This window comes from Rana temporaria, chromosome 9 (genome assembly GCF_905171775.1).
Source record: "Rana temporaria chromosome 9, aRanTem1.1, whole genome shotgun sequence".
Lineage (NCBI taxonomy): Eukaryota > Metazoa > Chordata > Amphibia > Anura > Ranidae > Rana > Rana temporaria.
The window spans coordinates 165,345,024-165,405,840 of NC_053497.1; the positions used below are offsets into that span (position 1 = coordinate 165,345,024).

The 60,817-nt window shown below is 42.3% G+C and overlaps 1 protein-coding gene and 2 non-coding genes across 5 annotated transcripts; all 3 read right to left on the reverse strand.

Annotated features, from left to right (window-relative positions):
* Positions 1 to 20,697: 20,697 nt before the first annotated feature.
* LOC120914659 lies at positions 20,698 to 20,856 on the reverse strand. Its single transcript, XR_005743702.1, has one exon. It is a non-coding gene; the product is annotated as a U1 spliceosomal RNA (small nuclear RNA).
* A 2,400-nt stretch (positions 20,857 to 23,256) lies between these two features.
* Positions 23,257 to 57,867, reverse strand: LOC120914282 (major histocompatibility complex class I-related gene protein-like). Of its 3 annotated transcripts, XM_040324909.1 has the most exons (7): positions 57,703 to 57,865; positions 44,614 to 44,826; positions 40,762 to 41,025; positions 38,488 to 38,775; positions 36,218 to 36,511; positions 27,259 to 27,375; positions 23,257 to 23,759 (listed from the first exon to the last, which is right to left on the reverse strand). In XM_040324909.1, exons 3-7 carry the CDS (start codon positions 40,877 to 40,879, stop codon positions 23,704 to 23,706), a joined length of 873 nt encoding a protein of 290 aa, XP_040180843.1. In that variant the 5' UTR covers positions 40,880 to 41,025; positions 44,614 to 44,826; positions 57,703 to 57,865; the 3' UTR covers positions 23,257 to 23,703. The 3 variants fall into 3 exon arrangements, with proteins under 3 accessions (XP_040180843.1, XP_040180841.1, XP_040180842.1); XM_040324907.1 differs by lacking the exon at positions 44,614 to 44,826 and having other exon boundaries at positions 57,703 to 57,867; XM_040324908.1 differs by lacking the exon at positions 57,703 to 57,865 and having other exon boundaries at positions 44,614 to 45,051.
* Positions 31,846 to 32,002, reverse strand: LOC120914666. The gene has a single exon (XR_005743707.1). It is a non-coding gene; the product is annotated as a U1 spliceosomal RNA (small nuclear RNA).
* Positions 57,868 to 60,817: the final 2,950 nt, after the last annotated feature.

Here is a 60,817-nt window from a genome sequence, read left to right on the forward strand (position 1 = left end):
TAGTTACCCTTTACCAATGACTCTCACTCACTGGTGCTTAAATTCTATCCCCAGAGCAGGAATATCCCTGCACAGGTTGGGATTTTAGAGTGAAACCATTATATTTTTCTACCCCGTGATTTTAGGATTTTCAATGATTTTGTTTGGTGGAACCGTTATTCTTAGAGGAAATATTTATTCCGGCCTTCAATATTTCATGGTCTGTGCTGTACATAAATATTATTATGAACCTGCAGCCCAAAAAACTCTACTTTTCTGTTTTTGACCTTAGCACAATGGCTCCTGCTAGCACAAGAACCTTATGAACAAATAGAAAAAAAGCTATTACACAATTTCTACAAGCGTTGAGCAGAAGACTTATTTTCCATTCAACCCCTGCAAGTTATGGAGATTGACATTTAAGCAACATTCTAATAAAATGTATGTTATAGATATATTTTTAATATAGAATATCAATAGATACTCTCTAGCAATTAAAATATGTATGTTTCATTTAAAAATACAGCAATATTTATTGTTATAAGCCAACAAATTATCCAGAATCTTACTGAGTAATCTTATTGAGTCATATGCAAATTTGTTTCTCTGATTGGCCCAGCAGGAAAGGGGGCGGGAACTAATAGCCAAGCTCTTGAAAGCAAAGTGCTACCTGCATATCTCCTAAACTCACAAGTCAGCGGCAAACAGAGTCAGATTTAAAGACAAGGCAAACTTTGTGAAGTATTTTTCATTTTTAATTCATTTCATGTTACCATTGCTTTATGTCTTCTTCGGCATTTTTTGTAAATATTTTATTGCATTGTTTTTAATGTTTTTCTGTTCTTTTATTCAAATGAAATGAAAAAAAAATTAAGCTGAATCTTAGAATGATTTAATCAATAAAAAAATATCATCTTGCCTCTTTGAAGAAAGGTACCATTTGTAAACTCTGTGGCATTCCTCTCTGGGTGTGGCTGCAAGCACTACAAATCTTCTTTTAGGTGAGAACGACAAATTCAGGTGCTGCGAAAACCGTTTGTTTCTATTAAATCAGGTGGTGGTGGCTTTAGTGTGGATGTAAAGGGGTTAATGGTGTAGTTACCCTTTACCAATGACTCTCACTCACTGGTGCTTAAATTCTATCCCCAGAGCAGGAATATCCCTGCACAGGTTGGGATTTTAGAGTGAAACCATTATATTTTTCTACCCCGTGATTTTAGGATTTTCAATGATTTTGTTTGGTGGAACAGTTATTCTTAGAGGAAATATTTATTCCGGCCTTCAATATTTCATGGTCTGTGCTGTACATAAATATTATTATGAACCTGCAGCCCAAAAAAACTCTACTTTTCTGTTTTTGACCTTAGCACAATGGCTCCTGCTAGCACAAGAACCTTATGAACAAATAGAAAAAAAGCTATTACACAATTTCTACAAGCGTTGAGCAGAAGACTTATTTTCCATTCAACCCCTGCAAGTTATGGAGATTGACATTTAAGCAACATTCTAATAAAATGTATGTTATAGATATATTTTTAATATAGAATATCAATAGATACTCTCTAGCAATTAAAATATGTATGTTTCATTTAAAAATACAGCAATATTTATTGTTATAAGCCAACAAATTATCCAGAATCTTACTGAGTAATCTTATTGAGTCATATGCAAATTTGTTTCTCTGATTGGCCCAGCAGGAAAGGGGGCGGGAACTAATAGCCAAGCTCTTGAAAGCAAAGTGCTACCTGCATATCTCCTAAACTCACAAGTCAGCGGCAAACAGAGTCAGATTTAAAGACAAGGCAAACTTTGTGAAGTATTTTTCATTTTTAATTCATTTCATGTTACCATTGCTTTATGTCTTCTTCGGCATTTTTTGTAAATATTTTATTGCATTGTTTTTAATGTTTTTCTGTTCTTTTATTCAAATGAAATTAAAAAAAATTAAGCTGAATCTTAGAATGATTTAATCAATAAAAAAATATCATCTTGCCTCTTTGAAGAAAGGTACCATTTGTAAACTCTGTGGCATTCCTCTCTGGGTGTGGCTGCAAGCACTACAAATCTTCTTTTAGGTGAGAACGACAAATTCAGGTGCTGCGAAAACCGTTTGTTTCTATTAAATCAGGTGGTGGTGGCTTTAGTGTGTATGTAAAGGGGTTAATGGTGTAGTTACCCTTTACCAATGACTCTCACTCACTGGTGCTTAAATTCTATCCCCAGAGCAGGAATATCCCTGCACAGGTTGGGATTTTAGAGTGAAACCATTATATTTTTCTACCCCGTGATTTTAGGATTTTCAATGATTTTGTTTGGTGGAACCGTTATTCTTAGAGGAAATATTTATTCCGGCCTTCAATATTTCATGGTCTGTGCTGTACATAAATATTATTATGAACCTGCAGCCCAAAAAACTCGACTTTTCTGTTTTTGACCTTAGCACAATGGCTCCTGCTAGCACAAGAACCTTATGAACAAATAGAAAAAAAGCTATTACACAATTTCTACAAGCGTTGAGCAGAAGACTTATTTTCCATTCAACCCCTGCAAGTTATGGAGATTGACATTTAAGCAACATTCTAATAAAATGTATGTTATAGATATATTTTTAATATAGAATATCAATAGATACTCTCTAGCAATTAAAATATGTATGTTTCATTTAAAAATACAGCAATATTTATTGTTATAAGCCAACAAATTATCCAGAATCTTACTGAGTAATCTTATTGAGTCATATGCAAATTTGTTTCTCTGATTGGCCCAGCAGGAAAGGTGGCGGGAACTAATAGCCAAGCTCTTGAAAGCAAAGTGCTACCTGCATATCTCCTAAACTCACAAGTCAGCGGCAAACAGAGTCAGATTTAAAGACAAGGCAAACTTTGTGAAGTATTTTTCATTTTTAATTCATTTCATGTTACCATTGCTTTATGTCTTCTTCGGCATTTTTTGTAAATATTTTATTGCATTGTTTTTAATGTTTTTCTGTTCTTTTATTCAAATGAAATTAAAAAAAATTAAGCTGAATCTTAGAATGATTTATTCAATAAAAAAATATCATCTTGCCTCTTTGAAGAAAGGTACCATTTGTAAACTCTGTGGCATTCCTCTCTGGGTGTGGCTGCAAGCACTACAAATCTTCTTTTAGGTGAGAACGACAAATTCAGGTGCTGCGAAAACCGTTTGTTTCTATTAAATCAGGTGGTGGTGGCTTTAGTGTGTATGTAAAGGGGTTAATGGTGTAGTTACCCTTTACCAATGACTCTCACTCACTGGTGCTTAAATTCTTTCCCCAGAGCAGGAATATCCCTGCACAGGTTGGGATTTTAGAGTGAAACCATTATATTTTTCTACCCCGTGATTTTAGGATTTTCAATGATTTTGTTTGGTGGAACCGTTATTCTTAGAGGAAATATTTATTCCGGCCTTCAATATTTCATGGTCTGTGCTGTACATAAATATTATTATGAACCTGCAGCCCAAAAAACTCTACTTTTCTGTTTTTGACCTTAGCACAATGGCTCCTGCTAGCACAAGAACCTTATGAACAAATAGAAAAAAAGCTATTACACAATTTCTACAAGCGTTGAGCAGAAGACTTATTTTCCATTCAACCCCTGCAAGTTATGGAGATTGACATTTAAGCAACATTCTAATAAAATGTATGTTATAGATATATTTTTAATATAGAATATCAATAGATACTCTCTAGCAATTAAAATATGTATGTTTCATTTAAAAATACAGCAATATTTATTGTTATAAGCCAACAAATTATCCAGAATCTTACTGAGTAATCTTATTGAGTCATATGCAAATTTGTTTCTCTGATTGGCCCAGCAGGAAAGGTGGCGGGAACTAATAGCCAAGCTCTTGAAAGCAAAGTGCTACCTGCATATCTCCTAAACTCACAAGTCAGCGGCAAACAGAGTCAGATTTAAAGACAAGGCAAACTTTGTGAAGTATTTTTCATTTTTAATTCATTTCATGTTACCATTGCTTTATGTCTTCTTCGGCATTTTTTGTAAATATTTTATTGCATTGTTTTTAATGTTTTTCTGTTCTTTTATTCAAATGAAATTAAAAAAAATTAAGCTGAATCTTAGAATGATTTAATCAATAAAAAAATATCATCTTGCCTCTTTGAAGAAAGGTACCATTTGTAAACTCTGTGGCATTCCTCTCTGGGTGTGGCTGCAAGCACTACAAATCTTCTTTTAGGTGAGAACGACAAATTCAGGTGCTGCGAAAACCGTTTGTTTCTATTAAATCAGGTGGTGGTGGCTTTAGTGTGTATGTAAAGGGGTTAATGGTGTAGTTACCCTTTACCAATGACTCTCACTCACTGGTGCTTAAATTCTATCCCCAGAGCAGGAATATCCCTGCACAGGTTGGGATTTTAGAGTGAAACCATTATATTTTTCTACCCCGTGATTTTAGGATTTTCAATGATTTTGTTTGGTGGAACCGTTATTCTTAGAGGAAATATTTATTCCGGCCTTCAATATTTCATGGTCTGTGCTGTACATAAATATTATTATGAACCTGCAGCCCAAAAAACTCTACTTTTCTGTTTTTGACCTTAGCACAATGGCTCCTGCTAGCACAAGAACCTTATGAACAAATAGAAAAAAAGCTATTACACAATTTCTACAAGCGTTGAGCAGAAGACTTATTTTCCATTCAACCCCTGCAAGTTATGGAGATTGACATTTAAGCAACATTCTAATAAAATGTATGTTATAGATATATTTTTAATATAGAATATCAATAGATACTCTCTAGCAATTAAAATATGTATGTTTCATTTAAAAATACAGCAATATTTATTGTTATAAGCCAACAAATTATCCAGAATCTTACTGAGTAATCTTATTGAGTCATATGCAAATTTGTTTCTCTGATTGGCCCAGCAGGAAAGGGGGCGGGAACTAATAGCCAAGCTCTTGAAAGCAAAGTGCTACCTGCATATCTCCTAAACTCACAAGTCAGCGGCAAACAGAGTCAGATTTAAAGACAAGGCAAACTTTGTGAAGTATTTTTCATTTTTAATTCATTTCATGTTACCATTGCTTTATGTCTTCTTCGGCATTTTTTGTAAATATTTTATTGCATTGTTTTTAATGTTTTTCTGTTCTTTTATTCAAATGAAATTAAAAAAAATTAAGCTGAATCTTAGAATGATTTATTCAATAAAAAAATATCATCTTGCCTCTTTGAAGAAAGGTACCATTTGTAAACTCTGTGGCATTCCTCTCTGGGTGTGGCTGCAAGCACTACAAATCTTCTTTTAGGTGAGAACGACAAATTCAGGTGCTGCGAAAACCGTTTGTTTCTATTAAATCAGGTGGTGGTGGCTTTAGTGTGTATGTAAAGGGGTTAATGGTGTAGTTACCCTTTACCAATGACTCTCACTCACTGGTGCTTAAATTCTATCCCCAGAGCAGGAATATCCCTGCACAGGTTGGGATTTTAGAGTGAAACCATTATATTTTTCTACCCCGTGATTTTAGGATTTTCAATGATTTTGTTTGGTGGAACCGTTATTCTTAGAGGAAATATTTATTCCGGCCTTCAATATTTCATGGTCTGTGCTGTACATAAATATTATTATGAACCTGCAGCCCAAAAAACTCTACTTTTCTGTTTTTGACCTTAGCACAATGGCTCCTGCTAGCACAAGAACCTTATGAACAAATAGAAAAAAAGCTATTACACAATTTCTACAAGCGTTGAGCAGAAGACTTATTTTCCATTCAACCCCTGCAAGTTATGGAGATTGACATTTAAGCAACATTCTAATAAAATGTATGTTATAGATATATTTTTAATATAGAATATCAATAGATACTCTCTAGCAATTAAAATATGTATGTTTCATTTAAAAATACAGCAATATTTATTGTTATAAGCCAACAAATTATCCAGAATCTTACTGAGTAATCTTATTGAGTCATATGCAAATTTGTTTCTCTGATTGGCCCAGCAGGAAAGGTGGCGGGAACTAATAGCCAAGCTCTTGAAAGCAAAGTGCTACCTGCATATCTCCTAAACTCACAAGTCAGCGGCAAACAGAGTCAGATTTAAAGACAAGGCAAACTTTGTGAAGTATTTTTCATTTTTAATTCATTTCATGTTACCATTGCTTTATGTCTTCTTCGGCATTTTTTGTAAATATTTTATTGCATTGTTTTTAATGTTTTTCTGTTCTTTTATTCAAATGAAATTAAAAAAAATTAAGCTGAATCTTAGAATGATTTATTCAATAAAAAAATATCATCTTGCCTCTTTGAAGAAAGGTACCATTTGTAAACTCTGTGGCATTCCTCTCTGGGTGTGGCTGCAAGCACTACAAATCTTCTTTTAGGTGAGAACGACAAATTCAGGTGCTGCGAAAACCGTTTGTTTCTATTAAATCAGGTGGTGGTGGCTTTAGTGTGTATGTAAAGGGGTTAATGGTGTAGTTACCCTTTACCAATGACTCTCACTCACTGGTGCTTAAATTCTATCCCCAGAGCAGGAATATCCCTGCACAGGTTGGGATTTTAGAGTGAAACCATTATATTTTTCTACCCCGTGATTTTAGGATTTTCAATGATTTTGTTTGGTGGAACCGTTATTCTTAGAGGAAATATTTATTCCGGCCTTCAATATTTCATGGTCTGTGCTGTACATAAATATTATTATGAACCTGCAGCCCAAAAAACTCTACTTTTCTGTTTTTGACCTTAGCACAATGGCTCCTGCTAGCACAAGAACCTTATGAACAAATAGAAAAAAAGCTATTACACAATTTCTACAAGCGTTGAGCAGAAGACTTATTTTCCATTCAACCCCTGCAAGTTATGGAGATTGACATTTAAGCAACATTCTAATAAAATGTATGTTATAGATATATTTTTAATATAGAATATCAATAGATACTCTCTAGCAATTAAAATATGTATGTTTCATTTAAAAATACAGCAATATTTATTGTTATAAGCCAACAAATTATCCAGAATCTTACTGAGTAATCTTATTGAGTCATATGCAAATTTGTTTCTCTGATTGGCAATATTTAAGTTTATTTTGCAAAGCAAATATACAAAAATCAAATACTTTTGACAGGGTACATTCTCTGTACTGCGACGCAGCGCATAAATACACTACATATCAATACAGTTGCAAGCATACAATTAAATTACATTCATTCAACCCATCCTGCGGTATGATGCCTGATGTGTTGCGCAGAGTTGTGAAACCCCGAAACATCACATCGTGCATGACGCCGCATTACCCTGAAAACAGTAGTTCAAAAAAAAAACGTGTCAAGAAATGTCAATGTCAGGGGGAAGGGGAAATCTTCAGACGTCCTCTTCCTCCTTAAAGTCCAACAAGGTATAGTCTCTCAGCAGACTGAGGGTCAGTCTGCAACAGTCCTCAATGGACATCCTCTGCCGGTGGTGTACGCGGCGGTTCCTGGCGTACCATAAAGCGTCTTTAAAGCAACACAGCACCCGCCAGGCACTGTCAATGTCCTCCTGTGAATGAGTTCCACAGAAGAGTCCGTTTAACACACCAAAGTGTGTAATAGCAGTCTGTGGTACAAAGTCTTTAAGTTCAGGTTCCAAGGCCGTCAACAGGCCCTGTGCAAAGGGGCACTCCCAGAAAACATGATAAGAAGTTTCCTCCTGGATGATGCAAAAGGGGCAGTGCCTGTATCTGCACAGGTTTCTGGCATGCAAGAATGTCCTGAGTAGCAATCCCCCTTGGATTGCCATCCATGCCTGATCTTTGTGCCTGTTGATGAGTCTCTTTGAAGAAACATTCCTCCAAACCACTTTGCAAGTGGCTGAAGGGAGGCCTGGAATCGACTCCAAGATGTCCGATGCTCTGATCAACTTGTAGATAGTTTTTGGCTTCCACAAGTCGGGCTTAACTCCATGCAGTCCCAGCTCCTTGATGAACTTGAAAGTATCCAAGTAATACCATGGAGCATCCCAGTTGTAGGGGATGGAACTGTCCCATTTGTCCCATCCAAGAGACTTCCAAAGAGGCAGGAGGAAAAAACGGGACATGGAGTTACCGCCAGAGTCCACAGTTCTGTCCACCAAAGTCCTGCGGATGCAGTTACAGGCAAAGAACACCCTCAGTAATGTGGCGATGTCGGGCACGCCCTTACCGCCCTTGAGAGGTTCCTTGAACATAACAGTCCGCTTTACTCTGTCCATTTTGGAGCCCCAGATGAAGTGAAACACCGCCCTGGTGATGGCCTTGCAGGTGTTGTCCCGGGGGGGCCAGGCCTGGGCGAGGTACTGCAACACAGGGAGAATCTCGCTGCGGAGTACCAGTGTTTTCCCTTCGATGGTAAGTACTCTGTTGCTCCAAAGTCCAAACTTCTGTCTCATCTTAGCCAGTCTTTCCTCCCAGGACTTCAGGGCTGCGCCCTCCGCTCCAAACCAGACTCCAAGAATTTTGATGAAATCCGCTTTGAGGCTGAACGGGATGGGTGCAGAAGAAGGCAGGAACCACTTTCCGAAGAGCATGACTTCCGACTTCCCGCAGTTGACCTTTGCCCCCGAAGCTTGGCCGAAGTCCTCGCACGTCTGGACGAGTGTGTCGATGGAGCGCTGGTCGGCACAGAACACCGTCACGTCATCCATGTAGAGCGAGCACTTGACCTCCCGTCTTTCCGGTCCTGGTGCGGTAATCCCTCTGATCTCTGGGTTCCGTCTGATGCTTTGGGCGAATAGCTCTATACAGCAAACAAAAAGCAGAGGTGAGAGAGGGCAGCCTTGTCTGACCCCCGAGAGAACCTCGAAGGGGTCAGTTTTCCAACCATTTACCAGCACCAAACTACAAATGTCTTTATACATTACATTCACATACGAACAAAACAGTTCCCCAAGACCAAGCCTGCGCAGGGTTCTGCACATGAACTCATGGGAGACACGGTCAAAGGCCTTCTCCTGGTCAAGACTGACCAGGGCCGCATGCACACGGCGGTCCTGGATGTACTGGACCGTGTCCCTGACAAGCGCGAGGCTGTCTGCAATCCTTCTGCCAGGAATGCCACAAGTTTGATCCGGGTGGATGATCTGTCCGATGACAGATTTCAGCCTGTTGGCCAAAACCTTGGCGAGGATTTTGTAGTCCACGTTCAAAAGAGAGATCGGACGCCAATGTTTCAGGTCCGATCTCTCCCCTTTGCGCTTATACAAAATCGTGATCATCCCCTCTCTCAGTGAAGGAGGCATTCTACCCTCCACCACCATCTCCTCGTACAGCTCGAGCAGGTCCGGGCCCACGAGGTCCCACAGGGCTACATAGAGCTCAACTGGGAGGCCATCGCAGCCCGGGGTCCTGCCCCGCCTAAAGGATTTAGCGGCAGAGTGCAGCTCCTCCAACACCAGGGGGGCGTTGACGGTCGATGAACCTGCAGGATCAATTTGGTTAGTGATACCTGACAGGAACCTGTCGGCTGCCTCCGAGTCCGTTTCTTTCGGGGAGTAGAGGTTGGTGTAGTAGTCTTCAACTACTTGCATTACAGCCTCCTTCCCCTTCTGGAGAGTTCCGGTCTCGTCACGCAGTTCAGACAAGGGAGTGTGTCCTGAATGGAGTTTCCTGAAAAAGAAAGAGTTACACTTCTCACCTTTCTCAAGATTCTCCACCTTGGCACGGAAGACAATGTGCCTGGATTCTTCCTCAAAGTACCCTTTCAGGTTCTTCTTGGTGTCCTCCAGGTCCTGACTAACGTCCCAGCCGCAGTGGTGAAGGTCCTGCAGGGACTGCAACTCACGTTGCAGTCTCCTGAGTTCCTTCTTCCTTGCACACACTTGCTGTCGTCCCCTTGCCTGAAAGAAGCTGCGCAGCTTAACTTTCACAACCTCCCACCAATCACTTACCTTTCCGAAGAATCTCTTTTCCTCCGTCCAAGAGGCATAGGCCTCCCGGAGTTCCCCCATCAATTCCTCATTTTCCAGCAGGGTGGTATTCAGCTTCCAGGAACCTGGTCCGTGAGCAAAGCTCTCGCCCAGTTCACCCCGAAAGTGAATGGCCCTGTGGTCAGAGAAAAAGCAGGGGATCATGGAGAACTCACGATGCTTGACTGCTCTTGAAGTGAGCACGAAGTCAATCCTGGAACGCACAGATCCATCGGGTCGGCACCATGAATAATTCACGGTACCTTGCCCTATGGATCCCACGGCGTCCCGCAAGGATGCCTCCGAGATCATCTCCATGAGCAGTTTTGAAGTAACATCAAGTTTTGCGTATATGCTAGAACTGCGGCCATCCTCCTCTATCGGACAGTTAAAATCACCGCCGATCACTACTGCTCTGGTGGTGACAAGTTGCATCCGCAGGGTCTGGAAAAGTTCCAGGCGCGCATTCGTTTCTGGGGGGGCGTACACATTGATGAGCCTAATTGGCTCTCCCGCCCACGAGCCGTCTATGACCAAAAGACGGCCACAGACAAGCTCATGGATGGAGTCAACCGTGAAGCGTCCCCCCCTGATAAGAATGGCTACCCCTGCATTCCTGCAATTGCCACCCCCGGACCAGTAGGAGGGACCGAGGGTCCACTGAGAGGTCAGATGACTGTACCTTCTCAGAGGAGGAAGACCGCACTCCTGGAGCATGTAAACATCACTCTGATGAGTTGAAAGAAAAGTCAGCGCCGTTCGCATTCTAGAGGTATCCTTGATACTCCTCACATTAATGGAAAAGATTGAGATCTCAGCCATAATGAAAAAGGGGTATGAGGTCTAGTTAGCAAGGGGCCGAACTTACCTCCCCGAAGGGGGCGGGTGGCTCCTCCATCTCCACAGCTGCCTGTTCTGGGTTCTGGGTTAGGCCCAGTTCCTCCAGGACTTCCTCAACTGTCTCACTGAAGTTGGCGGTGGGGATAGGCACATAGTCGGCCATATTCTCCTCCTCAACTTTCTCACTGAAGTTGGCGGTGGGGATAGGCACATAGTCGGCCATAATCTCCTCCTCGCCTTCCTCACCTGCAGACTCCAGGTCCTCCACTACTTGCCCTGGTCCAGCGCTTTCGTGCTGGACCCCGTTGGGCCGTTTGGTGGAGGTGGCGGGTTGTTCTGCCAATGGGCTCACAGTCTTCCGTTTCCGGGTTCCTGTTTGGCCACTGGCTGGGGTGGAAGGGGGGAGGGCTGGGAAGTCCTCCATGGAGGACAGGTCTGGGGTGGGCGGTGGGGCAGGAAGGGTCTCCTCTGAGCCAGAGGGGGTGGGTGGGGGTGTGCCAGAGGGGACAGAGGAGGGGAGGGGGACAGGGTCAGGGACGGGGACAGGGGCAGGGACGTGGACAGGGGCAGGGGCTGGGGCAGGGGTAGGGGTATACTTACCTGTGGCCTTCCGAGGCTCTTTTGGTTTGCTTTCGGTCGGCTTCTTCCCAGAGCTGGAGGCTGGTTTACCCTGGATCAGGGCTCCAGCATAGGTCCGGGTCCTTTGGGGGCAGTGCCTGAAGGTGTGCTCTGGCAATCCGCAGAGGTTGCAGGCTTTGGGCCTAGGACAGTCCTTGGTCTCGTGGCCTGTAACCCGACAGATCTTGCAAGCAAGTTCTGTACACTCCTTTCCCATGTGTCCGGGACGGCCACATCTGTTGCAGTTGTAGGGTATCCCAGAGTAGAAAAGGTGTCCTGCAGATGATCCTAGCGAGAAGCACGCCTGTAGGTGCTGTAAGTCCCCCGAACGGTCTTTCCTGAGCTTGCATAGCACAGACCACTTCCCAATCCAGAAGCCGTTGACATCAAGGATTCGGACTGGGTCCTTTACCACGGTGCAAAACCTCTGTAGGTAGGTGGTTATGTCTCTGCTTTGGGTATGGGGATTCCGCATGGCAACCGTCACCCACTTCTCGTCCTGTGTTATAGGGCAGTTCGCAACGAACTTCCGAAAAGGGGATTCAGGGCCACTGGTCTTTACCATCTCCCAGTATCGTCTGCAGACTTGGAACGACCCAAAAGTGATGTAGAAGATCCCTCTTGCGAAGGACTGCACCGAAAGCGTCTCCGCTTTGCTGAAGCCCTGCTCCAGAATCATCTTCTTGCCGAAGATCTCCGAGGTCATGTCAGGGACTCTTCCGTTCACCTCTTTCAGCTGCAGCACGACCGTCTGCTTCATCCAGGGCTCCAAGGTTGGCAACCCGTCTGCAGGCAGTTTCGGCTTCGCTGGTCTCGGTTGGCTGGCGCCGGCCGGGATGGAGGTGGAGGTTGAGGCAGAGACATTCTCGGGGGCCTCGGAGGAAGTGGCTGGGGCAGGGTTCTTCGTCATCATCTCTTCGGTCTCCTTCGTCTCATCGGTCACTTTTTCAGTCTTCTTCTGGCTTTTCCCCATCTTCGAGAAGTCTGGAAGTCGCTTCGGGAGTTCTTCGGCGGCTTCCTTCCTTGTTCCTCGACGTCTTCGCTCTTAGCCTTTACAAAGGCTCTCGCATCTACTTCCCGAAGGTAGTAATGCGGAACTCTTCATCTCTTCAAGATTTTTGCGTTTTGAAGAGAAACCAGAGTATCTCTGATTGGCCCAGCAGGAAAGGGGGCGGGAACTAATAGCCAAGCTCTTGAAAGCAAAGTGCTACCTGCATATCTCCTAAACTCACAAGTCAGCGGCAAACAGAGTCAGATTTAAAGACAAGGCAAACTTTGTGAAGTATTTTTCATTTTTAATTCATTTCATGTTACCATTGCTTTATGTCTTCTTCGGCATTTTTTGTAAATATTTTATTGCATTGTTTTTAATGTTTTTCTGTTCTTTTATTCAAATGAAATTAAAAAAAATTAAGCTGAATCTTAGAATGATTTAATCAATAAAAAAATATCATCTTGCCTCTTTGAAGAAAGGTACCATTTGTAAACTCTGTGGCATTCCTCTCTGGGTGTGGCTGCAAGCACTACAAATCTTCTTTTAGGTGAGAACGACAAATTCAGGTGCTGCGAAAACCGTTTGTTTCTATTAAATCAGGTGGTGGTGGCTTTAGTGTGTATGTAAAGGGGTTAATGGTGTAGTTACCCTTTACCAATGACTCTCACTCACTGGTGCTTAAATTCTTTCCCCAGAGCAGGAATATCCCTGCACAGGTTGGGATTTTAGAGTGAAACCATTATATTTTTCTACCCCGTGATTTTAGGATTTTCAATGATTTTGTTTGGTGGAACCGTTATTCTTAGAGGAAATATTTATTCCGGCCTTCAATATTTCATGGTCTGTGCTGTACATAAATATTATTATGAACCTGCAGCCCAAAAAACTCTACTTTTCTGTTTTTGACCTTCTCACAATGGCTCCTGCTAGCACAAGAACCTTATGAACAAATAGAAAAAAAGCTATTACACAATTTCTACAAGCGTTGAGCAGAAGACTTATTTTCCATTCAACCCCTGCAAGTTATGGAGATTGACATTTAAGCAACATTCTAATAAAATGTATGTTATAGATATATTTTTAATATAGAATATCAATAGATACTCTCTAGCAATTCAAATATGTATGTTTCATTTAAAAATACAGCAATATTTATTGTTATAAGCCAACAAATTATCCAGAATCTTACTGAGTAATCTTATTGAGTCATATGCAAATTTGTTTCTCTGATTGGCCCAGCAGGAAAGGTGGCGGGAACTAATAGCCAAGCTCTTGAAAGCAAAGTGCTACCTGCATATCTCCTAAACTCACAAGTCAGCGGCAAACAGAGTCAGATTTAAAGACAAGGCAAACTTTGTGAAGTATTTTTCATTTTTAATTCATTTCATGTTACCATTGCTTTATGTCTTCTTCGGCATTTTTTGTAAATATTTTATTGCATTGTTTTTAATGTTTTTCTGTTCTTTTATTCAAATGAAATTAAAAAAAATTAAGCTGAATCTTAGAATGATTTAATCAATAAAAAAATATCATCTTGCCTCTTTGAAGAAAGGTACCATTTGTAAACTCTGTGGCATTCCTCTCTGGGTGTGGCTGCAAGCACTACAAATCTTCTTTTAGGTGAGAACGACAAATTCAGGTGCTGCGAAAACCGTTTGTTTCTATTAAATCAGGTGGTGGTGGCTTTAGTGTGTATGTAAAGGGGTTAATGGTGTAGTTACGCTTTACCAATGACTCTCACTCACTGGTGCTTAAATTCTATCCCCAGAGCAGGAATATCCCTGCACAGGTTGGGATTTTAGAGTGAAACCATTATATTTTTCTACCCCGTGATTTTAGGATTTTCAATGATTTTGTTTGGTGGAACCGTTATTCTTAGAGGAAATATTTATTCCGGCCTTCAATATTTCATGGTCTGTGCTGTACATAAATATTATTATGAACCTGCAGCCCAAAAAACTCTACTTTTCTGTTTTCGACCTTAGCACAATGGCTCCTGCTAGCACAAGAACCTTATGAACAAATAGGAAAAGAGCTATTACACACTTTTTACAAGCGTTGAGCAGAAGACTTGAGCAGAAGACGTTGAGCAGAAGAGTTTGCAATTGAACAATTCATAACATGCAACACTGATCATGTGGTGTACGCCTTGAAGTGTTCCTGTAATCTGCTCTATATCGGACGCACTAAAAGGAAGCTTAAAGTGCGGATCCTGGAGCATATTTATAATATCAGGTTGGGTTACAAAGACCATAATGTGTCATGGCACTTTAAACTGAAACACAATCAGGACCCTTCAGGCCTACAGTTTTGGGGGGTCGAACATCTTGAAGTAAATTGGAGAGGCTCACACAGAGTAAGGGAACTTTCCAAACACGAGACACGTTGGATATTTTTTGACAGATGTTTTAACCCCGAGGGGCCTGAACATAGAATTAGTCATAAACTGCTTCATCAGTGACACATAGGGCTTTTTTACCTTTCTTACCTCTTTATCTTTTTAATTACACTGGTGTTCATTTTTAGCTGCAACGTTACCGTTTTAGTTTATTGTATTGATTTATTTTGATCTATTTATGGTTGCGCATATCGATTTATTCATTTATGTAATTTTATGCTGTTATCTTCACCTTTTTTGTGCATTTTTTATATTTTTATGTATATATTTTAGCCCCTTAGTTACTCTTATATCTTATTATTAAGCTATATGAAGTTGTACAGTTTCACAGCTGTCAGTGGTTTTTAGATCACACACTATGCAATAAGGGGCTATTTATAGAAATCCCTCAATGGTATCTAGTTTTACCCTCAATGTGCTGTGCAGTATTTTACATGTCCCATCTACTATACGATTATGTATGCACATTGATGTTCTTTCTCTCTCTCTTGGTTCATGCACAATTCTATGTCCTGAGAGATTGATGGAAATGTAAATGTATTTTTAATCTTATACATATAATGACCCCATCTAAGTCTGATTATTTGATATGGGATCGAATGTACACACTGTATTCATTGCCAATTTACAGATTATTCTCTACCTTTACACAGCATGCCCTATGCATAGTATTTGGTTTAAATGTCCAAAGAAAGATATGTTTTACCAATGTTGTGGTTTACAGATGGTTTTAATGAGTTTCTGTATTCACACAGAGCGCTCGTATATCCCCGCCTACACCAGATCACAGACTGCACATTGCGCATGCGCGAGATGCAGCGCTCACGTGATCAGCGCGGGACAAGGGCGGCACCTTGCATCTTCCTATTACATATGGGAATGGCGGTATGATCACTTCCGCCCTTACCCTAACAGGACACTCAGGCACAGTGCGCGCATGTGCGGCAACACGTGTGCACATGGCCTGATCTATCCAATCACAGCGCAACAAGCGCAGGGCAAGCCAGTATATATATTGGTCATGGATAAGCACAGTGACGCCCTCTGTTGAAGTCTAACCAATGACGAAACGTGTCAGGGTGTGACGCTTATTCCATGACCAGAGACGCTGTGCAGCCCCCAGGAGCAGGAACAGGAGATTTTGGCAGACCACTTCATCTTCACAGGCTCACAGGGAGAAGCTGACAGGCACAGTACCGATTATGTTTTATGCTTGATAACTTTGCAATTGTGGTACGCACAATATACAAAGGGGATGTTTTTTTGGGCTTAATAAATATTTTAAACTGTATTACGCTATATGAGTTTTTTTTCCATTATATGCATGCGGTTTGAACCTAACATTCCTGCTGGTGGAGAGTGCATCTTCCGGGACATACACAGATATATAATCCAGGCCCTTTTAATTCAATCTTGTGGTGAGTGCATCCCCAACAGGGGAGTAATTATCCCCCCACGTGGTGAACACCCCCCTTGGTGAAAGGAGCACTTATTGAAGGACTAATCTGTGTATAATCCATCTGCACTATCATCATATACCTATGAATTTACCATATCCATAGAAGAATTTTTTTTAATAGTTTTATTTGTTTTATCTTTTACTGTTTTACAAACACATCTGTTTTCTGTTTGTGGTTTGAAAGAAGGAGTGAGAGAGAAAAATAAAGAGAAAAAGAAAGAGAGAGATAAACACAGAGGCCCCCATTCACAAATCACTTGCGCCGACGTATCTCCAGATACGCCACGTAAGTGCAAATATGCGCCGTCGTATCTGTGCGCCGTACCCACATACTAAGATATGCCTAAAAACAGGCTTCATTCCACCGACGTAACTTGCCTACGCCGGCGTAGAGTGGGCGTATATTTACGCTGGACGCATTTGTAGGTGGATAATTTTCATTCCCATCAAATGATGTGCCATCCTTTCATTCCTAACAGATTACCCAGTCTATATCAGTATAGATATCCAGCATAGACATGTGCATTCGTTTTCGTCCGAATGCATTTTCGTCCGAATTTCAGGTATTTTCGTTATCGTTTTAACAAACGATAACGAAAGCACAGAAAACGAAAAATGAAAGATCCGACATAAACAAATGCTTTATTTTCATTGCGGTCGAATGTGCCTAACCTTAACTCTATTAGTTCAATATTATTCTACATAAAGAGAAAAGATTCAGCATAGAGAGAAAAGATTCGACATAGAGAGAAAAGATTCAACATAGAGAGACATGAAGATTCGACGTAGAGAGACATGAAGATTAGACATAGAGAGACATAAAGAGTCAATTTTTTTTTTTTTTGAAAGATTCTGTCGAAACTTTTTTTTTTTTTCTAGGAACATTCGACAGACACCATAAGCCTTCAATGACAGATTCGACCTTAATTTGGATTTTCGGACGAATGCATTTTTTTTTTTTACGAAAAATAAATAACAACAAATTTCGGGAGTAACTAAATACATTTATTTTTCGGACGAAAACGAAATTACGAAACAAAATATTTCAGTGTGCACATGTCTAATCCAGCATGAGATTTTTGCCCGTTGAGATCTGATATGTTTTCAAAGGGTTCCTTTAATTTTTTTGAGCAGTGTGTGTGTTTATAATATATATTTGTGATCCAGCGCACAGCTGCTGCCCTGTAGCAATACTGCTAAAGGATGGTCAGCAAGTGGTTAACAAAACAGGGCGGTTGAAACTATTGGGAAAAACACATAAGAAATACCGTATTTACTCGAGTATAAGCCGAGTTTTTTCAGTCACCTTTTTGCACCTGATTTTGGGGACCCGGTACCGGGCCGACCATGGGTCCTCTGGACCCCAAACTTGTTAAACATATAGCCACACATACATCCCCTACAAGTGTGCAAAGTTTGTTGTCCGGTGGACCTATGGAGGGGAGCAGCGATTTTTTTCAAATTCGGGCACCCCTTCCATAGACTTCCATTTTAAAGGGGTTGTAAAGGTAATTTTTATTACCCCCTAAATAGCTTCATTTACCTTAGTGCAGTCCTCTTTCACTTACCTCATCCTTTGATTTTGCTTTTAAATATCCTTTTTTCTTCTGAGAAATCCTCACGTCCTGTTCTTCTGTCTGTAACTACACACAGTAATGCAAGGCTTTCTCCCTGGTGTGGAGAAAGCCTCTTGAGGGGGCGAGCAGGAGTGTCAGGACTTTGCAGATAGAGAAAGGAGCTTTGTGTTAGTGGGCGTCCTGACACTCCTACTCGCCCCCTCCCCCCTTACACCAGGGAGAAAACTTCACATTACTGTGTGGAGTTACAGACAGAAGAACAGGAAGTGAGGATTTCTCAGAAGAAATAAGGACATTTAAAAGCAAAATTGTAGGATGAGGTTAGTAAAGGAGGACTGCACTAAGGTAAAAAAAGCTATTTAGGGGGGAAAAAATGTACCCTTACAACCCCTTTAAACGGTCATTTCTCTGGTAACTTTGGGGACCCAGTACTGGCCGGTCACAGGTCCCCTGGACCCGAAACAGTCCCCGATTATTCTGGGAATTATGGGGACTGGAGGAAGTACATAGGGATCTGTCACCCGACACCCTCCCACTGCTTCCCCCCCAATTCAACAAGGAAAGGGGAATATAATCCCCCCTCCTCAGCTCCCCCTCCCCCTTTCCTTTTTTTTTCAATTATTATTATTATTATTATTTTACACAATCTAAAGGAGATAATTATGGGGATAGAGAGATGGGAATCTCCTCCTCTCGGAAATAAAGATAAATAGACATGGGTAAGGGACACTGAGTTGTTTATATAGGGGTAATGGAATCCACATAAAGATATATATAAAAGGAGAGGAGGAAAGGGAAATAAAATAATACACACACCCCCCCCTCCTTTTTTTTCCCTCTCACCTACACATTTGAAGGAGGATAGTAATGGGGACTGAGAAGGGGGAACCTCTCCCCCCCTTGAAAGTAAAGATAAATAGACACAGGTAAGAGGGGGTATAGATTGGGGGTAAAACTATGCACACAAGATGTACATGTGTGTGCATGTATATATGTACACACATGTATGCACATAAATTTCCTTTTTTTTTTCTCTCTCTTTTTTTGAGCAGGGGCTGGGGGGATAGGCCTGTTCCCACGTCCCCCCCTCTTCTTTTTTCTCTTGCTTACTATCTAGAAGGCCCAGGAGAATTAAAAATATATGCTGCGGTATAGATTCACTTTTTAAGTGCACGTTAAGGGATGGATCCATTCATGAACCTATATGTATTTTTTCTCTTATGTATTTATGTGTATTGTGAGATTGTTTTGTATTCTTATGAATGATTTGCAAATTGTTTTGCAAAGTATGTAAGATTTTTATCTGTAAAAAAATTATAAAAACAATTGAAAACAATCAATGTATGAAATATGCTGTATATAAAAAAAGACAGTGAAATAACTAGGTTGGAGATGGCAATAAGTCCATGCTCATTTGCGATGCAGCCTATAGAGGATGTAAGTTTTCTGCAAAGATGATTGCTGGTTTCCTCTCCCTCACCTCTTAGTTCCTAATATGAAGTCTAAGCTCCCAAGATGCACCGGTTTTCTTTTCTGAGAATGAAGGATGATGGAATTTCTTTTTTTAAGAATTTTTATTGCCAGACAATGAAGTATCAAATTCCATACATGGATCATAACAAAGCTATACAGAACATATAACAAGGGACCACAGAGCTATGTACAGTCTCAACATTGACCACTGTATAGAAAGACTTACTATAGATTGTAAAACTAAGCCAGGTATCATTATTTATCTCAAGTCTAGTATAGAAGTTTATATGTCCAAAAAGAAAAGAAAAAGAACCACAGAAAATAGAAAAAATAAATAGATAAATAAAAGCATCAGTGTAAACATTTTTTTTTTTTTTTGAAAAGCCTATGGCGTGTGAACACACCCAAAAAACTCCACCCGGTGCAGAAAAAATGTGCACACACATAAAGAGTGTTCACAAAAACGTGCAGACGGGTGCAACGTCAAGTGGTCCTCCTGTGAAGAGGGACCCAAACCCTGATCCCCCGGGGCGTTAGGCTCCAGACGGGGACTGAGGTACTGTGGTCCGAGCAACCGAAGCCGACACGGACCCAACTTCCTCGGAGGGACTGCCGAAACAGAACCCTCCCAGTACTAGGTGGGGCTCCCCCGAAGGAAGACCCCATGAGAGCAGGAGAACTAAGCCAGAAGGCCATGTCCACCCACTCCCAAGACGTTCAGGGCTGGCCCGAGGACCCGCACCCTACTAATCACACAGTGAGACAAAACGTGCACAACAAAAAAAGACAAAAAAGTGACAAACACAGGCTTAAATAAAATAAAGTGGGGGAAGGGATAGTGGAGAGGAGAGTGAAAGAAGTGGCCATTGTGGTGAAACAATGACCAGGCCCTCCGGCCAGGAATAAAAAATTCCTCCGGTCCTAGCCAAAAGGCCCGGCCCAGGAGGCAGGTGCTAAAAAAAGCGTGTATCTGGTGCAGTGACCGTGGTATCCTTCAATCAATGTGTCCCTCACACACAGTGATCTTCAGATACCCCTGGACTGCCACTCCAGGGGCACATGCACCATAGGCTTTTCGTTCCATATCCGACCCCCCGACCGGCCAGTGCAGCCCTCCACCCCTGCCAGCCAACCCAGCGGATTTGCATGGTGCTGCCCCGTCTTATCCCAGGGCATTACCAGCTCCTCCTACCGGATCGCTAACCGAGATAGCACTTACACCAGCCAGCCAGAAGGCCAGACTAGAACTCGGCAAAAAGACCGAGACCAAGCGCAGTACCCATCCTCACCAGGAGCACCCTTCCAGATGGCTCAGACTCAACCATGGGCCGGCCCCCAGTATTCTGTCGGGCAGCACAGCGTAGTCCCTGCTGAAACCATCCTTCCAGGTGCAATGACGTCATTGGATTGCATCCACCCTCCCCATGTAGGAGGTGCTTCAGCGCTCCGCTGACAACTGATAAGGACAGATACCACACCCAGTCCCAGCCAAAAGGCCGAGAAGCGGCAGGGAAGACAACCACAATCAGCACGGCCTAGAGTGTGCAATAGCCGTGCCTCGCCCTGGGAGAACCACCTTCATGATCATGGTGTCTCCCCTGCCAGGTAAGTAGACATGGGTAAGGGACACTGAGTTGTTTATATAGGGGTAATGGAATCCACATAAAGATATATATAAAAGGAGAGGAGGAAAGGGAAATAAAATAATACACACACCCCCCCCTCCTTTTTTTTTCCCTCTCACCTACACATTTGAAGGAGGATAGTAATGGGGACTGAGAAGGGGGAACCTCTCCCCCCCTTGAAAGTAAAGATAAATAGACACAGGTAAGAGGGGGTATAGATTGGGGGTAAAACTATGCACACAAGATGTACATGTGTGTGCATGTATATATGTACACACATGTATGCACATAAATTTCCTTTTTTTTTTTTTTTTTTTTGAGCAGGGGCTGGGGGGATAGGCCTGTTCCCACGTCCCCCCTCTTCTTTTTTCTCTTGCTTACTATCTAGAAGGCCCAGGAGAATTAAAAATATATGCTGCGGTATAGATTCACTTTTTAAGTGCACGTTAAGGGATGGATCCATTCATGAACCTATATGTATTTTTTCTCTTATGTATTTATGTGTATTGTGAGATTGTTTTGTATTCTTATGAATGATTTGCAAATTGTTTTGCAAAGTATGTAAGATTTTTATCTGTAAAAAAATTATAAAAACAATTGAAAACAATCAATGTATGAAATATGCTGTATATAAAAAAAGACAGTGAAATAACTAGGTTGGAGATGGCAATAAGTCCATGCTCATTTGCGACGCAGCCTATAGAGGATGTAAGTTTTCTGCAAAGATGATTGCTGGTTTCCTCTCCCTCACCTCTTAGTTCCTAATATGAAGTCTAAGCTCCCAGGATGCACCGGTTTTCTTTTCTGAGAATGAAGGATGATGGAATTTCTTTTTTTAAGAATTTTTATTGCCAGACAATGAAGTATCAAATTCCATACATGGATCATAACAAAGCTATACAGAACATATAACAAGGGACCACAGAGCTATGTACAGTCTCAACATTGACCACTGTATAGAAAGACTTACTATAGATTGTAAAACTAAGCCAGGTATCATTATTTATCTCAAGTCTAGTATAGAAGTTTATATGTCCAAAAAGAAAAGAAAAAGAACCACAGAAAATAGAAAAAATAAATAGATAAATAAAAGCATCAGTGTAAACATTACTGTACATTAAGACCATTGGAGTGTGATATAATGCTATACAGGTAGTTAAAGCGGAGTTCCACCCAAAAATGAAACTTCCGCTTTAAGTGATGGTGCCCCACTGACATGCCATATTTGTCATGCCATTTTATTTTGGGGGGGAGCGCAAACCCTCTTTTTAGAGGGTTCCAGCTCCCACTTCCTCCCGGGGGCTTCGGAAAGAAGTTCACCTCTCCCCTCTCCCTCTCGGCAATCATCTGGGACACGTCACAGTTCCCAGATGATTGCCCAGCCAATCACGGCACGCAGCGCGGCTTGCTCATGCGCAGTGCGTGCCCGGCTGTGAAGCCACAGCCGGGCGCCCACAGCCAAGATGCCGGCGCCGCAGAGAGGAAGGGGAGACGAGCGGGGCTTCATACGCTGGAACCTGGGACAGTCGAGTGTCCGATTAACTAGATGCCGACCAGCCGCCGCAGTTCTACGGCGGCAGGTCGGTTCTCCTGTGCGAGAGCCGTAGCTCTACGTCGGCTCTCAAAGCGGCCACTAGGGGGCGCGTGCGTGGCGCCGGAAGCGCGCGCCCCCCGCTCACTTCTGACTCAGTGCGTAAACACACAGCTCCCGATCCTGTCAGGGGAGAAATGCCTCACCGTCTGTTCATACAATGTATGAACAGCGTTCAGTCATTTCTCCTACTGAGTCCACCCCCCCTAAAGTTAGAACACACCCAGGGAACATACTTAACCCCTGTCCCACCCCCTAGTGTTAACCCCTTCCCTGCCAGTGGCATTTTTATAGTAATCAATGCATTTTTATAGCACTGATCGCTATAAAAATGTCAATGGTCCCAAAAATGTGTCAAAAGTGTCCGAAGTGTCCACCGTATTGTCGCAGTACCGAAAAAAAATCGCTGATCGCCGCCATTACTAGTAAACAAAAAATATTAATAAAATGCCATAAAACTTTCCCCTATTTTATAAACGCTATAACTTTTGCGCAAACCAATCAATAAACGCTTATTGCAATTTTTTTTTACGAAAAATATGTAGAAGAATACGTATCGGCCTAAACTGAGGAAAAAAATCTTTTTTTTATATATTTTTGGGGGATATTTATTATGGTAAAAAGTAAAAAATATAATTTTTTTTCAAAATTGTCGCTCTATTTTTGTTTATAGCGCAAAAACTAAACACTGCAGAGGTGATGAAATACCACCAAAAGAAAGCGGGGGTTAAGTGGTTAAAGAACATTATTATTTATCAACTTGTCGTTGGGTAAAGTTCCACTTTAAGGTAGTTGTGTTTTTTTTTTTTTTACACTGCTGCAGGTGTAAAGTGCAGACACCTAGAGGTGCACATGCTTGGAGAAGCCTGAAATGCTCCACCATCATGCCTGATCACCCGACTCTTCTAAAGACCAAAGCTCCGGCTCTTCCTGGTTGTGCTAAAGCTTCCCTGACCCCATGGGAGGAAATTCCACAATCTCTCGCACTGGAAGTGTCGGAACTTTCCCCATCAGGAGAGTTGGGTATTCAGGTGTAGCGATGGGAACTTGCAGTCTGCTGCAGGCATGCGCACCTCTAGGTACCAGTACTTTACACCCAATAACAGCTTTTCTTTTTGTTTTGGTACTTTAAACAGGAATGCATTTTTGCGTACAAGATGAAACATATAAAACACTATAAAAGTGATATAAAGAGGTAACAAAGATGACATGTATGTATAAAAAAAGAATTGCAGCGGGGCTAGTCAACTATCGCTTTCCTCCATCCCCTCTTCTTCTGTTTTTACAGCCTGTCCACGTCCTATAAAGAAAAGCAGAAATACGGTCATTAGATGTGCAGAACGGAAAAACTAATTTTGTTTCGTTGTTTCGGATAGATTCGTTATGTTACTAATGTTGTTTCGTTATGGAATTTGTTTAGTTTGGTTTAGGAATTTGTTTAGTTTAATTTCGGTTAGTTCATTAAAATTTGTTTTGTTTATTTATTTGCTTCATGGAATTGCTTCTTCTAATTGCTTCTAATGCTGATTTGACTTCTGTGACATCTGTGTGACATTCTGTGACGTCAGATCAAAGTCGTAGAAAAGTTGGAAGCAAGTCACACCTTGTCAAACGGTTTTTACACAGGTTGAACTGGATGGACTAGTGTCTTTATTCAACCTAACCAACTATGTCTATACAGAACTTATCAAACTCGCATGCAGGGCCGGTGCTACCACTAGGCAAACTAGGCAAACTTCTGCCTAGGGAGCCCGGCCACTGGTGTTCCTTCCTCTGCAGCAAGCAACTAATAGGTAGATTCAGTAAGAGTTAGGCCGGCTTATCAGTAGATAAGCCGACCTAACTCAGAATCTATGCCGACTTATGTTTAAGTGTATGCTCAAACAGAGATACGCTTAAACATATCTAAGATAGGACGGCTTGCGCCGTCCTATCTTAGGTTGCAATATTTCGGATGGCCACTAGGTGGCGCTTCCATTGCGGCCGGCGTAGAATATGTAAATTAGTTTATACGCCGATTCATGAACGTACGCCCGGCCGCCAAAGTCGATTTACGCCGTTTCCGTAGCGCATTACAGGCCTAAAGTTATTCCATCTATTAGGTGGAATAACAATGTTAAAGTATGGCCGCCGTTCCCGCTGCGAGATTCTAATTTTTTACGTCGTTTGCGTAAGTCGTCCGTGAATCGGGATTTACGTTGTTTACGTCCACGTTGAAATCAATAGGCCCGTGTGGCGTACGTAATCACAATGCACACTGGAAAATGTAGTCGCCCGACGCATGCGCAGTGAAAAAAAAACTTCAAAAACGTGAGGTCAAGCCTCATTGCCATCAAACACGCCCCCTCCAAGTCATTTGAATTTGGCGCCCTTACGCCCGCCCGCTTTAGGCTACGCCGCCGTATATTAGCAGGCAAGTATATTGAGAATCATTACTAGCCTAGCTAATTTACGGCGGCGTAGCCTAAACAGGCTAAGCTACGCTGCCGCAAAGTTAAGCCCATCTCTTTGAATCTACCTATAAGTCTCAGCATCAACAGGCAGCCACCGCTCCATTCGCACATAGTGTCAGAGGCGCAGCGGTGGCGGAGAACTGTGTCTGTGTCCCGACTCCCGAATGAATGGAAGCAAGCAAACATTCATTAATGGGCAGTGGTAGGTGCATTTGAAGGCCGCTGGTGAGGCTACAATTGATGGGCGCTGGCAGGGGCAGACTGACAACTCATGGGACCCCCGGGCAATAGAAGATTATGGGGCCCCTGGGCTTACAGATGGCCACCACGCCAGGAGGCAGTGCAGAGGCAGGGCAGCTAAAATCTCGGGATTTTCACATCAGAAGCATGTCAGTTTCGGACATATCAGGGACAGATGTAAAAAAAAACATAGATTTTTACATACTGTCCCTGGTTTTACTGAGCCTGGCAACCCTGATGGGGCCCCCTAGTGGCATGGGGCCCTCGGGCAGTGCCCGAGTGACTCAATGGTCAGTCCGCCCCTGGGCGCTGGTGGTGGGGCTGCATTTGATGGGCGCTGGTCAGACTGCATTTTATGGGCACTGGTAGGCTGTATTGATGGGAGCTGGTAGGCTGCATTGATGAGCGTGGGTGGGGCTGCATTGATGGGCACTGGTAGACTGCATTGATGGGCACTGGTAGACTGCATTGATGGGCGGTGGTGAGGCTGCATTGATGTGCACTGGGGAGGCTGCATTGATAGGCACTGGTGAGGCTGCATTGATGGGCGCTTTCGAGGAAGCATTTGATGGGCGTTTCATTAAAAATTTGGGGTATACATAGGCAAGGCAAAGGGGGTAGAGTTAGGGGTGGCAAAATTAGATTTTTGTCTAGGGTGTCAAAAATCCTTGCACCAGCCCTGCTCGCATGTGTATCTAAAATACATTTTAAAAGCATGGTTAAAGGTATAGAAGTCCCAACATTGCCAGCCAGTGCTGCCAATCAGTGCCCACGGGTGCCACCCATCAGTGCTCATCAGTGGCTCATCATCAGTGTCACTTATCAGTGCTGCCTATCAGTGCCCAGCAATGCCAATTATCAGTGCCCATCAGTGCCACTTATTCAAGACCATCAGTCCCCCCTATCAGTGCCCCCTATCAGTGCCCCCCATCAGTGCAGACCAGTGCCGATCCTGACCTCCCTGGGGCCCTAAGCAAAATGTCACATTAAAGAAAGTTGAGAAACGGGGGTAGGGGGTGTTCTGCTGTCGGAAATGACATCTTAGGCTTCATTTCCACTGACGTTTTTACAGCCACTTTTCTGAGCGTTTTTTACAGCTTAAAAACGCCTGTCCATGTTATTCTATGGCATCATGCCCACATAGGCGTTTTTAAGCTGTAAAAAAGGCTAACAACAGTGGCTGTAAAAACGCCAGTGGAAATGAAGCCTTACATTAAATTGAGAAGCAGGGGGTGCTGACTTCTTACCTATTCTCCCATGCAGCCAGTTGAGAAGCGGGGTGAGGGGGCCTCTAGTAATTTGGGGGGCCCTTCACAGCTTCGCGGGGGCCTTAAAGCGGTTCTCCACCCTAAAGTGGAGTCCCGCTGATCGGAACCCTCCCCCCCTCCGGTGTCACATTTGACACCTTTCAGGGGGAGGGGGGTGCAGATACCTGTCTAAAGACAGGTATTTGCACCCACTTCCGGCCACACGCTACGGGCGAAAGACGGGCATTCCGTCACATCCCGTCTGTCGCCCGTTGTGTGCTGGGAACACTCGGCTCCCAGCACACAGCGTGTGAGCCAATCGGCGGGTGCAGCGCGACTCGCGCATGCGCCGTAGGGAACCGGGCAGTGAAGCCGCAGCGCTTCACTTCCTGGTTCCCTGAGCGTGGATGGAGGGGGGAGCAGCAGAGAGACGAGCGATCGCTCGTGCTCTGCTGCGATCAGCGCTGGACTCCAGGACAGGTAAGTGTCCTAATATTAAAAGTCAGCAGCTGCAGTATTTGTAGCTGCTGGCTTTTAATATTTTTTCCCCGTGGCACATCCGCTTTAAGCGGCTTGCATAGTGAGCCTATAGGGCGGATCGGCCCTGGTGCAGACTATCAGTGCCCATCAGTGCAGCCTCATCAGCTCACATCAGTGAAGGCAGGAAGAGGGTAAAGGCGTCGGTAGGCAAGCGGTTAATAAATCTTTGTTTTCAGGATTTTATACAACTGATTAAAGAAATACAAATAAAAAATAAAGTCACCCAAACCATTATAGTTTCCAGTTAAAACATACAAATCACCCCCAATATACACTTTACCCCTATGTAGGTCTTCCTGGCCCCAGAATCCATACTTACGTGAAAGGAATTTCTTTTTAATGAACATAAAACCACAAATCGCCAAAAGAATCAACAGGATAATAATGACAATATACAGTGCTGTGAGCCCAGAGGACTGATTTCCGGTTTTTGATTCTGTTCAGGGAAAATAAGAAAAGACAATGAATAGGTTTGCTGCATTTTATTTTATTTACAGGTACAGATGATATTTTTCAATGGCAGTTGATGAGAAGCTGCATTATCCATCACAAGTGGCAGTTGATGAAAGAAACCCTCTCCATCCGTGCTTTCATACCTCCACATCTTGGCATTTGATAGTGGAGGAACACACTGGCCCAGATTCAGGTAGAATTTGCCCCTTTTTTACGGAGGCACAGGGCAGCGTTTTTGCCCTGCGCCCCCGCAAATTTACTGCGCTGCGCGCGATTCACGGAGCAGTAGCTCCGTAAATTGCGTGTGCGCCCTTTAAAATTGCCCTGCGTAAGGGCGCCTAATGTAAATGATCCCGTAGGGGGCGGGAATCCTTTAAATTAGGCGCGCTCCCGCGCGGAGCGTAGAGCGCATGCCCCATCGGGAAACTTTCCCGACGTGCATTGCGGCAAATGACGTCGCAAGGACGTCATTTGCTTCCAAGAGAACGTGAATGGCGTCCAGCGCCATTCACGAATCACTTACGCAAACGACGTGAAATTCAAATTTCACGACGCGGGAACGGCGGGTATACTTTAGCATTGGCTGCCCCTACTATTAGAAGGGGCAGCCTTACGCTAAAGACGCCGTACGGAAACTCCGTAACTTGCGTACGCAGGGCCCGCGCAACATTGTGAATCGGTGTTAGTATGCAATTTGCATACTATACACTGAGCACAATGGGAGCGCCCCCTAGCGGTCATCGCAAGAATGCAGCCTAAAATCTGCGTGGCATAAGAGCCTTATGCCACGCAGATTTTAGGCTGCAGTCGGCGTTACGATGTTCCTGAATCAGGAGCATTCGTAACGCCGGAGAAAGTCAGCAATTGCGCTGCGTAACTATGGTTACGCAGGCGCAATTGCTCTCTGAATCTGGGCCTCTGGCATCAACTGTTTCTGGATCAGAAGTATGTTCATTAGGTAGATTCAGGTACAATGGCCTTAACTTGCGGCGGCTTAGCTTAGCGTGTTTAAGCTACGCCGCCGTAAGTTAGCTAGGCAAGTACATGATTCACAATGTACTTGCCTGCTATGCTTATATAATCGTTGGTTATAATATAATAGTTAGTATATACAGTATCTCACAAAAGTAAGTTCACCCCTCTCATTTTTTGTAACATGTTATTACATCTTTTCATGTGACAGCACTGAAGAAATTACACTTTGCTACAATGTAAAGTAGCAGGGCCGCCATCAGGAATTATGGGGCCCCTTACACAGCTTTAGGCATGGGCCCCCTGGAGCAGAGAACCAGGGGGGGGGGGGTGCTCCTGCCTGAAATTGAGAAGCGGGGGGGCTGCCACGAATTGAGAAGTGGGGGGGGGGGCCTTGGGAACATCTGGGCCCTTAAATTAAAAGAAAAAAAAGAAAGAAAAAAAATATATACATACATACAAATTATTATTTTTTATAAAAAGAAAAAAAAATTGGCCCTTTAATAAAAAATTAAATAAAAATATATTAAAAAAAAAAAATTTTTAGAAAAAAAAAGGGGGGGTTGCCATCCGGGGCCCTGGGGACCTCCGGACCAAAAAAAAATTGGCCCTTTAATAAAAAATTAAATAAAAATATAATAAAAAAAAATATTTTTTTTATAAAAAAAATATTTTTTTTATAAAAAAAAATAAAAAAGGGGGGGTTGCCATTCGGGGCCCTGGGGACCTCTAAAAAAACTAAAAAAATAAATTGGCACTTTAACCACTTACCCCCCGGAACATATTGCTGCCTAAAGACCAGAGTACTTTTTGCGATTCGGGACTGCGTCGCTTTAACAGACAATTGCGCGGTCGTGCGACGTGGCTCCCAAACAAAATTGGCGTCCTTTTTTTCCCACAAATAGAGCTTTCTTTTGGTGGTATTTGATCACCTCTGCGTTTTTTATTTTTTGCGCTATAAACAAAAATAGAGCGACAATTTTGAAAAAAATGAATATTTTTTACTTTTTGCTGTAATAAATATCCCCCAAAAATATATAAAAAAACATTTTTTTTCCTCAGTTTAGGCCGATACGTATTCTTCTACATATTTTTCGTAAAAAAAATCGCAATAAGCGTTTATTGATTGGTTTGCGCAAAAGTTATAGCGTTTACAAAATAGGGGGTATTTTTATGGCATTTTTATTAATATTTTTTTTACTAGTAATGGCGGCGATCAGCGATTTTTTTTCGGTATTGCGACATTATGGCGGACACTTCGGACATTTTTGACACATTTTTGGGACCATTGGCATTTTTATAGCGATCAGTGCTATAAAAATGCATTAGATTACTATAAAAATGTCACTGGCAGTGAAGGGGTTAACACTAGGGGGCGGGGAAGGGGTTAAGTATGCCTGGGTGTGTTCTTACTGTGGGGGGGGGGGTGGCCTCACTAGGGGAAACACTGATTTTCTGTTCATACATTGTATGAACAGAAAATCAGCATTTCCCCTGCTGACAGGAACGAGAGCTGTGTGTTTACACACACAGCTCCCGTTCCCCGCTCTGTACCGAGCGATCGCGTGTGCCCGGCGGCGATCGCGCCCGCCGGGCACACGCACGGGAGTCGGGGGCGAGCGGGGAGCGCGCGCGCGCGCCTCCGGCGGCGCGCACGCGCCCCCTAGTGGCGGCTATACGATAGGACGTATAGCTACGGGCTCTCGCCCAGGAGAGCCGACCTGCCGCCGTATAATGACGGTGCGCGGTCGGCTACTAGTTAATAAAAAATAAAATAAAAATATATTAAAAAAATATATATTTTTTATAAAAAATAAATAAAAAAAAGGGGGGGTTGCCATCCGCGCCCCTGGGGACCTCCGGGCCCCTTACAGGTGTACTGCCTGTACCCCCCTGATGGCAGTCCTGTGAGTGTACAGCTTGGAATGTGCAGGAATGCACCAGATATATCACTTACTATACGGGCCCCCCATTTTAAATAGAATAATCTGCACTGCATAGATCAGAATGGATGGAGTCTGTATGATTTCAATGGGTTATGAAGTCAGAAGCTTGTTTTACTGAAATATAAAACTGCTTAGAACACTATTGTATGGTTACCGTGCCTGGAAACCCAAGACATAGCCTGCCCTCTAGTGTCCTGAATATATCATTACAGGAAGCGCTACCTGCTGGTATACAGGGATGAATAAATTATAGACAGTACATTCCTCAACATGTAGAAGTGGCTATAAACTTCTACTACATAGCTGGCAGAAAAATAAAACATAAACTGTAGTATCTGGGATCCTGTTTGTACTGCTCCCATCAATGTAATAGTTACATGTAATAGTTACATCCAAGGCTGTCTTTAATGTTGATTGGCCCCCCGGCAAAAAAATTCTTGGGGCCCCCCATGCAATTTTGCTCTCCACCTGCTCTGAGACATATAATAAATATAAGCTAGGCTTAAAATCAGTTCACTGTATAAGATCAGAAAGTGATTGCGATTGGTTGCCAGAGGTTACAGCATATCATTACCACTTACTGACTGGTTGCTAGAGGTTACAGCACACATTACTGCTCTTGGTTGAATATATAATCTGGCCCAAATCCCTATACCAAATAATTGGTGGGAACTGGGCTCAAGTGAACCAGTCCAATAATAATGAGTGAAATTGAAGAAAGGAAAATCCCAAAGTAGATCCTCAGGTTAAACTGAAAAATTGTGCTTCCAGTGTATTCCACCTTCACCATATAATCAGACACCCGAAGTGGATAAGTGAAATGGCTCCTTACCAGATAGATATGTCCCTTAGTTTGGTATCAAACAAGGAGACATTAATGGCTTGTGACAGGATCACCTGTAGAGTCTGCTGTGTCCTAGCAGAGATGTTATTGCCAGTCATGGATGTCCCAGTGTTAGCATGAAAAACAGAATGGTGCCAATATAGTGTAGTACGTTTTATTGCAGATTAAAAGCTTTACATAAAGGGAGCCTACCGTAAGAAGTGCCTAAAACCCGGCACTGAGGCTGTGTCGCGTAGGGTTATGTGTCACAATGTATACCGCAATGTATACCACTGTCTCGTCCTCTCGTCGCACATGCACCATAGGCTTTTCGTTCCATATCCGACCCCCCGACCGGCCAGTGCAGCCCTCCACCCCTGCCAGCCAACCCGGCGGATTTGCATGGTCCTACCCCGTTCCACCATACAGGGCATTACCAGCTCCTCCAACCGGATCGCTGACAGAGATAGCACTTACACCAGCCAGCCAGAAGGCCAGACTAGAACTCGGCAAAAAGACCAAGACCAAGCACCGCACCCATCCTCACCAGGAGCATCCTTCCAGATGGCTCAGACTCAACCATGGGCCGGCCCCCAGTATTCTGTCGGGCAGCACAGCGTAGTCCCTGCTGAAACCATCCTTCCAGGTGCAATGACGTCATTGGATTGCATCCACCCTCCCCATGTAGGAGGTGCTTCAGCGCTCCGCTGACAACTGATAAGGACAGATACCACACCCAGTCCCAGCCAAAAGGCCGAGAAGCGGCAGGGAAGACAACCACAATCAGCACGGCCTAGAGTGTGCAATAGCCGTGCCTCGCCCTGGGAGAACCACCTTCATGATCATGGTGTCTCCCCTGCCAGGTGTCACGATTTTTTAACGATTAATTGTGCAGCTCTAGCACGATATTTGCGCAACAATTTTTCAAACGTGTTTTTTTGGAAATAAACTGTTTCATTCATTAAAAAAAAACACTAAATGCATCCACTTGTGTCCATCATATGCAGTAACTTGTGCCCATCATATTCAGCCACTGTGCCATCAAATGCAGCCACTTGTACCCCATCGAATGCAGCCATTGTGCCCATTAGATGCGGGTGGCCACTTGTCCCCATCATATGCAGCCACTTGTGCCCATCATATGCAGCCACTTGTGCCCATCATATGCAGCAACTTGTGCCCATCATATGCAGCAACTTGTGCTCCATTAAATGCAGACCTCCACCCGCCCACTGTGTTACCGGCACTTACCTGATCTTGGTGGTGGGTTAGGCAGCGGGTGACGACGGCAAGCTGTGGGACAGCTCCTGTGTCCTTCATGCTTCCCATGCGTCTCTTCCATTCTGCTAGGCATCCAATAGGGGTGCCTGTGCCTTCAGCCAATCAGGTGACAGATATTAGACCCATGCTTCCTGATTGGTGGAGAGGCGGTTCAATGTTAGAAAAGCAAATATTAATTTGCTTTTCTAACACATCTATCCATTAGTCATATGGGGGGTGGCGTGACAGGGGGTGGCGCCAGTGTGCCCTTAATGGACTGGGCTCCACTAATAATGATTTTAGTGTATTTTCAGAAAAATAATTGTTTTGATATTTTCAGGGTGGGGAGATTGTCAGGTAGGCTCTTTGGGGCCCTGTGATTTCTAACAGTGGCCCTGTCTGAGCTTATAAACTCCTTGTGATGCTTCTTTCTCTCACAATCTGGCTCTGCTTTACAGGGGCTGCAAGATTCTGATACCAGGTCCAATCCAGCTTGTATTTAAAAAAATCCATTTAGAATTAATGAAATGATTTAAGAGCTGCAATTATTTGTCACTTTTTATAACTGTATACCGCGCCTTCCCGCGTTGCGGGCGGTATTAACCCTTTTTCGGCCGCTAGCGGGGGTTAAAACCTCACCGCTAGCGCCCGGATATCGCGGTAAATACGACGGTATAGCTGCGCTACAAATAGCGCGGCTATACCGTCACCGCGGCTCCACGCCTCAATGTGAAAGAGGTCTAAAGGACAATCTGCAGTAGAAAGTAGAGACACAGGAAGAAAATAAATGACAGGACTGTAGTATTTACCTAATTTACAAAAAAATATATTTCTGTCTGTGTAGCTGTTGGAGAGTAATGCAGGAAAATTCAGAAAGAATTTTCCTCCGAAAATCAGACATTTTGTGATCCGATGGTGATTTTGAAATTCGAACAACCAACCTTTCATTTTCACCTCGTGTTACTACAGAAAATAATTTTTGTGGCTGAGGAATCTTCTTTTCTTCCCAGGTCACAGCTCATGCACATTTCTTTTTGTATTATATTTCTCGCATAATTCTCCCATCATTGATTAGAAATTCATTAGTTTTTCAAAACATTTCCAACATGCCCGATCACTCAAATTCAATGGTTGCGCGGCCCACTAATGGTGCGAAAATTCTTCGATTTTCAAAGGAAATCTTTTTTGGAATTTGGCCCATGTATGGACAGCTTAACAACTTGCCTACCGGGCCAATTCTTGCACTTCGCTCCTTCATGTAAAAATCATAATTTTTTTGCTAGACAATTACCCAAACATTATATATGTATATATATTTTTTAGCAGACACCCTAGGGAATAAAGTGGCGGTCATTGCAACTTTTTATCTCACACAGTATGTATGCAATAATTTTTTCAAACACCATTTTTTGGGGGGAAAAAACGGTTTCATGAATTAAGAAATAACAAAACAGTAAAGTTAGCCCAATTTTTTTGTATAATGTAAAAGATGATGTTACTCCGAATAAATAGATACCTAACTTGTCACGCTTTAAAATTGCACGCACTCATGAAATGGCCCCAAACTTCGGTACTTAAAAATCTCCATATGCAACGCTTTAATTTTTTTTACAGGTTACCAGTTTAGAATAGGTCCAGTTTAGAGGAGGTTTAGTGCTAGAATTGTTGCACGCACTCTATTGCACGCCGCGATACCTCACATGTGTGGTTTGAACACCATGTACATATGTGGGCAGGACTACCCGGGACAGGGACGTTTTTTTTTTTACTCAGTTTTTTTTAATTTTTACACTTTATTTTACATATTTTTTTTGATCACTTTTATTTCTATTACAAGAAATGTAAACATCCCTTGTAATAGGAATTGTTAGTGACAGGTCCTCCTTATGGAGAGATGCGGGGTCAATAAGACCCCACATCTCTCCTCCAGGCTGAAAAGCATGAGATCGGGAAGATCTCATGCTGACAGCCACGATTACGGCTTTGTTTACTTACGGTACCCGTGCTTGATGTCATAATGTCGCGCCCGGGCCTTCCGACGGTCATAGAGATGACCGGTGACCATCTGTTCTGATGGAACTTTTGTCAGAGGTAAAACATACTTTTCAATAACACAAGCATACATGTGATCTGTAATTTCAGAGTTTGCCGACAGGTGGTACGGGAAGCAATTTCTATAAGTCACTATTTTGCAGAATCTGGGGCAGTACATGGGGTACCCATATCGGATAGATGACATTTTCAGAGCAATGTGGCCTTGTGTTCAGAGAACCTGTAGCGGTGATCTTAGAAATATATTTAGTAGGGGATAATGGTCTTCTAAATAAAGAACATGCAAATGGGTTTTCAAAATGCAGGGACTACAAGCATTTAACAAGGTTCCACAATCTACTTTCTCTCCCATGGAGTAGTTTGGCATTCCAGTGCCTCAGGAATTGAGAAATGTCCCTATCTCTTGCTACCACCAGAATGTAAAAAATGCAAGTACCAAACGCAATGAGGTTCCAAGGGGATATGCAGCTAACCACAGTAAGGGCAGCTCCAACTACTCCTAGGACATAAGCACAAAACAACAAATAAAGGAGCGCTCCCAGAATCGCCGGCAGAAGAGAAGGATATCTGAGTGATGCCAGTAGCTGCAGGCATCATTCAGATATCCCCCCTAAAGTCCAAGACGTTATATGACGTCCTACGGTAGGGAAGTGGTTAAGAACACAATCACACCTGGGGGTTTTATGTGCATTTAGGTGCAATGCATTAACCTCCCTGGCGGTATGATTCTGTCTGAAAAAACATGCTGAAAGCGGTACAATTATTTGCAAGGAAATTTGGTGTTTTATACTGTAGGCCTGTAATTTTTAGGAATAACTCACTTAAATCTGACCAAACAAGAATCTAATAGGCATCCCGGGTATGACATTTTTTTAAAAACAAAATTTTAAATTATAATATAATAAATAATTATAGCAAGTAATAATATAATTAAAATAAAAATTATTCAATAATGTAATCAACTCAAAATCACTGAAATTTGCTCAGTTGCAGAATTGTCGCTGTCACTATTTTTTTTTTTTTATGATGAATTTCCCCACAAATCGCTATCGCACATTTCTGCAAGTGATTATAATTTATTATCGCTGTTTTCTAGCTGATCTAAAACCATTTTTGACATAAAGGGACACTTTTGGACAATCTACAGTTTTTAGGCAGAAATTACATTTTTTCTTTTTATAAAAGAACATGCAGGACACTGGGCAGACCACTAGGGACAAGGGGGGTGTGTATTTTTTACATACAGCACTGTAATCTATAAGATTACAGTATACTGTATGTAAAGTGTTTGTTTACTTTTTTGAATTTGGCGCCGTTCTCCGTCCCCGTGCGTCGTAACGTCGCAGGGAACGGAGATCGGCGGCACACGGAGACTGTGAATCGAGCGAGGAGGTCCCGCTCGCTCACACAGCGGGGTGGCATCGCTGGATCCAGGGACAAGGTGAGTAACTTGCCTGTGGATCCAGCGAGAAGGTAAGCCGCGCCGCTGCACACTCTGCACGTCCACCCCGAGCGTGACTCGGGGTTACCGATCCTAGCATAAAAAATCAACCCAGAGTCACGCTCGGGTTTACCGCCAGGGAGGTTAAAAAAAAGTCCTTGCTGCATCTTTGATGCAGTTTCATCAAAATTCATGCTATATAGAGTTCAATGGTAGTGCATAAAATACACCACACAGATGTGAACCGCCCCAGTTTTGGTTAGACTTACAATTAAAATCAGCACAAAAAGTTTGAATATCATTATGTTTATATCTGAAAAAAGTACTATACCTTGCATATCCTGTTCTGTCAGATTCACAATAAGAACATTCTCCAGACTGCGGTGCTCCACATGACAGGAGTAAGTGTCTCCCTCATTGGTTGGCACTTCCACACTGACTCTGATCTGATAGGTGCCGTCAGGATGGGGGAGAATTGGAGTCATTTCATCTGAAGGAATATGGTCTGTCCCATTTCTCATCCACTTCACATCCACAGGTCGGGGGTGAAAACCGTATGCCAAACAATGAAGACTTGTCTTCTCCTCTGACCGATGACGACCCCACACCTTCACTTCTGGATGCACTAAAAAAACGGGGGGAAAAAAACAATAAGTTAGGCATAACTCCAGATTTTCTTTCCTCATGCAGTGGGGCGGTAAACTGTTTGTTTTGTTCAGGGGTGCAAAGAAAGTCTTTACTCACCCAGTCCTGCGATCCTCCAGAAAACAGCGCTCCCCCACGTCCAGCGGTGGACTGTTCCTGCCATACTCACATTCAGAGCAAGTCTATGGGCGTGATGACATCAGGAACAGTCCACCGTACAAGACCGCTAGTGTGCAGGGGGAGCAGGAGCAGCAGGGATCGGTCTTGCACATGGAGGGTTGGTGGATTAGATAAGTATATCTCTGCTCTCCTCACCCTTAGACAACGATAAGTGGTTAACCCATGCAGTGTGGGCCCAGCCCTCCTGCATGTGGAAAAAAATCCTTGGAAAACTTCTTTAAAAATCTTGACTTTTTAGAGTGGTTCCCAAACACGTGTTCACCATGTCAGCTCTTACATAGTGATGACATAAGTTTGTAATATTTCTACGCATTTCAATAATTGTATGAAGTGATCCAGTACGTGAAGTGATGAACCTTTATCCCACCCCTCCATTTTTGCATTTAACCACAGTACTTAAAGCAGTATTTTCCCCCTTTTCCCTACCTTATTTTAGGAGTGTGTTATTCTATATCAATATTTGTAAATTTAATTTGATCAATATTTTTACATTTGATTGTTTGGTCTGCAGATACCACAGATACCATGTCAATAGCATCTTCTCCTGAAGAAGTAAACTAGGTTTACGAAACGCGTCGAGAATCAGATGCTGTTAATTTTGGCATTTAACTGTTACTTTGTGGAACTAAAATATTTTTTTTTAATGTAATTGTGGAGCTCTAATTATAGTAGATCAGATAGTTTCTTTTATTGAGAAATGTTTTATACATAATTGTCTACAAAATAAATTTTTATTATAAAAACTGTGTACCATAAAAACTTGAAAAATGTAAATACATTGTTTAATGTTAAAGAATAAGCCATATAGTTATTGTTAAACCAGAACTAAAGTAAGCAAACACTCACCTCTGATTCAATGTCCCTGAGCTCTCTCACTGGTCCCATCCTCTTCTCCCTGGCTGGTGTAGGGTTTTGGGCAATCTTAATTGGCTGGTGCAGGATTATTAAACATCCACACACGTGTAGGAGTTGATTCATCCCAGTACCAAGGCACTGTGCCAAATACAATGAGCTGGGCATGCGAAGCTCAGCATACACAGAGACCAGCCAAAATTATAAGATGGGGTTTGTGCACTATGTTTGGGGTTCATAGATTTCCCAATGGGTTAGGGAAATGTTAGTTGGACAGAACTATGCTTAGTTAGCTCACCTCCATGTTTACACAGAATCCCCAGCATCCCTCCAGATGGACCCGGGCTGCATGCTAAACTCTCTGGAGAAACATGCAGACCACGGGCTGCGGGTTTGGACACCTGCCTGATTGGCTACAGAGTGAATGGATAGATAGGTGGGTCCTCCTATTCCATTGTTTAGCATGTGCCAGGGCCCGTCTGGAGAAACGCTGGAGATGCCATGGAAAGATAGGAGTTGTGGCAGCTTAGCTCAAGGTGAACTTAGCCTTTAATGGTTTATTTTAAGGGGACACACATGTCAACTATGATATTCTTTCTATGGCTGCTCTTCTTTTGCTTTCTTATTTGTCCCTAGAATGCATTGTAATGGGCCTCCTTACTACCAATCATTATCTGAGGTAGGTTATTGAGGAATAATGGCAGCTTTCTGAGGTCTGGTGGTAGAGAAGACCTGTAAATAGCATGTGTCATCTCCCTACAGAGCCATGAGATCTGAACAAGCAGCTCTAAAACTATGGATCTTAGCATTAATACCATTATGGAGGACACAGTCTGCACCCAGGAGCTCTTCTCATTTTATGGCTGGTACACGCCTACTAGAAGATAACAATTATAATTCCATCAAATAAATTTTTTTTCTTACCAGGTTTTAATGTCTCTTTCATATAGTCCAGGTAGACCTTGAACCATGTCTTACACTCCTGCTCCATATACCACTTTTGCTTTTCAGCGCTGGACTTGCGGCCATTCCAGACATCAGTCATCTTCTCTGCATCAGGCATCAGGGAAACATACTGGGAAATAAATGTATCCAATGCTATAAAAAGATACCCATTGGCTGCAAACTCTTCATATCCGCTAACGTTCTCATTCTCATCTCCAGACATCTGGCACCAAAATCGAACTTGTAAAACAAACCCGTTATTTCGATCTGCAAGAAAAATAACAATAAAAGTATTTATTAATTTATACGTATATTATATTATATATTATTATATATATATTTAGTGATAACAAAAGCAATTTTAAATGTAAACAATTAGGCTCAATTAAAGGGGTCGTAAAGGAAAAAAAATTCCCCTAAATAGCTTCCTTTACCTTAGTGCCGTCCTCCTTCACTTACCTCATCCTTCAATTTTGCTTTTAAATGTCCTTATTTCTTCTGAGAAATCCTCACTTCCTGTTCTTCTGTCTGTAACTCCACACAGTAATGCGAGGCTTTCTCCCTGGTGTGGAGAAAGGCTCTTGAGGGGGGAGTGGGTGAGCAGGAGAGTCAGAACACTCTCTACTTTGCAGATAGAGAAAGGAGCTGTGTGTTAGTGGGCATCCTGACACTCCTGCTCTCCCCCTCCCCCTCAAGAGGCTTTCTCCACACCAGGAAGAAAGCCTTGCATTACGGTGTGGAGTTACAGACAGAAGAACAGGAAGTGAGTATTTCTCAGAAGAAATAAGGACATTTAAAAGCAAAATTGAAGGATGAGGTAAGTGAAGGAGGACTACACTAAGGTAAAGGAAGCTATTTAGGGGGAAGAAATGTTTTCCTTTACAACCCCTTAAATAAGGTCCAGGGAAAAAATTGTGAAGAATAGTCAGTTGAGGCAATCAATCAATTTTTCACTTTGATTAAAAGGGCAGCAGCTTGAAAATGACAGTTGCTGTTTAATTACATATAGATGGATTACTGCACTATGCTATTTGGCCAGGTAAATTCAATGTTACCACTCTTTTTAAACAATCTGGGCAAAGCAACAGGTTTGTTTTAATCCCTCTACAGAAGCATACACAGCACCTTTTTTTTGGACATTTTGGACACTAAATTTACAGGTACCTAGAGGCGACTATGGGAAAAAGAGCTCCTGGCTAGCAATCAGGGACAGCTTGCGCACTAGAATTAAAATTAAATGCTAGTGCTAGCAGAGATCAGGCTGATAAACACAAGTGCTGGCAGTGATCGTGGTTGATCTTGCTAACACTGTGTTTTTGGGGATGCTATACTATCGGGGACACTGGTATACTTCTGATCGTGAACAGAATACTGATACCTTCAGATACTATACTGGTAATGGTGATGATCAGCAACTTATAGTGTGACTGTGATAGTGTGGCGTGCAATCTCCCTAGTGACACAAATACAGTGTATGTGAGTGCATAAGTGCTGCTTTTACTCACACAGTCTCTGGCTTTCTTCTCTACCTGAACGAAAAAAGCTCAGGGAGGAAAAAACAGCCAGATACTGTGTGTTTCGTTTAATATACACACAGAGGGCTGTACTGTGACTTGGCTACCGCAGATCAGCAGGTGTACAGACAAAATCATTGGCTTAAACCTTCTGACAAACGCAAGATGTAACCAATCACAGCACAGGTCAGCAAAGGGTGCATGCATGCCTGTCCCAATCCTGAAAGAAAGTCTGTAGCGTACCATATGTTGCCTAGCCTGGCTGTGCCACTCACTCATAGTAAATGTATTGGTGGGAAGTGGTTAAATGCAAGCAGTGTAAGTATCTAAATTTGACCAGGTATCAGCCTTTTGCAGTTTCTGTACAGCAGAGCTTAGCAAGGAGAGGGCAGGAGCAGTGCAAAGAGACAACCAGGCATGTTGCGGTGCAAGGATCATTCTGATAGGAGGAAAGTACAGAATGACAGAGAGATGAGCTCATCAGTGTGCTGCTTCTCATTTCACTGTCCAGTCGCAGGGTGGGGATGAGGCAGAGATGTTTAAGTGGAAGTCAAACTGCAGCAGAAAAAGATCAGCTTCCCTACCCTGCAAAGGCAGGACTTTGCTGTGTGGCAGAGCTGTGTCAATTTCAGATCTGGATGGACATGAATAGAAATTGTTTGGCAGGTAAAAGGATGTTTTTTACATTATCTATGTAAACCTCTTCTTCTAATCTTATGGTTGATATCTAAATCTTTACCTTTGGTGTTGTTGAAATGTTTTATTATGTCACGTGTTATCTCCTGCTGCCTGCCCTCATAATACTGAGCAATCTGGGTCTGATTCTCCCAATGATGAGGATTTATATCTGTCTCCATCCAGGGCAGGAGAAGCTGTACTCTCCGGGTCTTACTGTCATATCTGGAAATCTGTATATCATCTACGTAACCCACAGCTTGATAGGATGGGTTCCCTGCTCCAGGAGAGGAGTCTGTCGTAAAATGATAGCGAAGGCTGTGGGAGTCTGTAAAAATAAATTAAAAAGTAAGATTGAATTATTCTTTGAAATCCCTGCTACATTTTTCACTTCTTTTCAAACAATCTATCTCTTGAAAGAGTCAGAGGTAAGTCAAATGACCTAAGAATAAGCAGACTTAATTGCGAACCTGAATCTGTACATGTCCAATCTGTGAAAAACTGCAACATTTGTAAATACCATCTTGATTCTGCATGACGGATTACGAAGTTTGATACTTTGATATTCAAAAAATGTTGATGTGTCATAAAGTTTTTGATCCAGCCAAATGTGCAGATTAATCTACTAATCTGTATCATGTATATTTATCAATAACCATTTTCATTCCCACGTAGATAGAACTTCCCATTAGAACCAATTGATACATTAGAAATTTAGATACATTAGAAAATTAGAAAACAACATGACCTAGCTTTTGCTTCAGTTGGTGGCTTATAGAAGCAGATGCTGAGAATTTCTGGACAGCTGACCACATAATTTTTAATGGGCACCAACCCTAAACTGCTTAGTTTGCCGACAAATGTTCTGGTCCATGTTAACCTGAAAATAGAATTTACGAACAGACTATGCTCTGATGGAACTTTAATCAGAGGTAAACCATACTTTTCAATAACACAAGCTAACATGTGATCTGTAATTTCAGAGTTTGCCGACAGGTGGTACGGGAAGCAATTTCTATAAGTCACTGGGGCAGTACATGGAGTACTCATATCGGATAGATTACATTTTCTGAGCAATGTGGCCTTGTGTTCAGAGAACCTGTAGCGGTGATCTTAGAAATATATTTAGTAGGGGATGATGGTCTTCTAAATAGAGAACATGCAAATGGGTTTTCAAAATGCAGGGACTACAAGCATTTAACAAGGTTCCACAATCTACTTTCTCAGTTTCTCTCCCATGGAGTAGTTTGGCATTCCAGTGCCTCAGGAATTGAGAAATGACCCTATCTCTTGCTACCAACAGAATGTAAAAAATGCAAGTACCAAACGCAATGAGGTTCCAAGGGGATATGCAGATAACCACAGTAAGGGCAGCTCCAACTACTCCTGGGACATAAGCACAAAACAACAAATAAAGTCCTGTGTAAGTCCAAAGAGCCAAGGAGTAGCTAAAATAAAAACTTGAATGTAAGGTTAAAAAGCATGATATGCAAGAGTGGCAAGACTTGTACATCATCAATGGAGAGGAGAAACACATAATACCAAAAGCTGAAGGATGACACATGATCCTGGAGCAAACAGTCAGTTACACCACCCAGGGGCCTGAGGACAGTAGGAGAAGTGTGTGGATTACATCTACCGGAAGTCACGTGTCCCGGAACCAGATGTGATGTCATGATATTATCATGATGTCAATGCACAATAAAAAGGAACTATTCTTTAGGTAAATACAATAGTTCCTGAGTCTGTGAATGTCTATGCCCATTTAAAATTCAGGCTACCTTAAGCAATAAAAAAAGAAAAAAGGGAATGGGTACCTAGAAACCCTGGGACTATGAAGTGGTGCTGATGAAGTGTAACAAGACACCAATTTTAGAAAAATAGAAAACGTTTTTTAATTCATTAATACATACAAATATAAATAAATAAATAAAGAACCAACTGAAGTCTTTTAAATAAACGGATTTCAACAAAGTGAGACGACTTGTTGCAGTTGTAGTTCACTCACTAGTTCACTCGACATGTTTCGCTCGCATTTGAGCTTCCTCAAGAGTTTAGAACTAACTACAAAGTATCAAAAGAGATAAGTGTAAAACAGATGGTCAATGAAACAATATATATATAGCAAATATAATTGTCAAATACATGTAGATATAGCAAAATATATTGAATACTTGTAGATATATCATGGTTAACAATGTATTTGACAATTATATTTGCTATATATATATATTGTTTCATTGACCATCTGTTTTACACTTATCTCTTTTGATACTTTGTAGTTAGTTCTAAACTCTTGAGGAAGCTCAAATGCGAGCAAAACATGTTGAGTGAACTACAACTACAACAAGTCGTTTCACTTTGTTGAAATCCGTTTATTTAAAATACTTCAGTTGGTTCTTTATTTATTTATTTTTTTATATTTGTATGTATTAATGAATTAAAACCCTTTTTCTATTTTTCTAAAATTGGTGTCTTGTTACACTTCATCAGCACCGCTTCATAGTCCCAGGGTTTCTAGGTACCCATTCCCCTTTTTATTTTTTTCTCGCATATATGGGATGAGGTGCTTGAAATTTGAGTGTCTGTATATCCACAAAATATCACAATCCTTTAAGCAATGTTTTAGGCAAGGGCAATGCATCATTAAGAAACTATTTGCTAATGTCTATATACTGGAACTTTATCTACATTAACCTGAATGTTTATTTTGGTTGACAGTTTATAGACCACCTTTCGAATACCCAGCTTATGCCCCAAACATCATGCAGAACATTTCTTTTTATTTAATGAAAAAATCTAATATGATATAAAATATGCTGAAGAAGAGTTTATTGTTTTCAGGCCTGCCAAAGACCAACAAACATAAACTGAAACCTTATACATTTGTTTTTCATAGGCATTTTTGTGATTTTGTGATCATTTGCCAGCCTTGTTCTAGAGGCTTTAAAGATTACATTTTACCAAGGTAGCTCTCAGCTTCACCCTCCAATTTCATAAGAATGGTTTCATCCCTTTGCAGCTTCATTAAGTCCCACATTAAGAAGAATATACCAGACAATTACACTATTAGTCAATTTGTTCAGTAGAATTCAGAATTCTGATGGGAATATTTTTTTGCCATGCACACCCAACAATTAAAAGTAGTAGCCTAAAGAATAGGAATTCAAGCATACCTATACTAAAATGTAATGATAGACAAACACAGACAGATAGATAGATAGATAGATAGATAGATAGATAGATAGATAGATAGATAGATAGATAGATAGATAGATAGATAGATAGATAGAAAAAAATGCTCCAGGTTCTTCAGGTGTTACGCCCCATACAGACGAGCGGGATTCCCGGCGGTAAAAAGTTTGCCGGGAATCCCGGGGGGAAAACCGAGAACCTGCTCGGTCACTTTCCCAGTGTACACACTAGAGGTTTTCCCATCAGGAAAACTGCAATGAGAGCTTTGGTTGGGAATCCCGGCCGTGTGTATGCTCCACCGCTGTGTTTCCCATAGGGAAACTGCCAGGAAAAAGACTGTCGGGAATCACGGCAGGAAAAAAGAGAACATGTTCTCATTTTTCCTGCCGCGATTCCCAGCGGTTTTCCTGTTGGGAAAACTGGCATGGAGCATACACACGGACACTTTTCCCGGCCAAAAGCTGTCATGGCATTTTTCCCGATGGGAAAACTGGTGGTGTGTACGAGGCATTAGTCACATAGCAAAAATCTTAAGTATTTTACTTACAAGATCACTACTAAAGGAGAGAATTAGTCGATCTTAACTCTAATCCTCCCCGACAGCAAGTGAGATCAGTCTTTAGTATTTGGTGCAGCATTTTCAGTTAGGTACATATAACAGAGTTATCCCATTTCCTATCCAATCCACAGAGGAGATTGTGGATAGGCTGTACTGTTTTACCTCCAAGTCATAATCCATCTGTCCTTCAAACATTGTGGTTGTCAATAACGGAGATGCTACCAAGACTCCAGAACCTGTTTTGCTCTCCGCCTGACGTTGGTCACCATTGCACTTCTCCTTCACTTTCAGCCATTTACATTTATGCCTTATCCAGGAATTCCCAGATAAGGAAAATGTGGCTTACACTGCACCAGATTCACTTATCTCTCACTGCTGTAGTAAGAAAAACACAAACATTTTATAAATATTGAAACATTTTAACAAAATAATGCATTATAATTGAATTAACCAGAACCCCCTGCCATCCCATAGTATTCTAGAATACTTCATGTTTTACAGTGAGATCAATACTACATTACATGCTGCAGAAGACACTAACTTTGCACATAGATTAAAGCTGAAGTCCAGGCAGATATAAAATGAATGCATACAGATTAGGGCTGCAACTAACGATTATTTTCATAATTGATTAGTTGGCCGATTGTTTCAATTAATATATTAATAACCTTAAAAAAAGTGTGGCCATACAACGTTTTCCTTCAAAAAAATTCTAATCTTAAGAACGTTTGTTAGATTTTTTAATCGTCAGTGGGGTCAAATCAACGTTTGTTTTCAACCACAGTGACGGGGAAGTTTAGAAACAATAGAAAACTTCTTGGTCAAAGGAATTCTCAGACAGTGTATGCGGTTTTTCATTCAGAAATTACATTCATTTTAAAACTGTGTTAAAAGCAAGTGAACATTTTAAACATTCTTTCATTCAGCGAATGTACAAAGATTTTTAGTATTAATATAATATGAACAATAGTGATTATTTGATCTTTTTGTACTGTAAAGGGCTACTTTTCTTGAGCAAAGTCCGCGCTTTGCTCGAGCATTTTTCTTTTCACGACGTACAACACGTACAACAGCACTATAAAGGGGAAGTTCCATTCAGATGGCGCCACCCTTTGAGCTGCTTTTGCTGATTTCGTGTTAATAAAAGTTTGGTGAGAGACGATTCACGGCTTTTCAGTCTGTTACAGCGTGATGAATGTGCTATCTCCATTACAAACGCTAGTTTTACCAGAACGAGTGCTCCCGTCTCATAACTTGCTTCTAAGCATGCGTGTTTTTTTCATGTCGTTAAAGCCTACACACGACCGTTTTTCACGACGTAAAAAACGACACGACAATTTAGAGCATGTTCTAAATTTTTACTGCCCATTTTTCATGTCGAGAAAAATGCTCTGGAGCCCACACAGGATCGTTTTTAATGACCATTTTTAAAAATTGCATTTTTCACATCATGAAAAACGGTCGTGTGTACGCGTCATAAGTCCATTCAGAGTGATGACCCCACTGCATTCACCCTCCTGACTATGTTGTTGGACCGGGGGGTGTATAAATAGCAAAAGTGGCTTCACAAATTTGATAATTCACATTTATGATTTAGACTAAGCATTTAATTGTTTGCCTGGAGTTTAGCTTTAAAGCAGAGGACAATATTCAAAGCAAAGCAACCCCATCAGAGTTCATCTTTTACTGATATGGCATTCTAGAAAAAAAATCATATTTCATCTAATTAATATTATTGGATTACTTGGAGAAATATTTCAGCCAAACATGAAAATGTTACTTTAAACCCAGGAGACAAACCTTAGCTGCTAAGTGGCCATAGTTTTCATCCGGGCATTTAGTGGAGCTGATTGGCTGGTAAAAATGGGGCTTTGTCACAATCCTTTTATACTAGCAAAGAGAACATACTGCAAATATAACCCAACATACTAAGCCTGACAGGCAGCACCACCTTTCAAACTCAGCCTTTCAAGTCAATGGGGCTTTCCCTGCAACCAGGAGCCAAGTTTTTTTTCTATTGAAAAGCCTGTGGCGTGCAAAACACAACCCAAAAACGTCACCCGGTGCAGGAAAAAAGTGCACACACATAAGGAGGTGCAACAAAAACCTGTGACGGGTGCATACGTCAATTGGCCCTCCAAAGAGGGCCCACCCCTGATCCCCCGGGGCGCAAGGCTCCTGACAGGGACTGAGGTAGTCAGTGGTCCATGCAGCCGAAGCCACATGAACCCATCCAAGGCCCATGAAGGCTCTAGCTGCATATACAAATGGCTCATTCACACTGTACAAGCCCCATCACCCATGTGAATGTAGCCTAAGGCTATATTCACAACAGTGATTAGGGCCGATGAGAATTGTAGCAGCAGCTCCTGCTGCGGCTCTCAGTGATTAGGTGCGGCCACTGGCCCCGTACACTATAATGATAGGTCACCAGTGGCCACAGTTATTTGAAGTCCTCTCTGCACAGTAAGTATGTCCAGCGGAGAGACGCGAATAGCTGTGGCCGCCAGCGACCTGTCATAGTGAATGGAATATAGTGAAATGGGTCTTTGATTCCTGGTGCTACTATTCACACCGGCCCAAATCACCGTTTGGGAATGTAACCTAGCTCATCATTCATTTCAAGAGACCTGATACAATGTACCTATACAGCAAAGTAAACACACACAAACTATTTCCAACATTGTTACAATGAATACTTTCATCCAGTTTTCAAACCAGTTTATATGACATTCCAGTACAACATTACTTTTACTAATATGATCAAAACCAGCATTGTAAAATATATAAATATATATGTATATATATATATATATATATATATATATATATAATACATTCATTTAATAATATGATCAAAACCAGCATGTTAAATACATATAGTACAGTGTGTGTGTATATATATATATATATATATATATATATATATATATAAAACAAAGTATCAAGCTAATAGAACCAAAGTCCGATTGATAAAACAGCGCTAGTTATTGGATGAAGTCCAACTCCTCATACAACAAAAGTCCAGCAAAAAAGGTACATTTCTACGGTGATATGTGCTTCTAGGATAGGCTTTGTAGTGCACCCTACACCAATTCCCAGTCTTCACCTCGAAAGTGGGTCACACTCCCCCTCTGGGGTTTACACTCACCAGGAGGTATATAAATTAGAGCCTTGTATACCGATTTCTCTTATTCAGACTTCCATCATCTCTCCAGGGTCAGCAGGGGTTAATTTCATTCAGGGCACATAAAAAAACAAGGCACTAAATAGTGTAATCACGTTTTAATAAATGCCCCCCTGTAAACACAGCCCCGCTTCCAATATACGTACAATATATACACTTGTAATGAACATTGAAAAGAGAATGAAAAGGGTTCACCGCTGTCCTCTGAACGCAGGGGCCGCACGTGTGCTAAAAAGCACTATGCTGATAAGACCTTTCCCGGTTACAGTCTGGTTGGCGGTCGAACGCACTTCTCTTCCTGGTTACGCCGTTGTAGCCACGCCCTGACGCATTTCATCACTTCCGACAGAGGGTGCACTACAAAGCCTATGCTAAAAGCACATATCACCGTAGAACTGTACCTTTTTTTCTGGACTTTTGTTGTATAAGGAGTTGGACTTCATCCATTAACTAGCGCTGTTTTATCAATCGGACTTTGGTTCTATTAGCTTGATACTTTGTTTTATGTTTTATAAATGTCTTTTCATTTATTTTAAACAGCTGCTGCTATAGATAAATTCACTTTATCTTGAGGATTTATATATCGAGTGTTTACTCAATTTATTTATTTATCATTTAACTTACTGTGAGATATTTTTCCTACCAGATGTTACCCATAGACAGTTAATACATATTTTCCTTGGCGCCGGGAAGTGCACTGTGCACCTGTGCACCTTTTTGTGCACCTCTGTCTGATATATATATATATTATAAATAATAAACACAGCATCCATGATATATATTTTGTCTGTTCTTTTTTTTTTCATTTGTTACACCCTTCCATTTTGACAGGTTTTGATAGTATATAGATATCGGATTGTTCCCATACCACCATTAACTTTATCATATTTATATACTCATATTTATATACTTACATTATTGTTCAGACAAAGAACATTTATTTGTATATACAATTTTAACATGTTATAATATTAATAATTATTATTATTATTGCTATTATTTTTGGTGTTATTATTATAATTATTATTTTTATTATTACTACATGTTAAAATTGTATATACAAATGAATGTTCTTTGACAGAACAATAATGTAAGTTTATAAAGTATATAATAATAATAATAATAATAATAATTAGTATTATTGCTATTATTATTGGTGTTATTATATTATTATTATTATTATCATTATTATTATTATTATTATTATTATTATTAATCATAGTTTTTCTCATTTTTAACAGTATTAAGAATAATGGGCCAGATTCACAGTGGAGATACGACGGCGTATCTCCTGATACGCCGTCGTATCCCTGTTTCTATCTATGCGACTGATTCATAGAATCAGTTACGCATAGATAGCCAGAAGATCCGACAGGTGTAATTGTTTTACACTGTCGGATCTTAGGATGCAATACTGCGGCCGCCGCTGGGGGGGAGTTTGCGTCGTAAACCAGCGTTGGGTATGCAAATTAGGAGTTACGGCGATTCACGATGGATTTTCGCGTTAGCTACGTCGCCGCTAGTCTAGTTTCCCGTCGCAAAGTTAGTGGTCGTTTTAGGTGCCCTAACTTTAGTCAGCAAGCATATTGCTGTCTAAAGTATGGCCGTCGTTCCCGCGTCGAAATTTAAAAATCAACGTCGTTTGCGTAAGCCGTCCGGGAATACGGAATTACGCTATGCGCGTCGCCGTTCGAAAAAATTACGTCACGGCGAGCAATGCACGACGGGAGTTCAGAAACGGAGCATGCGCGGTAGGTTCGGCGCGGGGGCGCGCTTAATTTAAATGGCACACGCCCATTTAAATTGGCCCGCCTTGCGCCGGAGGCCGCCGGCATAGGTTTTCATCGCAAGTGCTTGGTGAATCAGGCCTCAAATTGGTCCTCACTCAGCACTTAGGTTCCAAAAGCCACACATTGATATGATCACTGAATTGATTTTGCTTTGGAACTAAATTAATCAAATTAAATAGGGATCATGAGCTACTCAATTGATTTAACAAGCATCTTATTGATTTTAACACTGTCGATCGGCAGTGATGCAATTTTATCACTTGTTTCTGATCAATCAAATCTGCACGTCTGCATAAATTATCATTTTAAATTATTTTTAACCACTTCAGCTCCGGAAGATTTGGCTGCTCAATGACCAGGTAATTTTTTGTGTAACGGCACTGCGTCGCTTTAACTGACAATTGCGCGGTTGTGCGACATGTACCCAAACAAAATTGGCATTCTTTTTTTCCCACAAATAGAGATTTCTTTTTGTGGTATTTGATCACCTCTGCGGTTTTTATTTTTTGCGCTATAAACAAAAAAATACCTTTTTGCTATAATAAATATCACCAGTTTTTTTTTTCTAAAAAGCAAATTTTTTCCTTAGTTTAGGCCGATATGTATTCTTCTAAATATTTTTGGTAATAAAAATCGCAATAAGCGTATATTTATTGGTTTGCGCAAAAGTTATAGGGTCTACAAAATAGGGGAAAGATTTATGGCATTTTTATTATTATTATTTTATTACTAGTAATGGCGGTGATCAACGATTTTTATCAGGACTGCAACATTATGGTCGACAGATCGGACACTTTTGACACATTTTTGGGACCATAGGCATTTATACAGCGATCAGTGCTATAAAATGCACTGATTACTGTGTAAATGGGACTGTCAGGAAAGGGGTTAACAGTAGGGGGCGATCAAGTGGTTAACTGTGTGTCCTAGGGAGTGATTCTATGTGGGGGGATAGGATTGGCTGGAAGAGGAGACCGATCATTGTTCCTACTTAGTATGAACAACAGATTGCTCTCCTCACCCCTGACAGCACGGAGATCTGTCTGTTTACATTGACAGATCTCAACTCTGTCTCTGTGTGGAACGATCATGGGTGTAGTCATCGCGACCGCTGGGCACGCGCATCGGCTCCGGCAGCACGCCCCTAGTGGTAAAAAGGCAAACCGAGGTATAGCTACGTCGGTTTCACCCAGGGGAGCCAACCTGCCGCAGTAAAACTGCGGCGGCTGGTCGGGAAGGGGTCAATGGTTCATACCATATTTGTTCCATCCTTTAATATTTTATTCCAGTGGTCTCCAAACTGCGTCCAGGGTGCCGAATGCGGCTCTTTGCTTACCTTTATCTGGCCCTTGGGATTATTTCTCCTACTGACACTGACAATGGGGGCATAATTCTTGCCACTGACACTAACAATGGGGGACTATTCCTCCCGCTGATGCCAATGCTGGGCACCCTTCCACCCACTGACACCAATGATGGGGCACTATTCCTCTCACTAAAGATGTGACATTATTTGCTCCCACTGACACCAGGACATTTCTACTCTCAATGGTCTCAGTCCAACCCTCCTAACGTCTGAAGGACAGTAAACTGGCCCCTTGTTTAGAAAGTTTGGAGATCTCTGTTTGTGCCTTGGTTCACACTGCTGCGAATTCAAAATCGCGGTAAAATGCGCGATTTTTACCGCGATTTCGCGGCTGCGATTTTGCCGCGATTTCGGCCGCAATTTAATGTAAATCGCGGCCCGAAATCGCAAAAAGTAGTACAGGAACTACTTTTTGAAATCGCAGATGCAGCGTCGCACTGATTAGGACAGTGCCATTGCCAACAATTGCCGCCGATTTGAGATGCGATTTGACATGTCAAATCACATCTCAAATCGTTCCAAATCGTACCCAGTGTGAACCAGGGCTTAATCAATGATGAATGGCTTATGTGTGAACACTCATATCTAAATTGATCACAAATTATTGTATGTATAACCACACCTCTCAGTCACTACATCACTATAGGATTAAAGCTGAACTCTGGGCACAATTTTTTTTATTTAAACATATTTCTCAATAGACACAAAGGATATAGATCCACTTTCTGTGCACCTAATTCCTTTGCAAACCCAGGTTTTACCTTATACATTTAGTAGTGACATCACTGTGTTGTACATAGCCTGTGCATAGGGCAGAGCTGTGGGAGGGACCCAGCAGGCTCCACCCACTACAGGCTACCTGCAGAAATCTACAGAAGGGGGAGGAGACAAGACCAGTCACCCTGCACAAGGAGAGAGAGCAGCAGTGAGCGGTCTTTATTACAGGAAGCTCCTGAGAGAAACTTTCACATTGAATTACAGATCTGTAAGAAATACACAAAGCACACCCAGATTCAAGGGAGAGTACACGTGATTTTTGTACAATATTTACTTTTTTCCAGAGTTCAACTTTAGATAGTGATGTAGTGACACGGAGGGAGGGGCGGTGGTGTGGAGGGAACTATATTTAGATAGTCAGGAGACTGAAGAATTTACAAATGTTTGTTTTAGCTGAATTCCATCATCACGCCACAGTACAAACTGTTCTAAAAGTGAGAAGGAAGTCCCACAGTCATAATAGTACATACTGTGAATAGGTTATTCTAACAAGTTATAATGGAAAAAATACTGCGCTAGTTCAAAGACTAATTAAAGTGAAAGCTGCGACTAAAAATGTTATACAACATTACAACCACTATACAAAGAAAAAGTCACGCTAAAAGTGTCTAATAATGAGATGCACTAAAAACAGCGCAAAAAATGTGAAAACCAAAGTGACACAAACATGCTATGAGCAAATTGAGTTGTGAATGGATTACACGGTTGTGGGTTATAACTACAATCCACAATAAAGTCCAAAACTACAGGTGTTCACATTCAATGATCTCCCAAGTGAAAAACGTTATCCACAAACGTCCTAGGGAAAAGTGATGATAGAAGCATCTCCACCACGATCACACACTGCCTCTTACAGGAAATATACGATCTCTAAATTATAGGAGATCATATACAGCATAGACCGATGATATCCTTGAATCTTATCGCCAAACCAGGACACTCACACTGATGGGTTGCCTCAAACAGTACGCCAGTAAGAGATATATAAAAGAGAGGAGGGAACTCGCATAGCGTAAAATCCTCGAGTATTTATTAGAAAATAAAAAGATGTACACTTACATCAATTCTGTGACATGGAGCATATAAAATAACAAGTCGGCCGGCTCCACGAACATGCAGCCAGTATCTTCCGGGTCTCATCACTTGACGCGGTGACGTCAGAACGTCGCCTCCCAACGTTTCGTCTCGATGGGGACGTGGTCAAGGTATCCCGTGACCATGTCCCCATCGAGACGAAACATTGGGAGGCGACGTTCTGACATCACCACGTCAAGTGATCAGACCCAGAAGATACGGGGTGCATGTTCGTGGAGCCGGCCGGCTTGTTATTTTATATGCTCCATGTCACAGAATTGATGTAAGTGTACATCTTTTTATTTTCTAATAAATACTGGAGGATTTTACGCTATGCGAGTTCCATCCTCTCTTTTATATATCTCTTACTGGCGTACTGTTTGAGGCAACCCATCAGTGTGAGTGTCCTGGTTTAGCGATAAGATTCAAATATACAGCTATATTTAAAAATGTAGCTGTATATTAGCTGTATATTACTGCCAAAGAACAACCCAAAATAAATGATACAGCTCCTCACAATTGCAGCAATACCACAGATGTGTATAGTATTTGTTTGTACCTGTATTAGGGCCCAGAAACAATAGTGCGCATTTTGCTAATTTTTCTTTCCTAAAACACATTGACATTGATACTAAATTAAAAAATACCTTTTTTTAATCCTACCTAAAACACACTGACCCTGACCTCTGACTCTGCCCATGAACTTTGACCCTAACCTTGACCCTAACTTTCACCCTGATCAAACACTGTTTTATGTATATTTTTTTCTTTTACACATACTGTTCTTTGTTTAACTTTTCTCCTCTAGTAAAGGGAAAAAGATACAATGCGTTATATAATGGATCCTCTATGTATACAATGTATTATATAATGGATCCTCTTTGTATACAATGCATTATATAATGGATCCTGTATTTATAAAATGTATTATAATGGCTCCTGTATGTATACAATGTATTATATAACAGATCCTGTATGTATACAATGCATTGAATAACGGATCCTGCATGTATACAATGTATTATATAACGGATCCTGTATGTATACAATGTACAGTATTATAAAATGGATCCTGTATTTATACAATGTATTATATAATGGATCCTCTTTGTATACAATGCATTATATAATGGATCCTCTTTGTATACAATGCATTATATAATGGATCCTGTATTTATAAAATGTATTATAATGGCTCCTGTATGTATACAATGTATTATATAACAGATCCTGTATGTATACAATGTATTATATAATGGATCCTGTATGTATACAATGTATTATAAAATGGATCCTGTATTTATAAAATTTATTAATATGGCTCCTGTATGTATACAATGCATTATATAATGGATTCTGTATGTATACAATGCATTATATAATGCATCCTGTATGTATACAATGCATTATATAATGGCTCCTGTATGTATACAATGCATTTTATAATGGATCCTGTATGTATACAATGCATTATATAATGGATCCTGTATGTATACAATGCATTATATAATGGATCCTGTATGTATACAATGCATTATATAATGGATCCTGTATACAATGTATTATTTCAGTGGTCTCCAAACTACAGCCTGTGGGCCAATTGCGGCTCTTTGTCAGCCTTTATCCAGCCTCCTGCTGACAGCAACGGCAGGGCATATTCTTGCCACTGACACCAATGATGGGGCATTATTCCTCCTCTTACTTACCACAGTAGGTATGTAATTATTTTACTCCCATTGTCCACCAAGCATTTTTTACTCCCACTGATGCTCAGGCATTTTCTACTCCCACTGGCCACAATCCGGCCCCATAGAGTCTGAAGGACAGTAAACTGGCCCTTTGTTTAGAAAATTTGGTGACCCCTGTATTACATAATGGATCAAGAGGAGAAAAAAAAACACAGGGGGGGCCTGTACAGTGACTGATCACTGTGATAGCCAATCAGAGACTATCATAGCAATCAGGTGATCAGAAACCAGGCCTAACAATTCCCAATCATTAGTACAGGACCCGGGAGCTTTCAGTGAGATTTTGTGATGGTAGCATGCAGTGAGCTCTCATCAAAAACACAGCCACGCATAGATACAGCCTCACAAAAGAAGACCCACTTCCATGAGGCCACATATATGCATATGCTTGCTTGGAAGGGGTTGAAGAGGATCTTCCCACACCCCCTTACTACTCTATAAACCTAGTATTAATGTATAGAGGGAAATAAACAATCATACTTACCTATATCCTTGTAACCTTTTCTTCATATTTATCTATTTACCCTGCCTCTGTGTTTCCTGGGTCCCATGCCGCCATTTTGAAACTTTACTTGATACTGCATATGGCCAAGATGAAGCTCAACAAAAAAGAGAAAACCTTGATTTAGCCTCGGCCACACTGATGTCCCTTGGGAAGGCAATGTCACCATTTCCTTCAGGGAAATCTAGTACACAAGATCTCAGGGAGAAGTTTTTTCCCCAGTAATTAAATATAATTTATTATTGTATATGCATGAAATGAGGCTCATGATGTTATGTGCTGCATTTTGTGCACGTGCAGTATGACAATTCTGTGGGATCTCGCAGTTTAGGTCTGAGATTTCCCTGAAGGCAATACAGATGTTGCTTTCCCCAGGGGCATCTGTGCAGCAACTGCTCCATCAACACTAGCTTGAGGCAGGGTTCATACTATAGTAGGGTGACCAGACATCCCCGGTTTCTGGGGACAGTCCAGAATTAAGCACACTGGGCCAGATTCACATAGCCCGGGCGCAGCGTAACGTAACCGATTTAGGTTATACCGCCGCAAATTTTCTGTCTAAGTGCCCGATCCACAAAGCACTTACCTGGAAATTTTCGGCGGTGTATCCTAAATCCATCCGGCGCAAGGCGGGCCAATTCAAATGGGGCGGGTACCATTTAAATTAGGCGCGCTCCCGCGCCGGACGTACTGCGCATGCTCCCGACGCAAATTTCCCGATGTGCTTTGCGCGAAATTACGACGCGCCGACGTTTTGTGAATCGCGAAGTGAAAAAAAGACTTGCGCTGGGAAATTTTTTTTAAAAAAAAAAATTAAAAAGCGACGCGGGAAAGACAAGTATACTTTTACATGGTGTACTAAGTTTACACTTTGTAAAAGGTGCCCTATCTTTGCGACGGCAAACTAACACTTGCGGCGACGTAACGACGGGAAAACGTTTCGTGGATCGCCGTAACTGCTAATTTGCATACCCGACGCTGGTTTACGACGCAAAATCCCCCCAGCGGCGGCCGCGGTACTGCATCCTAAGATCCGACAGTGTAAAACTATTACACCTGTCGGATCTTAGGACTAGCTATGCGTAACTGATTCAATGAATCAGTCGCATAGATAGAAACAGGGATACGACGGCGTATCTGCAGATACGCCGTCGTATCCCTTTTGTGAATCTGGCCCACTGTCCCCAGACCAAGTCTGTCCCCAGTTTTGTCCCCGGATTGGATTTGAACAGGGGGTGGGGCAGTTTCAAAGTCAGTGCAGAATAAAAAAATAATCTGAATTAAACACCCCCGCTCCACCACACCTACTAGCTTAGGGGGGTGTATTTTTTCCCATTATCGGTGCCCCTTTCTGATGTGCTGGTCGGAGAGGAGGGAATATTTCTTCTGTTTCGGGTGTATGCCCATTCAACTCCACTTGCATGTTCTTCTACCTTGGCTCAAGTCCCGGCCAGCCGCCTGCCTGCTTATCTCCTTGCCTTCCCTGGCGGAGTGATTCACAAAGCACTTGCCTGTAAAGTTGCGGCGGCGGCGGTGGCGGCGTAGCGTAAAAGGTAAATGATGTCGCAAGGACGTCATTGGCTTCGACGTAAGCGTCCAGCGCCATTCACGGACGACTTACGCAAACGACGTAAAATTTTAAAATCGCGACGCGGGAACGACGTCCATACTTACCATTGACTGCGCCTCCTAATAGTAGGAGCAGCCTTACGACGAAACCGACTTACGCAAACGACGTAAAAAACTACCGCCGGGCGCACGTACGTTTGTGAATCGGCGTAAGTATGCAATTTGCATACTCTACGCTGACAACTATGGGAGCGCCACCTATCGGCCAGCGTCAGAATGCACCCTAAGATACGACGGCGTAAGAGACTTATGCCAGTCGTATCTTAGGCTACAGTCGGCGTATCTAGCTTTCTGAATACATAAAATAGATACGCCGGCGCAGCTTTTGAATTACGCGGCGTATCTATGGATACGCCGGCGTAATTCGTTCCTGAGTCTACCCCAAAGTGTTGATTTTGCATCGGCATGCAGAGATGCGTGCTGATAATAATTTTAGAGAAAGGGGGAAAGGTACACCTTAAAGCGGGAGTTCACCCATTTATTAAATTTTTTTTTTTCTCCCCTTAGATTCCTGCTCGTTCGGTCTAGGGGAATCGGCTATTTGTATTAAAATATGATCCGTACTTACCCGTTTTCGAGATGCATCTTCTTCCGTCGCTTCCGGGTATGGGTCTTCGGGAGCGGGCGTTCCTTCTTGATTGACAGTCTTCCGAGAGGCTTCCGACGGTCGCATCCATCGCGTCACTCGTAGCCGAAAGAAGCCGAACGTCGGTGCGGCTCTATACTGCGCCTGCGCACCGACGTTCGGCTTCTTTCGGAAAATCGTGACGCGATGGATGCGACCGTCGGAAGCCTCTCGGAAGACTGTCAATCAAGAAGGAACGCCCATTCCCGCAGCCCATACCCGGAAGCGATGGAGAGGATGCATCTCGTAAACGGGTAAGTACTGCACATATTTTAAAACAAATAGCCGATTCCCCTAGAGAAAACGAGCAGGAATCTAAGGGGAAAAGGTGCCCTCTAAGGGTGAACCACCGCTTTAAATGAAGCATATAAATGGTAACTAATATAAAACATATAAGATAAAGTATAAAAACACATAAAAGTGAAGGTTAAAATAAAAATAAAAATTCAAAAGGGCAGAATTTTTCTGAAAATGACATTGAGGCAAAGTACACTACTACCAACTGATGAAACAAATACATCAATAAATATATAATTATGATAAGAGCACTAACCTGCAGAAGAGATCAATAAACGCAAATAGTTTATCAGTACATAGTGGAGGAGATCCATCTTAAGGAGCCGTAATTTCTTTTATGTCGCAATAACTAGTCTCAATGAGTTTTCTCCACTTACTTCTTACGGGGATTTCCTGAAGCTCACTGATTTGATAACACAGATCAGGCCACATTTCTTTACTACAGTAACCTCTGCCTCTAAACAAAAGCCAGGAAAAGGAAACACGTGACTAAAAACTGTGAAGCCGCAAAGCCATTATGTCACAAACTGTTTTTTTATAGACTGAAGATTACAAATGTTTGCTTATTACTGTACATTAAATAATAAAAGTACTTAAATTGCTACACCAATTCAGGAAAGTTTGCGTACATACATGGGCTTCCGCAGAACTTTTTTCAGGGAGGGCATCATTTTAGGGTCACCCATGCGCCGCCCTTTTTCGACAATGTCATTATCACATTATCATGGTCAGAGACTGCAGATATAGTACAGTCCCTAGGACCCAGCGAAACTACAGCAGTGATCCCTCCGTCTGGACGATCGCTCACTCTGAGTTCCCCCCGGGGCGATTCTGGTCAGTAGTGTAGCATGTCTGTACCCTGGCAGTGGCTCAGTCTTTCTCTCTCTGGTGGCGCTTGGTAGCGTGGCTCTCTCTCTGGTGGTGCTGGACAGCATGGCTCTCTCTCTCTGGTAGCACTGGGTAGAGTAGCTCTCTCTCTGGTGGCACTGGGCAGCATGGCTCTCTCTCTCTCTCTCTCTCTCTGGTTTCTGCCTAGCACACGTCTCTTTCTTTGTCCTGTAGCACTCACTCCCTCAGCTTTTTTCCAGGCTGCAGTCTCTCTCTTGATCGAGCTGTAGCCTCCTTCCTGTGGAAAATGGGGCCGCCGATAGTCGGGACTACATGTCCCATGATGCTCTCCTAGTCTCCTTTGATTGGCCCTCAGTTATGGCCAATGGGGGAAAAGGCAGAACGGGCAGGAAGCTGGGTGGGGACCATAGTGAGAGCTGTCGTCTGACAGCCTGCAGCTCGCCTTTCTCCTTACACAGTGCCACCAAGTTCTCTGCTGGACTGATCAGGGAAAAGAGCCCGCAGTCACACTACACTGATGGGGGGGGCTTGACAGCACCTTGATGGTGTCACCTCCGCTGGCTGCCCGCACCACCATAGCGACGCCACTGTGCTGAATATGCCAATCCAACCCCTGATTCAAGGGGGGGGGCACTTGACCCCCCTTGCCATTACCTGCGGACTACCATGCGTACAAATCCCCCTTACATCTGGCTCTCTCCTTCCTCCTACATGCACAGACTTTCCCGGGAAGGCTGCACAGTGCACACCGGGGAGTCATACTCCACCTCTCACATTTAGACCTTGTTCACACTGGCATTAAAAGCAAGAGTTTGGAGTGCATTTTTCACTCTCCTCAAATACTTAGTAAAGCAGTCTGCAATTATTACTATGGACAGCACACAGTGCTGCTCACATTATCAAAACAGGAAGCGTTTGCATTGGGCTGGATTCAGGTAGAATTGCGCATTTTTTACGGAGGCGCAGGGCAACGTTTTTGCCCTGCGCCCCCGCAAATTTGCTGCGCTGCCCTTGATTCACGGAGCAGTAGCTCCGTAAATTGCGTGGGCGCGCCGCCAAGCGCGCGCAATTTAAATGATCCAGTAGGGGGCGGGAATCATTTAAATTAGGCGCGATCCCGCGCTGATCGTAGAGCGCATGCTCCGTCGGGAAACTTTCCCGACGTGCATTGCGGCAAATGACGTCGCAAGGACGTAATTTGCTTCAAAGTGAACGTGAATGGCATCCAGCACCATTCACGATTCACTTACGCAAACTACGTAAATTTCAAATTTCGCAACGCGGGAACGACGGGTATACGTAACATTGGCTGCCCCTGCTAATAGCAGGGGCAGCCTTACGCAAAAACCGCCGTACGGAAACGACGTAAATTGCGTACGCAGGGCTCGCGCAACGTTGTGAATCGGCGTTAGTATGCAATTTGCATACTATACGCTGAGCACTACGGGAACGCCACCTAGCGGCCATCGCAAGAATGCAGCCTAAGATATGCGGGCAAAATGGTTACACAGGCGCAATTGCTTCTTGAATCCAGGCCAGTGTGTTCAGCTCTATCTCTATGTACCTGGCCCCAAATCTCCAGGCAGGGTGCATAGAGTTCTACAGGACGCACGTGATTAAAGCCAATTGGCTTCAAAAAGGGTGGTCTTGGGGAGCAGAGCGTTGCGCCCTGAGCCCACCCACTTGTGACAATAGTGAGTCAACATTGTCTATTGTCTTCCTGCTTCTCCTCCCGGCCAATCAGGACAGGAAGCAAGTCCTGAGACCGGATTGGCCAGAAGGAGAAGCAACCGGATAAAGTTTTCATAAATACATTATAACATTTTGTAAATTAGTAATTTTTCTTCTTCACTGATATGCGCTGATGAGGCGCCACTGGTGGGCAGGGCTGCTGAAAGAAATTGCGGGGCCCCTTACAGACTACCTGACATGGCCCCTACAAGAAAATATTAAAGCTATATTTCACAAAAAATACAATAAAATCATTATTAGCAGACACAAATACAATATAACTCCTGCTAAATATAAAAGACAAAACTGAGTTAAAGCGGTAGTTCACCCCCCCCCCCGACACATTTTACCATCGAGACAGGCATTGTAGCGCGAGCTACAGTATGCCTGTCCCGATTTTTTTAACCCCGTACTCACCTTGTAGTCGTCCATCGTAGATTTCGGCTCCCGCGGGGAATGGGCGTGCCTATGGAGAGGGAGGATGATTGACGGCCGGCCCTGGCACGTCACTCTCCCCGAAGACAGCCGGAGTAGGTCTCGGCTCTTCACGGCGCCTGCGCACAGGCTATGCGCACGCGTCGTGAAGACCAAGCCTATTTCGGCTATTTCCGGAGAAGCGTGACGCGCCAGAGCCGGCCGTCAATCATCCTCCGTCTCCATAGGCACGCCCATTCCCCGGTATCTTCGATGGACGATTACAAGGTGAGTACGGGGTAAAAAATTCGGGACAGGCATACTGTAGCTCGCGCTACAATGCCTGATTTTAAGGTAAAATAAAAAAATAAAAAAAA

What these genes read in the sequence shown, in the direction of transcription:
- LOC120914282 (XM_040324907.1), bottom strand. Translation starts at nt 57,760, where the DNA reads ATGGATCTCCTCCACTATGTACTGATAAACTATTTGCGTTTATTGATC. An exon ending in TTTATTGATCTCTTCTGCAG is followed by an intron (nt 41,026 to 57,702) that starts GTTAGTGCTCTT and finishes TTATTTTTACAG; the next exon opens with ACTCCCACAGCCTTCGCTAT. An exon ending in GACAGAACAGGATATGCAAG is followed by an intron (nt 27,376 to 36,217) that starts GTATAGTACTTT and finishes TTCCCTGAACAG; the next exon opens with AATCAAAAACCGGAAATCAG.